The sequence below is a fragment of the Diadema antillarum genome, unplaced genomic scaffold (genome assembly GCF_040938485.1).
Source record: "Diadema antillarum isolate AM-2024a unplaced genomic scaffold, OU_Dant_1.0 seq00000725_RagTag, whole genome shotgun sequence".
Taxonomy (NCBI): domain Eukaryota; kingdom Metazoa; phylum Echinodermata; class Echinoidea; order Diadematoida; family Diadematidae; genus Diadema; species Diadema antillarum.
The window spans coordinates 721396-793484 of record NW_027271628.1 but is presented as its reverse complement, the minus strand read 5'-3'; the positions used below and the strand labels follow the sequence as shown (position 1 = coordinate 793484).

The following is a 72089-nucleotide window of genomic DNA, read 5'->3' as shown; positions in this document are numbered from 1 at the left end:
AACATTAGTCCTATAAATTATTTTTTTTAGTTCGTATTTGAAGTATACTGTAATGAAATGTGCTTCTTTAAGTTTGCTTTGAATGAAAACAAGGAGGCACACTGTTTCAACCCCTCAGGTAGAGTGTTCCATGTATCCGGACCGTGATGTCTGATCGACTTTAGAGCAAGTAAAAGCTTTGGATTACTTAAATGAAAATCATGGGAACGACGGGTTGGGTATGAGTGAATAAATGGTCATTGGTTACTAGGGCATTATGCAAAAATGGTAATAAATTTCGAGTGTGTTTATACATAAATATGGCAGTTAGGTATAAATGTACATCATTGGCCTTTAGAGTTTTTAGGCGATAAAATATGGGATCAGTGTGAGCCAAAAAATTTGAATGTGTGCCTTTGAATGAAGAGCCTTTTTCTGGAGAATAAAAATCGTGTTCAATTTAGTTTTGCAGCAGTTGCCCCATTCGAGTAAGTTAGTGTATAGATATTATAATGTATATTAATAATGAATTATGCTTTTCGAATTTTGCATTTTCAGTTATGAAATCAATAACTTTTAGACAAGAAAAGTGCCTTTATTGTTCATTTTGGTCTAAGAATAATTATTTGTTACAGGGGGCACGGGGGGGGGGGAGGGACAAAAACTCGATTTGCCCCCAAAAAAGATTTTTTTTTTTTTTTTTTTTTTGGGGGGGGGGAGGGGGCAAGTGCCACCCCTGCCCCACCCGCTTCCGGCGCTCTTGGTTGCAATGAAGTAATCACAGCAATGTCAGAATGTCGGAAGCCCCTCATGTAGGAAGAACAACTTTGGTATAGCGGAATTTGAACAGCGCAAACACTTAGACCAGTTCTGGCATTGTTTGAATTGCACGACAGCAACCAGGCACTACAACATCATATCAATGAACAACTATCTCATATTATCTTGGTGATAATGATAAAGAACCTGAGAGACCTCCCTAGTATTTCCACCCTGTGTTCATAGTTTTGTTGTTTTCTCAAAAATTGTTCCAGCACGATGAAGGAGATAAACCTCACGTTAATAGCCTGTAGGATAGTCATGGACGGACTATTTTTTTTAGAAAACCATCATGAAAATTCCTATCATTGTGACGTAAAAAGCTTATGAATAATAAGAGATCAAAGTTTATTAACCTTTATCCCGTTTATACATGCGGCGTTATTTTACATTTAGAGCACATTTATCTTACAGCTTTGGAAGGAGAGTTGCGCCAAACCAACAGTTTGACACCACCAACATTTGGTCGTCTGGAAATCTATCACGGTAACTCTTGGGGAACAGTATGCTTCGACGGGTGGCATCAAAACGACTCCGAAGTTGCTTGTCGGCAGCTCGGCTACTTGTCTGCGGGACCCGTTTATGAGAATACAGCGGCAACAGGATTCATTGGACCTGTCCATCTTGCGGAAGTCAGCTGCACCGGGGACGAGTATGAACTTGCCCACTGCTCCCACGGTGGCTGGGGGAACAACGACTGCCGACACACTGACGACATATATTTGCAATGCATACATGATTATGAAGGTTTGTTTCTATAATTACTCTCTGAACTTCTCAATCTTCACTTTGAGAACTCCAACCTCAAACCCTTTTCCAAATATCGTGCGTATCATTCTATTTAATTGTCAAAGAAAGTATGCCTGCTGGCAGGACCATATCAAATTCGTTATTATCAAGATTTGTTGATTATTTTCCTGATTAAAAGACCATGTCAAGACGAATTTTCAAGGAGTTTGCACTTTCTTCCTTTTTTTCATCCAATATGGTAAAATATTGCATATTTTACGCGGTGTGCATATCCGTTTCAAACATGAACCTATAGAGCAAATCAACTCCTACCCCCACCCCCCCCCCAAAAAAAAGGCAAGAAAAGGAGAGGAAAAACTTACTTGCTACGGCGTATACATGCAGAGTTTAACTCGTTTGGGGTATTTTATCCATGTGGCACTCAGATCGCGTTCAAGTAGTTTTGGACCGTGTATGTAACGAAACGTTAATAATGTCGGTTTTAGACTGCAGCAGGTGTTGGTTTATAACTGGCGTCATCTATAACTGGAAATTTCACACTTCCACAACTTTACACAATCCTGTCATCAGTTATGTGTCATCTTGTTCTAAAAGTGTTGCAGTCACTCAATCCACATTTATATTTGGGCTTTCGTTTCTTCTCACATTTTCACACAAAGACGCATGGAGCTGACTAGATGACCCTAGACTCTTACACAAAATCACAAAGTTTTCCCTTTCACTAGTCTCACGTGTAAAACGGAAAAACGCGTACTGTATTCAGTTTGTGTACTTTTTCCACTTCCCTCATGGACTTGATCAAGACGCTGCCATCTCTAAGAGTTCTTTCAAAACATCCTTAAAGTGTTCATATTGTCCTGACATCATCGGTTTTCATTAAATTCAAAACACAAAGCACCTTCAGTTCCCTCTTGACTTTTACTGAAATAAAATCCAGTTGGCCCAGTAAACTTACTAGATGCAATTTCATTATTAGGTAGAACCATTGATGCTTACTGGTATTTTTTTCTGCTTATCAAAACATTGTTGAAGTAAGGAAACGTGACTGTTGTTTTGAAGCCATTAAGTCATTGACGATGTTATTTCTTTTCTTTACGTGAATAACGTCGTACATCAGCTGGTGAAGGCGATACCCGGCTTGTTGACGGGGAGAACTCTTGGGAAGGCAGACTTCAGGTATTCCATGATCGGAAGTGGGGCACGGTTTGTAATGACAGCAGGTCCTACGAGAACGCTCTGGTTGTGTGCCGCCAGCTTGGCTACGCAGGAGTCGTGTCGTCCTACCGATACTTCGGGCCAGGGTACGGTCCAATCCACCTCGGTGGGATGGTTTGCACGGGAAATGAAGATGCTTTAACAGATTGCTCACACAATGAATGGGATGATACGAACTGCACATCCCACGAAAATGATATTGGTGTACAGTGCACGGAGGAGATGTTCGGTAAGTTAGGCTATTATGCCTCAATCACTTCTAACATAAATTATGAAATATAACCTCGGTAAAAACAGGATATTTTTTAATAATTATTATCATGGTTTTATTCGTCATTTCAGACATTTGACATATACACGGGCAAACACAAAATACATTTGATTCAGCATCACAAAAATAAAGTACAATACCGAGACAAAATACAAGTGAGAGAAAAAAACCCTAGATTTCACGGGGTTACTTTAACCCTATAAAGCCCAAGGGGGGGGGGGGCACATTGTGCCCCCCTACTAGATTTTCATTCGCCACTCCTTTGCCCTTAATCCAATTTTAACCAAATTAGGTGACTTTTCCTAAAATCTTATTCCAAACATTTTGATAAATAATTTAGCTATATTTGATATTGCTGGTTGCCATGGCAACCATAAACTGACACCCATGTCAGTCAGATTTTGCGTATTTTTCTGTTCCAATTCCAATCAACCATATTATAATGTATGAAATGGGAGTTTCTTGGCTGAAATTTGCTGAAGGAGCAAAATGTGAAGTAATTATGGCCCTGAAATGTTTCTCCTATTATTTCCTTTGTTTTTCTGTGACAATGCCATAAAACGATAGATATAATAGAGATACTTGAAAATAACAGTATTTTCCAAAGATTGCCATTCTATTTTGTGTCATTTGATTCCTTCACCAAATCTATACCTCTAATATCATTTGTTTACCACATTATCAATCTGCAAATTTAAATTTCCGATATTATGGGAATATGAAATATGATAATTATGCATGTACCTATCCCAAACAATACATCACAGGTCTCATAATGTATTTCTTTATTTTGTTATGAATAGCGCCCCCATGTGGTGACCGCGAAAAATTTCAACCATAAAAAATAATGAGCTTTGACTTGCAGATCATTTGTGGCAAATATGAAAAAATTCAAGTATGCGGTCATGTACACTGTACAGTATGAGTTGCTTTACCCATGTGCCAAATATCACGATGAAACATCAAACAATAACAAAGTTATATGGGGGGGGGGGGCGCAATGTGCCCCCCCCCCCCCCTTGGGCCTGGGAAGGGTCAAAATAGCTTGGGCTTTATAGGGTTAAGATGCTTTAACTGACTGCTCACACAATGAATGGGATGATACCAACTGCATATCCCACGAAAACGATATTTATGTACAGTGTACGGAGATGCGGTCGGTGAGTTATACAAGTACGCCTCAATGATTGCTTTTACATATTTTGTAACATTAGTTTAACGTTGGTTTTGCTTGAGCATGGAGATTTCCAAGCTTCGTCAGCAGTAAGCAGTAATTGGTCCAACTTCATATATTTTTCCTGTGCGGTGTAAGCATGACAGGTTCCAAGCAATAGTAAAACCTAAACATCTTCATTCTTTATCAGCATCAACATGCATGATGTAACAAGAAAAGTATAACATAGATAATGATTTCTGTGACCTCTTAAGAAGTTAAGAAGAAGCGATTTAGTGCTATGAGAAAGTGCATTGATGACAGCAGTTTTGAGATTGTTCATGGCAAATCCGGTATCTAAGGTGTGTGGGGGGGGGGGGGGGGGTCAAGTTGGGGGCCAAAAGTTCAGATTCCAATCTCCTGGGGGGGGGGGGGGGGTAAGTCCCAAATTCAAGGATTATTTGATCTTTAAAACCAGAAGTGATAAACTAACTCAGTGATACGAGTAAGTAGATTGGTGACTGGAGTTTTAATAGAGACCAGTAATATTTGAGGGATTTTTTTTTTTTTTTTACAGCTTGTCCGTTTGCTCGTTCAATGTAGCATGCGATAGGTGATTTTCTGATAAATGTCCCCTGGCTCGCTTCTCCACTGTCCTAGATTCGAATGCGCCATCACCTGACTTGAATATTTGTGTTTTCTCTGTTGCACGCAGTTCCTAAAGATAAAATGGCGGGATGGCTGATTGCGGTTATTGTAATTACATCGATGGTTCTACTCTGCTTATTTCTTGACATCGTCTACGCATTGTCGATGAAGAAATCAAAGAAAGCGCAAGACGGTGCGACTTCAGGAACTTACATCGGCAGCCAAGTCACGCCAACTGGTCAAAGTAACTCTGCGCCGTTATCCGAGAATGGTGCGATGTATCACAACCCTCACTATGATAATATGATATCAGAGAGTGATGAGGCCCCGCCTCCAAAGTACTCTGACGTCATAGCAGACTCATCTACGGCACACTAAACCACGGACATTGAAGATCATATTGGTACAAATTTCCAGGCTTAACATACACATGATTATGCCTCAGGAACTTTAACAGTGGATACACGACTCGTCTACTCCTAAATATTGAAAATGTTGAACAGATTTTAATGATCAGCATAGCCAATTATGATTTTGTGGGGATCACTTCAGCTTTTAAGGTTTATTACAGTGCGTATCAAAAAAAAAAACCCGCAACAAGATTCGATTTCAAATTTGTGAAGATTGTGTTAACTTTACACCAAAGTGAGTAGCAACATCATAAAACCACATATCTCCTCTTTCAATGATATCTTATTTATTCATACATGGTGTCATGGATGGCTGAGTAATCATTCTTTTTGGAAAATGGGTCAAATTGGACTTGGGACCAAGTTCAGACACTGCAAGAATCAATGCACCTTATTAGAAACTAACATAACAAATAGAATAATGAAATTAATAATCGCAACTTACCATTGTCTTCTGTCGGATATCTCTTTTTAACATTAAACCCCATGCCCCTCAACATGGACACCATTCCTTTCCAAACAGAGATTAGCTCTTTTCTAAATCTCACGCACAGCCCCGCGAATCGTTGGGGCTTGGTGGCGTAGAGCTTCAATCTCATCAGTAATTCTTTGTCTCAGAGTTGCAATGTCAGGTGGAAGGGTAATAAACACTTTGCTCTTGAGATAACCCCAAAGAAAAAAGTCACAACAAGTCAGATCCGGAGGTTAGTCCCTGTAGCCTGGTACTTGGCCACATTTCGCTATATCGTATTATGGTATGTCTCACCTGTCTGACCATTCCGAAAAAAAGGAGAATTGAAAAGGATTTATGCTGGTCTTACTAACTGAAACTTGGCCCCAAGTCCAATTTGACCCACTGTCCAAATAGAATGATTACTCAGCCATCCATGACCGTGTAAGAATACATAAGATATCATGAGAAAGAAGAGATATGTGGCTTTAAGATGTTGCTACTCACTTTGGTGTAAAGTTAACACAATCTTCACAAATATGAAATTAAATCTTGTTGCGTTTTTTTAATACGCACTGTATATAGGTATCAATACTCCCTATGGACTACTCTGCTTTAATTAGACATGATACAAAGTGTATTATACTATGCAATGTTTGATCATAGTGACTTATGATAAATGATCCATACACTGTACAGGTATATTTCGCTCCCTAAATTGTAACGGTTATTATCATACCAAAATGGACTAATCTCGGATACATTTGGTCGAATCAATATCTGTATAAGTCTATTTCTCTCAACATAATTGTTTTTTTTTTGCATACCTTTACCGAAGTGCGACAATAATTGCCTGAGTATACAGGTATTTTGTTCATTTAAAGTGCTCTTTGTACTTGGTAGTTGCGAAATGATTTCCTTTATTATATTCTGGGCTACACGTATGCATGCATATCTACGTTCTACATATCCCTTTGACAACCTATTAGAGGTTCTGTAGATCTTGACTTTACCTAATGATAAATGATACCGATGTAATACTCATTCCTACCGATGTAATCATTCCTACCTTTCATTTTGAAGTGATATGCACATTTGAAACCATACTAGCGTAAATACTTTTGAGTGTGCATATTGTATGTTTGTAGATGTATTTTTAAGAAAATTACTTTTTATCTCAATTCAAGCATTTTTTGCCATGATTGTGTCAAATGATTATTCGTATTATGTTAACACAAAGATGCGCACAAACTGCAGGCCCATATACGTATAAAGGTCTTTTGTTCATATGTAATATGGCCGGCGGAACCGGCAGGGGTGGGGGGGGGGGGGGGAGGGCTCGGGCCCCCAGACTTTTTGTGTACCATACAAAGGAATACATATGGTGTCATCACGTTGGGCCTACACTTTCTTAACCCCGAAGTACGTGGCACTAAAAAGAAAGAGATAGAGATCTTGAAGTGGGATCGCGGTAAGGTTATGTCTTCCGCTGAAGATCATTTTTTTTTTGCTTGTCAGCTGAAGAAACACGGAAGTGGAAGGGGAGAGATAAGCTGAGGACCTTACTTTGTTTGTTTGTTTGTGGTGTTTTTTTTTTTTTTTTTTAGAGAGAGAGATGACCTCGGGACTTTTTTTTTCGCTTGTTAGCTCATCAAACCCGGAAGTGCCCCCCCCCCCCAACTTTTGAAAACGCTCCGCCGGCCCTGTGTAAACCTACAATAGCTACATACACTGTTATGAATAAATCTGTTAATTCATATGAAAGGTTTGATAGCCCAAGGGGTCACTGTATTCCTGTCAATTTTAAATATTTGCGATGGTATAAGCCCGCTTAAAAAGAAATTAGAAAGAAAGTATGGGATTGTTTTTAGAACTTCAAGACTATTCCTCGATATGAAACCAATGAAGTATCTTTGGAATGGTTAGTTTTTGCAATCTAATGATGCACTTACTTTAAAATGTTTGCGGATGTGTCTTAGCCCATTTTGCTATTAAGCTCCCCATTGTAATGTTTAGTATTTGTACATGCGTCTCAATTCACTGTACACGATGTTTCATGAACTTTAATTGCAGTCTTTCTCATTCATTCTGTAAGGTCAATTTGACCCATTTCCTAGACATTTGAACTGTCCGGTTCAAAGCAAAATTCCTGTTCAGGGAAAATATATATCCTGGTTGATGTTTGCAGTTGTTGTTTGAATAAACCACTGCTGAATCCTGCTCTTGCGTACTCGGGATCAGCAGTGTATGGCCGGCTTAATTTCTAACCCAGTCATCATACAATGCGTTAACAATTGGATGCGTTCGAATACTTTGTCATAATATAATGCTGTACCGAAAAATCATATAAAGTAAGCTACTAGAAGAATAGTAGATAAACTATACATTCTCTGGCCAGTATAGAGAGGTAATTAGTGCAATAGATTGGAAGTCACGGCTACGATAGCAAACCCATGGACCCAAATTTTTAAAGGATATTTGAAATATATATATTCATTGTATTATAGACATGTATATATCATACTGTAAGCGTAAATATTCATAGCGGTCTGGAAGACTTAATGATTTTTGACGTATGCAGATTTGCATGGATATGTGTAAGCATGTATGTGTCTGTTGATTAAAGTAACTGGTAATCGAACAACTGAGCAGCATTCCCAGTAGAGAATATTATAATTTTATCTTAAAGAAAATACATATCTGCCGATCATGACATACACCTTGAGATGAGACCGAGTGTGTTGCTACTGTTAAAACTTAAACTGAACTCAACCTAGTACAATCTTGTTGTTTCTAAGATTAAAAGGAAGCTACTTGATTTAAAACAACATACCGTCTTTTGTATGTAAATGATTTATTGAATTGAACTCTTAATTTTCCTTTAAAAATGTTATTGAAATTTTACAAAAATCGATGTTATCGTACCAGTAATTTCATTTGTACATGGAATTGAATTGAAAGGAATGGAATTACCGAAATTACACCGGTATTAGTTTTGAGACTCTCTGGACAGTTCTAGTACATTCACTTTCATATCTCATTTCCTATTGATATAGTACATAATTATACTGCACATAAAAAACAATGACAAACAAAATGTAAAATATAATATGCGGTGGATCATGACAAGAAGACATGTAAGCTGACGAGGTCCACATAAATGACTTTTCTCTATAAGTTTCAAAATATGAGGAGCATAGCAATCTGAAATCTGAACATAGCAATACTGAATAAACTTCATACTACAGTGTGTATTCCTAATAATAATAATCAAAAAAAGAATTATAGCATACTTTTGTTGAAGTGTACATCGGTGACTAGTTGTTATGTGTTCAGATCGTACCTCTCTATGGACAGAAATTATAATAGAGTAATACTCTAAGTTCTAATTATTTGCCGTTGAATTTACCAGTTCTGGAGGAGTGATTTAGGCGGGTACTTTGTTTTGGAACAGATGAGATGAGTTATAAACATATATGTTTACATATATATATATATATATATATATATATATATATATATATATATAAGTGTGTGTGTGTATGTGTGTGTGTGTGTGTGTGTGTGTGTGTGTGTGTGTGTGTGTGTGTGTGTGTGTGTGTAACGGAAGAAAAACTTGCAGTATAGACGTTGCAGTGATGTTCACTCTTGCCTTTATTCCCCAAGCTTTCGGCTGTTTCACCAGCCTTTTTCAAGGGCTTTAAAGGCGTGTGGATTTGCTTGTTGTGTGTGGTGTGGTGTCAGGAGGATGAGTGTCCTGACACCACACCACACACAACAAGCAAATCCCCACGCCCATGGAATGTATGAACAGGTTGTTTCCATTATTTGTTTGTATGTTCCTTCTCTAAGAAGGAGCGTAGAACTTCTTTAAGAAGTAAAATCGGAAATATCCTAACACATGTAAATACCATTAACTGTTTAATTCCACTAGTGAATTTGTCTTTGAGTACTAGGGGTTTTATAAAGTAAACATGTCCTTTTGAATTACTTACTGCACACTTTATTATTTAATTGTTTTCGTATATTCTATGTATCCTTTGTAAAATAATTTAACATCAGGCAGTACCTGCATTGTTCATAGGAGAGCTAGATTTACATTTGTATATTGGATGTTTCATAACATACTTTTATGCAAATTGCATGTGATATGCTGATGTCTTGTATATATTTGTGACCCTGTCACACAAAACCAACAAAAAGTCGCCAGACATGGAATTTTAGTTAAGGGAAAATTCTGAAAGAGCAGACTCTAAGCTTTGAAATGATGTACAACTCAATGGATTCTCCTAACCTATATGAATATTGAACAGAAAGCCCACACCCTGGAAAAGTTTGAACTGAGAAAAGAGGCTCCGAAGTACAATGTCTATTCAAGCACTTTCTTTACGAAGCCGTGCTACCTGTGCCACAAATGAGACACACACACACACAAATAAACATGATGAAGATATTATCAAATTTCGCTGAAATTGAGCATGCTCTATTAACACATTCTGCCCATGATAAATGCCAGCTTTCAAAGCAGTACCATCATCTTTTCAAAAGCTATTAGACTTTAAAGTGAAGAGTGTGCAAATGACTTTCATGAAATGAAATGGGGCCTCTAAGAAAAACCTGATCACACTACTCTACCAAAAAAGGGGGTTGTAGAAAAAAACTGCAGAAAACCCACTTTCCCATTTACTTGATGATCCCAAACTCGAGAATAATGTAGAAGAATAATAGCTTTTTTAGAAAATATGGTAAACTCAAAATTGACTTGGTCGACCCATTTCACCTTTCTTGAGTCTACACGTAATATCAAGGGGTGCGACTTTTTGTTTGTTTTGTGATGCACGGTCACATATGTTAAATTTTATTTGAAATTATTGTATTTCGTACATAATAATTTGAAACTGGTACTGTACTCCAGTAGCCCCATGAGGGTCGTTGAGTCAATAAACTTCAATTTCAACACTACTGGAAATTGATAACGTAACACAAGGCTTCTATATTCGGAAATAGGGCGATTTTGTATGATTAAAAGAAAATTGCTTCAGACTGGGACAAGTCATGGATCCACTTCCTTCTCCTGAAGGGTGAACAGTAATTCCAACTATCCATGTTAAGTGGATGGAAAGAATTTTCTCTAAAAACTTCACTACTCTGATAGCAAACTGGTACTGATGATAGCCAGGAACGATGATTCATCAACAAAAATAGGGAGTTCAAATAATGGAATAGGGAGTGCCTTATAAATGTTAGAGCGCGCAAGGTTTGATAAGGAGTCCGATAGGACGTTGGAGTTTTTCACTCTATTACAAAGGCAAGCAGATACAAAGGCAAAGTGAACGAAAATGTCGTTTATATTAGAAGACTTTGACGTCCCTTCAGTTTAAAGAAATATATCTGATAGTCAGATAGGGGGCGTGTCTAAATATTTCACAACTACGAGTGCTATACAATCTGTGATTGTTGGTAGTCCACAAAGCAAATGAACTTGAGTTGATCTGTTGTCATCTCTTTCGTTCAGTTGGTGTTTACTCAATATTCTATTACGGGAATTATTAGGCCTACACTCTGCACTTCACGTATGGTAGAGTATAATTATGTGTGTGTGTTTTTTAAGACAATGATTTACAGCAATTTATCATCCGTCATCATTCTGCTGGAATCAGGGTTTTTTCTACACTGCGTATCGCGCATCCATATAAAAAAAAGTTTATCCAACTTTGCAGGGCTACTTTTTCATATTGTCAACTACGGAGAGCGCAACATTCGTTGCGGAGGAAGAAAAACGCTTCTGCTTTCCATTGATACCTAACTATATTGAGAAATGTCATGCATGACTGAGCACATGAACTTTAAGGACAACAATGACAAATTGCACCTTTTCCATGTTTGAGTGTTACATGGAGAAACAATAAATGTCTCTCTGAATAGATGAGATCTGTCAGCGAAATTGACATAGGCCAGCTTGCACGACTACAGGTTTGTGTTTAGGGTTTATGTTTGGGTTTCTTTCTAACATTTCATGGTCAAAATAACCTTTAACATGGCCACCTGTCCTATAACTTGGTCACTTTCACAAAGGCCAAACCACACAGTCCATTCTCTCTGTTTGTATTCAACACATAGGTTGCAGGGACAAAATATGTCTTTAATATGAAGAGAGTCAAATGGATAATGGGTTTCCCTTTTTGGGAGTAACCAATTTATGAAGAACGCTGTCATGTTGAAGGTTATTAACCATAAAATGATAGGAGAAACCTTAAACACAAAAACCTGTAGCTGTGCAGGCTGGCCCGTTAATCTGACCACTTTCTTATTTGATCTCATCATTCAGTGAGACATTAATTGTTACTTCATGATAACACTCAAACTTGGAAAAAGAGCAATTATCATTGTTGTCTTTAAAGTTCATGTGCTCAGTCATGTATGACATTTATAAACATAATTGGGTATTAATGGACAGAAGAAATGTTCTTCTGTACTCACAACCTAGACTGCGCTCTCCATTAGTGACGATTATGAAATAGTATATGGCCCTCAAAAGTTGGATTATCTTTTTTATACGCACTGTAGAGATGCTCCACGCAGACTGCTTCGACTTCACGTTTTGTACTTCAACAATGTTCATTTTCTAATATAATACATACATGAAAGCCCATAAATGTGTACAACTTAGAATTGTTTATGTCTACTATATCTATATCTATGTCTATGTCTATGCATATGTCTTTTTTGCATGTTATTATCTCTTTTCCATTCCGTTGAGTCAGTTTGTGGAAAATTGCTCCAAGTCAAATGGAAAAAATGAAAGAAAGAAACAAATAAACACTTACATGTGTAATACAGTATGTGTGTGTACGTATCTGCCCTAAAGTTTCTGTGAAGGTTGTTTGCATGATTGAAATATCAATTCAATTTTTCAATTCAAACTTTATTTCATTTTTGGAAAGGTACATAAACATTTCACTTTCTTTGGTAAAAGAGAATAAGGTTGCATAATCAAAACAAAATAAATTGAGAAAAATACAATTGTGGAACCTTCGGGTAACAATAATGAAAATTTACTGACTGAAGTGATAAAGACGATATAATATAGCAATACGCAAAACATCGAAAAATGGAGGGACTCACTAAAAAGACAATGCTTGTAGAATGTGAGCCCCACAGGTATAGAATGTCAATAGAAAATGAACTGATGCAAAAAGGGGCAAAATGGCTGGGAATAAAGTCAGAAAAAAAGTCTGGAAGCCCACTAAGAAGACAGAGTAACAGACGACACACATACACAGGCGAATAAACATTAAACTGGGACAACCAAACTAATGAAGGGGGACTAAAAGACAAAACAGAACGAGACAAGACTAACATAACAGGGAGACAATACAACGGACAGAAAGGCAAAACATGTCCAGCGATCCTCGACAGAATTATATCGAAAAAATAATGGGATGCGTGAAAAGGATACGGAAATATAGAAAAATAGAGAGAAATAGATGCAGAAGTAATATAAATAAAATCAACTACTGATTTAAGAATGATTTCAAATCACATGCCTTAACATTGTGGTTTTTGGCTTTTATCTTAGGCAATGCAATTATGATAATTTCTTCGTTATAAAGCGTTATTAACTCTCGCAGGCTTTTCATTCACAATCATGTAGAGAGAAAAATAGGAAAAATATGAAATTGCATGAAGAAATGGAACTCTAAAATGTCAGAGAATCGGATAATGTAAACTGAACTGCAATAGAATTTTACAAGGATAAAGTTATTATGATAATGCTGTTGACCCCCAGCTAATATTGTTAACCTTTTAAACAAAGCAAGTGGTTGTCACCCTTTTGCAGATAAATGTGCCAAAATTATTCTTTGTTTGTATTTTTGCTTGTTTTATACAATCAATAAAAGGGAAAGCAAGTCAACGACATTATGTATCTAGATTCGAGGCAATGTTTGTGAAAGTAATCAATATCAACATTACGGAAACTGTAATTCATCAGTTTTGTCATCGAAATATCTTTAAAAACGTATTGATCCACTTGGACGCAAGGGGATGGAGACATAAAAGAAAATGAAGGTATAGAAATGTGGCACAAGTTTGTACTGTTTTCACTTTGATCGTGTTTGTACAGGGCACTACAAAACGGTATGTCAGCAATATGAGGACACTTTTAGGGAAAACAAAAGAATACCTTCACCATGAGGGCGGATTAGGTATACCAGAGCTTACATATTTCTATAACTTATAAACTCCTTTCAATTTGCCTGATTGAAACCTGTGGGACTCGTTGAATATCGCTAAGATACGTCGCCAGTTGGTCGACCGGCACACAGTAATACATTCCAGGTCATTATCGATATTAAGTGGTTTCAAAGCAAATGCTTAGCACACATATTTGGTAAGGTGTATGGACTTTATGAGATTATTTTTAAGCCCTTATCAGCGCAAATACACGGTCCCATAACGATATGACGCGGTCTCTAATGCGTCATAGTCACATGCGCTCCCCTATTAACATATTGGATACAAAGGTTGTTCACTCAACATTAGGGACAAGCTGTTCTAAACGATGGTCTGCATTTACCTGTGTTTGTCGAATTCTACTGGTATCAAAGAATCCTTGGCAAATGAGGAAATATGTTTTTTCTACATACGTAGTTTGGACAGTCATCATTTGATAGACACGCGATTTACAGGACAAAATGCCAAGGTTTTTCACAGGATACATTCTCGCGCTTCTATGTTGGATCACGTTCGCCTATGTTGGTAAGAGCTCCTAACCTGTTGTTCTTCATGTGAAAACAATCCATTGGGATAACAATTCCTACGGATAAAATGTCCTATAATTGATGGGAGAGTTGAATGAGGATTAAAAAAAAGAGAAACAAGCGGCTGCGCCTTCGGTGAGACGTTGACTACTTACAGCTTGTAAAAATAAGCATTCTGGGCCTATACTTGCAACTCTTTCTAAATTATATCGAGGCAGTCGGGTATACATTTCAATTCAGAATATGACAACGGGAGAATACATGTACCTTTCATTTGTGATAAAGAACTCATGTCTATGCCTAAAAATATAATCCTGTGACAAAATGAGGACATATCACACAAAGAATTATTCCTTTCGAATTTCTGAATTTTCCAATATATATGTTGCTTCTAATCAAGGGAAACGTATTGTGTGCCATTCACCGTAAAGGGAGCGAGTAGTCCTCCACCTGTTACCAAATCATATACCGTCTAACCAAGAAAACTGAAAGATCTATGGGTGTGTATTCCTTGAGACTCGAACCTAAACTGTGAAGTACAGTACTTGCCATCAAGTAAATATTCCAATACATGTATAAACACCCCACAATACAACTTTTAATCTGTAATAGGTCTGTAACAGGTTACGCATCGGCAAATGTTTTACGACACTATGTCCTCAATCAATTGACAGAAATTGTGTTGTATGAAGATATTCGAGTCTTTTCAAACCATTCAAAATCAAGAAACGAATTTACGAGAATAGAATAAAAAGAAATCCCATCTATAAATTCTTACACACAGAGAAATTACGGTTCTAATTTGCACCCTAGAGGGTGCTTATCGTTGTAACACCAGCGGCTCCATTTAGGGTTCTATTTTTTGGGGTGCTTTTTTAGCACCCTATATTTAACACCATATATGGTGCATATTTGCACCCCTCCATTGGGTTCCCTTTCTGCACCCAATAGGGTTCATATCGTTGTAACACCAGCGGCTCCATTTAGGGTTCTGTTTTTGGGGATGCTTATTTAGCACCCTATATTTAACACCATAAATGGTGCATATTTGGACCCCTCCATTGGGTTCCCTTTCTGCACCCCATAGGGTGAACAAAAATTCAGGTGCAAATTTGCACCCTTTCTGGTTCATATTGTTGTAACACCAGCGGCTCCATTTAGGGTTCTATTTTTGGGGGTTCTTATTTAGCACCCTATATTCAACACCCTATAAGGTGCAAATATGGACCTCTATACAGGGTTCCCCTTCTGCACCTCATACCTGCACCCATTATGGTTCATATTGTTATTGTTGTAATTTTGCACCCTATGGGGTGATAAAGTCACCGCAATATAGGATGCAATACAATTTGCACACGTCTCTATATAGGGTTACCTTTCTGCACCCCATATGGTGAAAATTATAACCTTTTTTTTTTTAAACCAAAATAATTATATACTGGATGCCTTCACTGACTTCACAAACAATTACCTATTAAGGTAACACTCCAGACATGAAGCAAAATAGCATGCATAGATTTACACACAGTTTCTCAGTCAATTAAATCCACAATCTTTCGAAAACTGAAGTCAAAGACTTCAATTCAACAACAAATAGAACATAAATATGATGCATACAGTGCATACTTACATATAAATTATTAACATTTTAATATATGTCTCATGGAAAAGGGACAAGTTAACAGCGATTTTCTTTTTCATGGTTTACTTTAAAGTGAACATCAAATATACATTGTATTTCTACAAATTCTAATATGAGACGCATATTTTGTCATAAAAAAGGCAATGTAAATAAAAAATGTATGAAATTTGGTCAGTACATTGAATAAGAAAAAAAATATTCGTTCTTTCCATCAAATGATTACTTTTTCTTCTTTTAAAGGAAGTTACCACATTGACAAAAAGCACTAATTCTTTTTATTCAAAAACTCCCTGAAGCTTGTGCAGAGTAATAGTAAACTATGTGACAAATATCTTTCACAGTGTCCTTCTACTTCTAGAATGGATCATAGATATGTACCTTGAATTTACCGGTACATCTTACGGTAATCAAAAGCACCTTTATGACGCTCTTAGACATTAACAGCGATATGTCAACTCTGATTTCTCGTACACAAGTTATTGCCAAAACAATGAAGGGTATGGCAAAGTTCTGCCATATATATTTGAAACTCACTACTTGTACTGACATATTCCATCCAATTCCAAGCTTGAGAGCTTGCGAATGTGCCCCATTATACAATTAGCATACTTCACATTTTGTTTTTCATATACAATTACCCCAATGATAAGAAAGGTGAAAAAAAGAATCAAAAAATGAAGAATGCACATCTAAATCTGGTTACTTTTTTATGCATACAGCTACAGATATGTCCCAGTTATAAATCTCGAGCAGAATAGCACATCTGAAAACACTTTTCATTGCATCAAATTAACATTAACAATTTCACAGAAAATGTTACCTCAGAAAGGGAAAATAAGGTTAACCAATCAGTGGTGTGACAAACTGGACATAAAGAGGAAGGAATATGTCTTGTGAGACAAGTTTAAAAACAATTTTTTGATACATTTTTTTTTTCAAGCGATGGAAACAAGAAGCACATTGTACTCAGTAGACCTTAAATATAATTACACAATGTATGTAGTTTAGCCCCAACATTCAAAATATTGTAAAGAGCAGTCGATTTTTCACATTTATAAAGCAGGTATTGGTATTGGCACCATCACAAGCATAATGATCAGGAGCAAAATATATTATTATTACTATTATCATCATTATTATTACTATTATTATTATTATCATATCATCATTACTATCATTATTACTATTACCATCAATATTTTACAGAGATTTATGATCACGCATGAGAAATACCTCAAGTGTTGATGTTGCAGTCTCACAACTCTTCCAATCATTTTAACTCTTAATTTTCACCAAACCTTACACAAATATATCAGCACTTTATACAACCTACTTAAAGAAAGCTTAAAATTATAATCAGAGTTAGAGGGCAAGTCCACCTTTATACAGACCTACATGTGGATTGAGTGAATGCGCAGCAATAAGCCAGTCCGGAGATAGCTCATGTGCACATAGGTACAAATGACCTTTCATTTTTCTCAGTTGGTTCGGCACTTCACTCAATTCAAAGTGACATAATGCAGCAGCTTGCCCACCATAGCCATTTATGGAACTCATATTCCAACAAAGAATGAACCTAGCCAGTGTAGATGAAGTGACCAGTATGGTTCGTCAATCAACACTTAGGGAATCATCTATTTTATTAAGTGCTGTTTTGAATATGTTAACAAACTTTTTTTGTGTGTGTTAACATTGCCAAATACCAGGCTTGCTGTCAAGTGGATGTACTGGCAGGCACCATTTATAAGGATTCCATGAATAATCCTAGCATTACAGATGCTTATCTCAGTGAAATTAAAAAAACAACTTGTCTCTCGGTACAAATAACCTTTTTCTGCACATGCTCAAACTGGTACCCCGAACTGGCTTATACTATTAGAACACATCAGTAAAAAAATTGAAAAGCGGACATTCAGTTCAAAAGTTAATAATCTTTAAATCATTTGTGCAGTCGCAGCAGAGTGAGAAGAGTTTATGATGTCACATGCGTAGAACAATTCAAGGAAAACCTAAAGAGAATTTCACTTTTTTTTTTCTTTTAGGAAAAACATGCACATTTCCTCGACAAGTCACTGACGTATGTAAGGGCAATGCTAATAGTTTCTGCCTTCTTAAAGAGTGAAGTCCAGTGTTCTTTTATATGCAAAAAAAGTGGATATGATATGTTGAGTTTTCTCAGGTTTTGAAACAAACTCTATTTTTCAATCCTTATATATACATAAAGGGTTTGTGCAAAAATCATGCTTTTGTCAAGTGTCACAAAGCTACTTCACTTATGACATTGCATTACCAGAGATTGCCCAAAATTGACATACATTGTGTGGCTGTCTACTACAAAAAACAGCAGGCGACTTATTTTTGTGTGTGTGTGTGTTCCCTACTTAAACAATCAATTCAAAGTGTGCATGTGTTGTTGAAGCACTGAGGCTATCGATGGTGAAGAAATATCTAAAATATGAACAATACAAACTAACCCCATCTAGTATGAAATATAATGGAAAGCATACTTTGAGTATTTCATATCCATTAGCAGATTCATATTTTCATCCATAATCCACCCTCCCCCCCCCCCAAAAAAAAAAAATGATAACACTCTTTAGGTTGTGTTTAAATTTGTAATTTGCAAGTTCGTTCTCTTGTATTTTTCTATTATATATTTCTTTAGAGTATTCTTGTAAATATTCAAGGCCAGTGCATTCTAAGAAAGGGAATAACCTGACAACAGTTTAGAAGACAGAATAAATAGTTATCGTTATCTATGAAAGTAGACATTTTCACATATATTTTGCAAAAAAAAAAAATGCTAATCTTCATTTCATGGAGTGGCTTCATGCTCACCCTCGGCTAAAAACAGGGAGGTGATTACTTTCTGGATTAAAATGGAAAGATGTTTCTAGAGCCGTGGTGTTTAGCAATTCTAATGGGGGGGGGGGGGATTCAATGTGACCCATCTCAAATTTTATATGGTTTAAACATACATGACATATAGGAGTCTCATTATCATGCCTCCGCCCTGAATGGTGCCGGAGGCATATGTTTTCAGGTTGCGTGTCTGTCTCCCGGTCTGTACGGATGTATCTACGGAAAAATTGATGGGCTTTCATCAAACCTGGTTCAGGGATACTACATGATGCTGATGATCTTATTGGCTTTTGGACTATATCTGCTAAAAGTCAAAGAAAATTTGAAAATAACTTCTTTGCTACTTCTCTAGTCAGGGGAATCGGTGTACTCGTGTGTACTGGTTGGTTGGCGCATTCAGTTGGGTACAGCAAGGTTTCATCCTCTGCTTTCACAGAAAAGCCGACTCCCAACTTCTTGTTCTCGTAGTCAAGGTATATCTGCTCCTCTGCTTCAGCAACCTGCAGCTTGGTCTTCATAGCTAATCTCATCTTACGCTGCATAAGTCGAAACTCCTCGAGCTCTAGTTTTTGATGCGTTTCTATAGCAGCTGCTTCAGCTGCCAAATAGTATGCCCTTCTGGCCATCACTCTCAGAAGAACTGGCATGGCTTCCACACTGACTCAACGAGGAACCAGGATTGACATCCTGAACATCTTCCATCTCCAGCTCTGGCATCCTATATGGCTCACCAGTCTCTCGAGGTTGACCTGCATCACTCATCCTGAAGACCATTATTGAACTTGATGCATAGTGAACTCGATGACAAATAATCAAACACAGGTCCCTTTGGCCTAGTATTAGACCAAGCTAACACCATGCATCAGCATGGATCAGCAAGGTTCAACCTGTAATTGAATAAAACAAAGTTCAACATACAATCAATAGTGGAATATCTACCTGCTAAAGTATGGGATCAAGTAGTTGTACATTGTACTTATGAAGTGATTTACCGTTTACATACCTTGTTTGTGTGATTTATTTTATGTCATGTCTAGCACATGCAACTTCTCCAGTGGATATTATCTAAATTCACATATCGTGTATCATTGCTTATGCTCTGTGACTATGGCATTGCTAATTTATAACACACATTCTATTTTCATTGATAGACAACAAGGAGTCAAGGCCAACCTAAATTTTCTGACTTCAATCTTCATACATGTCTTAAATTCTCCTAAATTAACCAGGAACACTATATTTCTTCATTAAGCACATCATACATGCCTACATCGCTCTTTCTGTCAACTTCACAGAAACCAATATCCAACTGAGCCTCAACTCGGCTCAAACGTAATAATTCCCATTAACGAAAATGATGCGATTATATCCGGTCACCTATTTACGTACGTACCTTGGTAACTGCGTCCAGCAGCCCCATACGCATAGCCTAAAAATTACGCTATGCGTATGGGGCTGTTGGTCGTAGTTAGTACCTTGGTTGAGGCTTTCCGTATTACCGTGCACTTTCATTGACTTATTCGCCATGCTTTACTGTATGTATGATCGCACTTCTGACATGTTAGTACACATGTACCTCGATACAACTCTTTCGCATCAGTTTTCACCACTCAGCATTCTATGAGCATAATTCACACATATCATCATCGATTACTGTGAAATATTTTCAACGGAATTACAGTACAATTATCTACTCACAACGTTTGGCTCATGAAAAAGATTAATTCATCATCCCAACCTCACGGTCGTCTGTCCATTCCAAACGAGGAACGTCAGTAGTATGCACGTACGTATACCTCGCGACCTACGGCGTGGCGTGCGCATGCGATTTTAGCTTTGCCATTGACCAAGTGCTCAACGGTCCACGCGTGCACGCATAATACGTGTACTTGTACTAGTTTGCTTTCTCTCTATGATAACGTCATTGAAATGATATTCTTGATCCCGGTGCGAGAAGAAAAAAGAAATGTTTAATTCAAGTAGTAATTTTTTTAGTACAGTATTACTGATGACACTGTTACTCTTTAACAACGTGTAGTTATATTTTCAAATAAAAATATACGATAATATCCAAAAATAGTGTGGCATTTTAAGCAAACACCATTCAACACCCACATGTCAGCTTTCGGGAAAGACTATGGAATGGTTCCAAATTCGAACCCTTAAGACTTGGCTCCCTTTAGGGTTCGGATTTGCACCCCTACATCCATCCCGAACCCTATAAGGTGCCACTTAGTTAGATTTGCTCGTAGGGTAAAAACAAGAACCCTAATAGAACCCTAATTTCTCTGTGTGTAGAGGAACTATGAAATTCAAGTGCATGGTATCTTTTTTGCTTTGATTTATGATGCCCAACATTACTTAATTGTCGAATGATTAGATGACTACTTGCCTACTGACTTTCAGCTAATTTCTGATTTTCTGACCACGCCTATCAAAAAAAAAGGACAGAATGTTTATCAAATTGTAATCTAAAAGTATTTCTGTGGGTTTTTCGGTATTTCATCCGTTATATCGAAATACAATAACATTTGTGAGTTAAATTGTTACTGTTGTTACGATGACGCTTCCTGTCTCTCTCTTTCTCTTTGTCTGTCGCTCATTCACAGAGTTTCTTTATTGCTGATCATGCTTGTTTGTTTTTACTTTTACAATATTATGGAAAATCAAGTTAACCGTCATGTGTCGTGACTCGTTGTCAATACTGCCGTGTTCCTGTTAGTAAGATTTATTGTACTCTTCTGTGTTGCGTTCTGCTGTCTTACAATGTCAGCTGAATGTTGTGCATTTCGTGTGCCTTGCCATATTATGGTATATCAGACCATGTCGGTATAATTTTCGATGTCCTGAACATGGTAGGTTGTACTGTGTGCTTCTTGATGTGTGAGTTTGTTTAACAGAATCCTCGAGGAAATCTCTGGTTAAGTAGACAATGTTTAGATAGACAAACAAACTTACATATCAGTGAGTAGAGCCTTTCTAATTTACAATATTATATATGTGTGTGTGTGTGTGTGTTTGTGTGTGTGTGTGTGTGTGTGTGTGTGTGTGACCCTGCACCACAAAACAAACAAAAAGTCGCCAGACATGGATTTTTGGTTAAGGACAGATTCTGAAAGAGCAGACTCTAAGCTTTAGAATAATGTATAAGTCAATTCAAATGGACCCTCCTAACGTTACCTAAATATTGGACAGAAAGCGCACACTCTGGAAAAGTGTTAACCGAGAAAAGAGGCTCTGAAGTACAGGGTCTATCTGTCTATTCAAGCGCTTAATATTTACCAAACCGTGCTAGCTGCGTGATGGATGGGACAAAAAAACAGGATGTAAACCACTGGAGCAACGACAAAAAAGGGATTATTGGATTAAATTGAAATTGAGCATGCTGTATCAACACATTCTGTCCATGATTGATGTCAACTTTCAAAGCAGTAGCGTTATCTCTTCAAAAGCTATCAGACTTGTAAAAGGAGAGTGTGCGAAGGGTTATCAAGAAATGAAAGGGTCCTCTAAGACATACCTGATCTCACACTACTCTACAAAAAAAGGTTGTAGCAAAACTACTGAAAATGCACTTTCCCATTCATTTTGCGATCCCAAACTTAAGCATAATGTAGAAGAAGGGTAGCTCTTTAAGAAAATATGAAAACTAAATATTGACTTGGTTGACCCGTTTCACCTTTTTTTAATCCTCAGGTGAAATCAAGGAGTGCGACTTTGTGTTCGTTTTGTGATACACGGTCATATATATGAAGAGTTTGTTTGCAAAAACCGATAAGTCCATTTTTGAAGATTTTGAAGTACGATCTCTGTCGTAAAATACAAAATAATACCTTTTAGATGATATATTGGTCACTACTTTAAAGGTACATTTTTGAAGTTATGGTCAAAAGAAGTAAAAATTTTGTTATTATTCTCTTTATTTTTCTTGACCTTTAATCGCAAATATCTCCATTTGACAAAAATGGACTTATCGGTTTTTGCAAACAAACTCTTCATATATATATATATATATATATATATATATATATAAACATGTTGCGAATTCACGTATTGGCTCCAAAGTAACGAAGAGTCAAGAAATAAACTAGTAATGCATTATTTCGCCAATAAGAATGAGTTTATTGTACTTTAGTGCATTATTTCGCCAATAAAGAATGTGTTTATTGTACTCTGAATACATTTAACTCATTCTTTATTGGCGAAATAATGCATTACTAGTTTATTTCTTGATTCTTCTTGCTACATAATATATATATATAATATACATACATATACATCATAATTACAATCATTAATATGCATATTTATATGATATACGAACAAACTTTTAAAGCCATTTTATTTTGTTGTAGCTTATTGATGCTGACTTTCCAGATCATTCCCAGTTTTCTGCTTGTCGGAAGAGAAACTTCTGTGTAATATTAGACCAAACATAATAGATTTGGACCACTTTGACAGTAAATGTCATTAGCGTATAGTCACTTTCGCAAAATGATATTGGTATCTAAGAAGCATTAGATTTGTCTAATTGGTGTATTAGCCCTAAGTGTTCTCAATGTTATGACAATGTATGATAGTTATGATATTTATATCAATAACTTTTATAATTTATGTAACAAAAGTTTCCCATTGCAAAATTTCCAATGTTTAATCAAGAGACGTTGGATAAAACAATGGAAAAAACGGAATGATTATAAACAAGCTTGCTAACATTGTTTCCAAAATATTTGTAGATGTAGGATATTTTCTTTGTTCATTTGAAGATTGTGTTGCATCCGAAAATGTTCCCCTTTTCTTTGCCTCACAAACCTCCGTTCATGAAATCATTGAAATAATGTCTATGTAATATACATCCGAATAATCAGGAACAGATGGTACACGTCCCCAAGTAGTCAGGAAATGTAGCCATTATGTTGTGTGACCCGTGTGTGATACCTTTAATGCATCTTTTGTGACCGTGCATCACAAAAAGAAAAAAAAAATCACCTCTTGATTACGTGAGGACTCAAAGTAAAAAAGGGAAACGAGGCAACCAAGTCAATATTCGGTTTCGATATTTTCTGAAAGGGCTACCCTTCTTCTACATTATTCTTAAGTTTAGGATCATAAAATGAATGGGAAAGTGCATTTTAAGCAGTTTTTTTACAACCTTTTTTTTAGAGTAGTGAGATCATGTATATCTTAGAGGCCCCTTTTCATTATTTGATACCCCTTTGCACACTCTTCATTTTCAAGTCTAGTAACTTTTGAAGGGGTAAAGCTACTGATTTGAAAGCTGGCATTAATCATGGACAGAATGTGTTAATATAGCTACATGTATGATCGCAGCCTAATTTAACAATCTCGTCATTGTTGTCGCTCCGGCACCCTGTATTTGATCCATTCATCTCACAGCTAGCACGGTTTAGTGAAGATTAGGCACTTGAATAGACCTTGTACTTTGAAGCCACATTTCTCGGTTCATACTTTTCCAAAGTGTGTGCTTTCTTTCCAATAGTTAGATAGGTTTAACAGAAGAGTCCATTTCAACTGTGCTGTATTTGTAAAACTTCGAATCTGCTCTTTCAGAATCTACCCTAACTAAAATTCCGTATCTGGCGAAATGAATAGACCGATTTCACTTTTTCATGTTTTTGCTAAGCTGTTAGAAAACGTCATGTTTAAGAGGCTATGTATTGTACCCTTCTGATAGAAAATAGTGTTTCTGAAAAGTTCGCATATCGAAAAAACAAGTTTTATTCATTTCACTGATTTTATTTTACATGAATATGAAAACGGCAACTTCCGTTGTTGACTTTTTATGTATCTCTCAAAAGCAGATGTCACAGTAATGTTTTCAATGATTCGTAGGGGTTCCAGAAACGGGTGATGTGCGACTCGCTGATGGTTCGGGAAGTTACGAGGGACGCGTAGAGATCTTCTACGACTCTCAGTGGGGGACTGTGTGTGACGATGACTGGGATATGTTTGATGCATCGGTCGTGTGTAAACAGCTCGGCTTTTCAGCTGCGACCGACGCTTTTCCATATGCCTTTTTTGGTGGTGGATCACCGATGCAACCTATTTACCTAGATAGCGTACATTGCAATGGGACCGAAGCAAAACTTGCGGACTGCGAGCACAATGGATGGAACATCGGTAACTGTCTTCATTTCGAAGACGCAGGAGTAAGATGTTTCTTTGAGTACAACGAGGGTAAGAATTAATGAAAACTGAACACTTCTTCCAAAGGTGACATTTTGGTTTTGGTTTTGGTTTCATTTCTGCATTTTTCATCACTTCGATTGAAAGATACATCATGATTTTTCTTTTACATTTCCAATACAAAATAACATGATTGATAATATTTTTCAACATTGCGAACGAGAGAAAGTACAGTGCAAACATAACGTTGAAATCAATTATGAACGATGATGATAAACGACGCCATATAATAGGGAATGTTTTAAGGTGAAAAATTCATATCGTCACTATGTGCTTGAAATAATAGTGGCCTGAGGATCCATAGTGTTATGCCAAAGACAATCTGTCAAAGAGATAATAAAGCAAAGTTTATCTAAACTCTAAAGATATTAAATGTTAAATCAACATTATAAATGTTGTCACTCTTCCAACCTTTTGTAAAATGTTACATTACACGCTAATTATGGAAATAATTTGCCATTTTATTCTGTTGTATAAAAGAAATGTTAGATGTTGAAATGTTGAAATGTTGAAATGTTAGATTTACTTCGTTTTTAAGCTGCTGTTACTGATACAGAGAACATAAGACATATTGATAATCATGTGAATGTTTTTTATATCCCAATTGTTCACGAACACAAGAAGAAAGAGAATAACTTCAAAATGCAAAGGACTACTGACGAAATGGTAACTCACAATGAGCCAGCGACGCAGATAGCATCCACCACACTCTATCACGACACTTGGCATCAGTAATTATAAGTGAAATCGTACGAAGAATGTGATACGGATTCTTTCCAAATCAGACCAGAAATAAAAATTAGGCAACTTTCAAGTTTTGCGTGTTTTCACAAGACATCGATATTATTAGGATATCAAGCCATTGCCTCACAACTCTTTCAGTGTCCTTCCAAACACATTTCACCAGGAACAAACACTTCCATCTACTGCATCACGCAGCATTGATGGATTACACCGGAACGGACCGCGTATACTTGCTAAATCATTGAACATGAACATGATAATTCCGATACTGTTGTGCATATTGAAGTAAACGAACAGTGAGTTGATTAGATATCACCTCGAATAGTTTGGATGATGTTCACAATAACGAAGGTTCAAAATTCCGAAACACACAAACTCTCGAAACCTAGAGGTTAGTTAATCTGAAATGGAAAGGGGTTCATTGATCTGAAAATTTGTGGCGTTATTCCGAAGGTACGTTAAACAGACAATTCTAGTGTTTTATATTCTGAAGGTTCTGCAATCCTAAAATGAATTGAGTTTCGTCAATCCCAAACTAAAATACGGTTCGTCATTCCGATGGTTTGGTAATCCAAAACTCATTGAAAAATGCATCCACGCAAACAAACGTACACTTATGTTTGTCGTTCAACGAAGCAATTTAACAATGCCATGATGATGCTGTCTGTAATCCTCCGATAATCTTTTATTTTTTCGGTGATATAACAAAATAAGGGAAAACTTATACTGTTGTTTCCTAAAAGGTGACATCAGATTGGCTGACGGTCCGATGTCGAGGGACGGCCGACTTGAAATCTACCACAACAACGAATGGGGCACTGTGTGCAGTACGACCTGGGGTCCCGAGGAAGCAGAGGTAACCTGTCGTCAACTAGGGAATGATGGAGTGAACAATGTGTACTACTCTCCCACACCTGGTAATGGATCTATCCACCTGTCTCACGTGGGCTGTGTTGGAAATGAGACTGGACTCATCAACTGTACCGTTACATTCAGTGATGATGGGAACAGCTCATGTACACACGGCGAAGACGTGGGAGTGGATTGTTACACTTTACTTACAGATCCCACAGGTGTGCAGTCATTTAGAATATTAATCATGAAGTTTATACACCTCTAGATTTGTTGTTTTTTTTTTTTAAAAACTGTGTCCGAAGGATACAAAAATCATTAATACAAAAGTGGGAGTATTCCGTTTGATAAAAGTGAGGTGGACTGTTCTAACTGCTGAGCACAAGGTGAACAAATATTGCTTGAATGATATGGGTTTAGTTTGCAATTATTTAAATCGTGAATTCATGTATGAATGTCCATTCATCATATTAACATATAAGCTAAGATAATAACAATTCAGATGTTTATGTACATAAAGATCTAAAGCAAAATCTGAATTGCTCCGATTCAAATATAATGTTTTGATCTTGAGAGAGATTGTCGATAGCGTTAGTAATATGTGACCCTGCACCACAAAACAAAGAAAAGGTCGCCAGAAATAGATTTTTAATTAGGGGCAGATTGTAAAAGAGCAAACTCCAAGCTTTAAAAATATGTATAACTCAATTCAAATGGACTTTCCTAACCTATCTAAATGTTAGAAGAAAGCACGCACTCTGGCAAAGTGTTAACGGAGAAAAGAGGCTCTGAAGTAAAGAGTCTATTCAAGCGCTGAATCTTTTCCAAGCCACGTTAGCTGTGCCATGAAAGGGACAAAAAAAAAACAGGGTGTTAAACACCGAGGCGATAATAATGAAGGCATTATCAGATTAAGCTTAAATTAGGCATGCCTTATTAACACATTTTGTCCATGATTAATGACAACTTTCAAAGCAGTAGCATTATCCTTTCAGAAGTTATTAGAGTTGAAAGTGAAGAGTGTGTACTGAATTTTTAAGAAATGAAAAGTGGACTCTGTTAGAAACATCTGATCATACAGTTCTGGAATAAAGTGTGAGAAAAACAGCTAAAAACACAGTTTCCTGTTTATTTTGATGATCCCAAACTGTAACATAATGTAGAAGAAGACTTGCTCTTTCAGAAAATATGAAAAATTCAAGATGGCTAGGTTGACTCATTTCACCTATTTTCAGTCCTCACACAAATTCACTGCGTGCGACTTTGTGTTCGTTTTGTGATGCACGGTCACATATACACTCAGCAAAAAAAAGTGAACACTTTTCCCCCAAGTTCATATTTCGAAAACAATATTTAGATGAAAACTAATGTATTTTATACCAAATTAAAGGTAATTATAATCGGTTATCAACCTGGTATGTCAACATGAGTCGAAGACATTAGTTCTCCAAGGCACAAAGTGAAAAAAACGAACAAGTTGTCACTCATTCGTAAAGTGTTCTCCCATTATAACAATAAGAACAAAAGAAAAATTCCACAGAAGAAGAAACATGACTAAATTCGCAATATAATCCCTGATCTCTATGATGTCTTTGTAACCTCAAAGATTAAGAATGGCTAGTGATAATGGAGGAAATTGAAGAATCTTTAGTAAAATCCAAATTCAGATGAGACTGAACAGAAGAAGCAATATCAACCAAAATGTGGAAATTTTAACTTTTGATTCTACAGTAATTAGGAAATAAAAAAAAAATATTTGCTTCTTAAACTTGTCTAAAGAATTCTTACATTCCTAATTGAAAGAATGAATCATGAAATTCTGTCCATTTAGTCACCTTTGTGGCATTACCCCGTTTGTCCTTTGAATTTGGAGTTGAAAATAATATATAATGTATTGATTTTCATCGAAATCTTCTATATGAAAAATATAATCTGGAAAAAGTGTTTCCTTCCTTTTTGCTCAGTGTATTAGCATGTAGTTGTCTGTGTGCAGAGGTTGTCTTTCCTTTCCGGGGCGTGCACTGTGTGTGTTCTATAAATTCAGATACATTTTGTCAGAATGCTTCCGTTTCTGAAAATAGCTATTGCTTATTTTTCTTTTTGTTTATGATAAAGATGGAATGCATGTCACATTGTCTCACTTCCAAAGATGGCAAGAGCTTGTAATGTAAATGCTATGACAGAGAAGGGGGGGGGGGGGAGAGAGCTATAATATGGCAGACCACATTGAACAGGTTTCTGAGGAAATCACAATTATTTCTCCGATTAAAGTCAAAAGCTTATGAAGTCAACAGCTTAACAAAAAGAAAACAATGTCCTAAGTTCACCAAACTTTATCTGGTTCATATGCACGAACACCATTGAAAGCACACTGATGTCTTAATTACAGCGATGGAGGGAGAGTTGCGCCTTACCAACCGTTTGACATTTGGTCGCCTGGAAATCTATCACGGTAACTCTTGGGGTACAGTATGCTTCGACGGGTGGCATCGAACCGACTCTGATATTGCTTGTCGGCAGCTCGGCTACTTGTCTGGGGGACCCGTTTACCAGAATACTGCGGCTACAGGATTCATAGGGCCTGTCCATCTTGCGGATGTCAGCTGCACTGGGGACGAGTATGAACTTGCCCACTGTCCCCACGGTGGCTGGGGGAACAACGACTGCCGACACACTACAGACGTGTATTTACAATGCATACAAGATAATGACGGTTCGTGTCTGTGTTCTTCAGTTTTAGTTTCAGTTTCAGTAAGTTTTATTTCTCTACTTGTACATAACAAAAAAATAAGTATAACAATATCGAACATATTATTCACAATTCATGAAAATATAAAAAAAAATTTCGCATGAGGAATATGAAATCATGTAAAATAATACATCAACATCATTACAGATCTTTAAGTGTACAGGTGGAGGAGACCGTTATCAATAAGCAAGACGCTTGACTTGGACAACGGCCTCGGAACATAATATGCCTTGGAACAACTAAATGAAGGAACGGAACAATTATACACACGTAGAACAAATAATGTAAATCTTTTAAGTATCTTAATGTCATTTGACCAAAGAGGACAACACAAGGTGGAATGTATAAAAACGAAAGAAGAACGAAACAAAACAAAACAAAACCCGAGAACAAGGTACCCAAATAGGAAGAGTAGAGGGAAGAGAGAAGGAAAGAAAAGCGTGAGATACAGTGTTCAGGAGTTGGGAACTATAACAAAAGCGTAATTTCTCATTCGAGTGGTACATTGCGAGAAGAACGTTTTCATGAGATTATTTAAAATATTGTAGAGAAGAACTGCGTTTAAGGTCATCATTCAATGAGTTCCATACATGTGGACCAAGATGTCCTACGGAATTTTGAGCCATGAGGAGTTAAAGATTTATTAAAATGATAATCTGTTGCCTGACGGGTAGGATATGAATGAATACTATAATTTGAAATGTACATATATATTTAGACAATATCAATGAGCTGATTGTTTAGTATATTTATACATAAATATTGCTGTTTGCCATGTATGTATATCAGAAATTCTAAGAGTCTTTAAATCATGAAACAAAGATTCAGTGTGTGCTAAGTAGTGTGAACCGGTCATAAGTCTTACAGCACGTTTTTGTAATAACAATATCGACTTTATTTTTTTAAAACCGCAATTCCCTACACAATATTACGGTAGGTGATATAGGGTGATATGAGTGTATCATGAAGAATTTGAAGGGGTTTGCTTGGTAAGATATTCTCTTACTTTCCAGAGGATCCCGATATATATATATATATTTTTTGATATTGTTGAATTAACTCGGTGTATTTGATCGGACCATGTTAGGTGTGAATCGATAGTTACCCCCCAACATTGATCTTTTTACACAAGACTTTTGATCCCATTGCTTACCAACAATTTATAACACTATATCATCCATTGGTGTATGGCTATTTCTAAAGAAGACATAATTCGTTTTTTCAATATTCAATGATCATTCATTGCACTTAAACCACGTTGAAACCTTTAATAATTTTGAATTGACAACTGTAGTGAGTGTATGTAGGTTTTTATGAGAAAAGAGAATGGTCGTGTCATGTGCGAAAAAATAAAGTTAAATAACGAAGATGAATGCACTAAATCATTTATATATATCAAGAACAACAGAGGTCCTAAAATCGACCCTTGTGGGACACAGAGAGCGTTTTGTTTATTGGACTCAGTCGATTGATAAAACTCATATTGCTTTCTGTTGTGTAAATAATCTTTAAATCAGTTTAGAGCTTTGCCGCGGATACCGCGTATTTCTGCATTTTATACAATAAGATATTATCATCTATGGTATCGAATACTTTGCTCAGATCCATAAAAAGCCTGTTCTTTTTTCATAGACGATTCAATAATTTGATCATGTAATTGAATAATTGCATTATACGATCAGTAGAATGTCTTTTTTCTAAACCCAAATTGATTAGGAACAAATAATGCATTATCATTCAGAAACCCATAAAGTCTTGTATGTACAATCTTTTTTAAAACTTTTCTTACTCTTTTCTAATTCTCTTCTAAAACTTTGAATGCCACAGTCTCTATGTTGAGAATACAACTCTTATTAACCTGTTTGATTGTGCGTATGATTTCATGTAATGATTATAATGTAGTAGGGCCGCTGTATTATATTGCTGAGTTATAATTCATCATTTCTCGGGTTGTGAAGATAGTATGTGAGAAAGAAGCTTTTTTATGGAATTCGCACTTTCTTAATGTTTCTTTTTTTATGTGGTACGAAATAATTTTATCTACGAACGCGTTTGATACATGAGTTTTTATATTAAACTCATCAAGCAGTCAAGAAAAAGATGTAATACGTCTTTTGCGGCAAGGACGGGGCATTCGAATTTAATTTGTTATTGGATATTTCACTCTATATGGCAATCCAATCGTCCTCAAATTGTTTTGAACCGTATACGTGGTATTCAAGGAAGCGATAAGAGCCTAGATTTTGAATTCCACAAGGGGATGTTGTTTTTGGCTGCATTTGAGCGCGATTTATTATTGGAATATTCACACTTCCACAACTTTACGCATGTGTCAAATCCCGCTAGTATAAATTGTATTGATTTATCTTACATGGCCACTTAGGGAGCACAGATAACTCGTAAGTAAGCAACCACAAGATCAACAGCTTAAAGAGATGAAATAATATACTTTTATTGAGAAGGGGACTGAGGCTTTTCAATAACATGAGATATTGCAAAGCATACAATTCTAGCAATAATTAAAAGTTGAATTGATAAAAATCTGTTTTGAAATGGCTGAGATATCTGAAGAAAAAAAAACACAGCAAAACTAATAAGAAGTGGGACCCACCTTTTATTACGACCACTTTAATTCCATTCAATTCAATTCAAACTTTATTTCATCTTTCGAAAAGAACATAAACATTTCACTTTCTTTGGTAACAGAGAATAAGGTTACATAATCAAAACATTTAATTGAGAAAAATATAATTATGGAACCTTCATGAAAATTGACTGAAGTGATATAGACGATGGATAGCAATATGCAAAACACAGAAAAATGGAGGGACCCACTAAAAAGACAAAGCTTGTAGAATGTGGGCCCCTCAGGTACAGGATGTCAAATAGAAAAAATAAACTGAAGCAAAAAGAGGGAAAAAGGTGGGAAAAAAGTCAGAAAAAGTTGTAAAAAAGTCTGGAAGCCCACTTCCAAGACAGACTTTCAAACAGATACACATGCACACGCGAATAAACATTAAACGAGACTGGGACAACGAAACTAATAAAGGAAGACTTTATCAGTTCCCTCCTGGACCTAAAACGCTGCCATCTCTAACATTCTATCCAAAAGAACACAAAGTGTTGATAATGTTACGACACATCATCAACTTTAATTTGGTTCAAAGCAAAACGCACTTCTTGACTTTTAGGGCCACGAAAATGAAAATCGATTGGCCCTTGATTGATGCAATTCCATTATCTCGTAGGATTCTTCTAGCATTTTCCTGTTTATATCGGAACTAGTTGAAAGAAGAAAAAAGAGATCGTTGTTTTAAAGGCTTTGACTTTCTTATTTTTTTTCTGTTACTTCTCGTTATGTGAAAAACGTCGCACAGCTGATGAAGGTGATATCCGGCTTGTTGACGGCGGGGCTCCTTGGAAAGGTAGACTTCAGGTATTCCACGACCAGACATGGGGCACGGTTTGTAATGACAGCTGGTCCTACGAGAACGCTCTGGTTGTGTGCCACCAGCGTGGCTACGCAGGAGTCGTGTCGCCGTACCAATACTTCGGGCCAGGGTACGGTCCAATCCACCTCGGTGGGGTGGTTTGCACGGGAAATGAAGATTCTTTAACAGACTGCTCACACAATGAATGGGATGATACCAGCTGCACATCCCACGAACAAGATGTTGGTGTACAGTGCACGGATGAGACGTCCGGTAAGTCATGCGCGTATGCCTCAATTGCTCCTATTGCGACGAATTTTCTGGGTGCGTTCGTGATGAGAGTTGTGGATGCATGTCATGGATGGCGAGAGTTCAAATTATGTTTTCACGCACACGCATATATCCCATACAATTTGTCGTAGAGTAGAGTTCAATTAATTACAAGAGAAGTATCGAGTTCACTTTATTCGTATTTTATTAAAAGAAGACATCACGTACTGAAAAGACGAGCGTCAAAACAACATCACACATGTAACAGAGAGACATTAAAAGGGCTAACACATCATGCGGTCTCGAACTACTAACTCTTAGTCCAGTCTCGTAAAAGCAGAGCGTAAAGGGAATTCTTTTCTCCTCTCTTCTCTCTTTGTAATTGCCAAAACAGACGCTTATATACGATCTGGGATGTCGCGTGCCATAAAGCTGGGCGATCCAGTTACCATGCGAACGATGTGTAACTGGGTCATCCAGTTTCTCAAAGAAGGCAGAGGCGCGTGGATGTAAAACTGGGTCATGACCTATATCTTTCTGAGATCAAGTCGGCCTGGTCTACATTCAAGCTTGGTCGAGAAAGGGCAGTTTTAGAATCAGGGCGGACCGATCTAGTGAGCATGCAACTGGACCAGCTATTTGGTATCGGGCTGGACTAGTTCTATGGATGGAGAATCAGATCAGGGATGCATTATTAGATGAAACTGTAACAGTTCGAAACATGATGGTGTCAGCATAGCAGTTCGAAACATGATGGTGTCAGCATTTAACAATCACATCGAAGGGGTCAAACAGGGTTCGTGAATAAACATGGCGAATATAGGTGAATAGTGGTACACTTACAACATAATCGTATGCAGCATTATTCTTATTTCAAAAACCGTTACAATGCTTCCCTCTAAAAAAAATGATCGTCCCCGATCATGGATTAAGATGAAAGGTTCGAATATCAAAAATAACTTTGGAAGAGTATTTTTTTTCGGTAGATGTAGGTTCTATACTGAAAACTAAGTAATATTAACATATCATTGTCAATTTAGATGAACACGTCTGAATCGCAATGTAAAATTCTGATGCACTTATTTTTTTTTTGGGTATAATTGTTTGTTTTTGTCGCCAATTGAATCAGAACTCCTAAACCAGAGCGAGATGGGAATAAACAAAAAAAAAAAATGGTAATTGAGAAAATTTAGATAAGAATCCGCGGTGAATACATAACGAAGGAATTAAGTTGAAACTAAAAAGTATATATACATTACAATGGCGGGTACCAACATTTTGATATACATGAAATGCATCGATATACTGCAACGTAAAAAAAACCGAACAAGTGTAACTGTATTTACAAAATTTACAACAATGACTATAAGAACGAGCATTATGTTGAAGGAAAATACAAAATGAGAAAGTCATAACATGCACGGCATTGAGTCATAAAATACAAAGGCACCACTGCCCTCCGCAAGGTGGGGACAACGTGGCATACATGAAAAAAACGAGAACATGCCAGTCAGCAAACTTGTATCACTGCAGGGGCAGAACATTGTGTCCTTGGTCAACTTCTTTTTTTTTTCTTTTTGTCTTTTTAGAAGAAAGCGGAGGAAACTGACCGAAGTAAAATCGGGCACATGCGATACATTTTAAGGAATGTCGGACTCTGCGTTTTAGCCTATCTCAAATGTTGGGAGCGCGATTCAAGGCTCAGCCTCTCGCAAATATCATAACGTTGCCTATACTTCACCCAACCCGGGCCACCTGTGTAATGGCGTGGGGCGATAAATCATGGGTGTCTGAAAGACAAAAAAAAAAAAAAAAATACGTGGTCAAGACAACGTAGTAAGGACACATATGAATTTCGCCTTTAGAAGTGAACAAAAATGAAAGTTTCAACGCAAAATCAAATATGTATAACGGACAAAATACAAATTCGAAAGCACACATGACGACACATATCAAACTATATTCATTTTGTAGTTAACAAACAAGAATAAAAATATGTGCTCGAAGACATAACAAACACGAGCAAAACAAACCATTAACGATTTGAACCAACCTGCAATTTGCCTGTTTTGTTTTTAGCGATTACCATTTTTTTTCACATTAAAATCTTGACTAACAGACTGACATTAGTAACAGCAACAAAAACATGAAAACACAGAAGGCAGAATATATAGGTAAAAGAAAATGATTAGTTTCGTTCTTAATTTAAAATTAATCACTTATCATAATTCGACAATCAATAGCGATGATAACAAACAAATTTTTAAACAAAAGCAACAATTTGTAAAACCCCGCATCGGTATATGAAATATAGTAGGATTATAGATTATAGTGGGAAGGAGAGAAGAGAGAACAGCAAAGGGGCAGAAGATTGGAGAGAGTAGGGGGGGAAGAAATATTCAAGATAACGTGCGCAAACATGGATGGACGAAAATACCATTTCCATCCCCACTTAATTGGATGATTTTGGATTTTCCCTTTCCGCAAGATTTCGGCAGATGCAGCATAGCACAGTTTTGCTGAAAATGCATACGAGAAAGCCAATTGAATCGTTTCTTCTTTCGATTTTCGGAAAAAAAATGACAAGAAAAAGTATGTAGATCTGTCACTTGCAGCAAAATATTATAGGCACTGATAAAATCTTGAGCAAATAACCGTTACTACATGCAAATCAACATAAAGACATAATGCATACAATAGAAAATAACATCTGCAATATGTGGGCGAACAACGTATAATCATTAAAACAAACATGTTAATCTCCAAAATGAGTGCATAAACATTCCACGTTTCAGGTAAACATGATAAAATGCACAAAGTCATTATTTGTCCCTTTTGGTCAACATGCATGAGTTCATTGTCCAAAAGTGATGTTTCTTACTCGAAACAAATTCAACGTTCCGAACCAATTGGGATCATGATCACGAGTCAGTTCTCGAATGAAGTATAATCCAACTTCGAACATCACAGGGGAACAAAGAAACGATGGTTATAACTATATTTTCCCTTTAGAGTTTCCTCGTGGATATTAAAAGAAAAAAAAATCGCACATGAGTCCGATGATTTGAATTACTCCATTTCGTCAAGCAATGGCGTCCCGGCGGTTGCCGTGACTGGAACCGTCGTCGAAGGGGGAGTTGTCGTCGGGACCGCTGTCGTCATGGATGTCATCATAGCCTTTTCGGGGGGTGGGTCAAGAAGACACTGAAGCGAAGAGGCTGCTCTTTTGATGGCTCGCTTCTCGTTTACCACCAAACCGGAGACGTGGCTAAATCCGGACCGAAGGTTGCTGTTTAGCTTTTCAGCGCAGAGCCTTGACTCGAGCGAGCACCGATGGACGGTGGCGCCTAGGACCTCGAAGTTCCGACGGAGATCGTCGACATCGGCTGCCACTTTCTCTATTCGCCGCGTTATTTTACTTTCCATTTCGGCGATGGCTTCCATGACATGGCTTAGATTTGGCTGGGACCGTTGGGAGACATGTCTATTGGGGGCGGTGGGTACAAAAGCTGAAACCGGTGGGGGTGGGTCAGGAAGGGGGTCCGGATTAAAATCGTACCCGGTGGCATCATCGCCTGCTTCCGAAATCGGCGAGAAAGCCGTTGTGGAGGTCGCCGCTGGTGTTCTCGCAGCCGGTCTCGATGGAGCTAGTGGTGTCTGCGGCATCTCGGAGGAGACTAGTTTAGAGATGAATTCGCTCACATCCATTATGGCTAAAAAAAAAAAAAAGAAAGCTTCAACACATTCGTGCCAAAAACGGTGACGGGATAAAAGATTCCAGAAATGAATGGGCTGGTTAAAATACAAAACAGTAGCTGATTGCGTTGAGAAAGAGAGAGCGAGAGCGAACGATTTTCTGTCTTATTCCGGCTGTGGCATTACCAAGAGTGACCAAAACGGTCAGGGGGGCAGCGGGTTCGAGTTGATCTTCTTGGGGTCATTATGTCCTTCACATTAGTCTGAGTTCCAGTCTGTCGCATGTTCGGATCCAAAATTTTCACTCTTTGCGACAAATTCATGGCCCACTGTGGTATGTCGTTATTAATGTATGGTTTAAGTCTGTCATGATGCAACGTTTTCCCCTTACATTTGGCACTTGTCCGAATTTCGAAGTTAACGTCGTTATGAATTCGGACAACGACACATGGACCAACAAATTTATGTGGATTAAGTTTAGGCGACAGTCCTTTCTTTCGTGTAGAATCCACATAATAAACAAAATCACCAACTTTGAAGTTATTGATAGAAATCCTGGCATCATAGTCGTTTTTCTGTCGTTCCCGTGCTTTACCGAGGTGGTCCCTAGCCAATTTCGATGCATCGGTCATCGCGGAGACTAATCGAGCTGCGTGTTCGTTAGGGAGATGACCACCGTTGCCGTCATCTGGCTGTCCTATCCCCATGGCGACCTCGATTGGCGTTCGGACCTCGCGACCGAGCATAAGAAAATTCGGAGAAAATCGGGTTGATTCGTGCTCGGTGCTGCGATACGCTGACGTAAGGAGGGATAGATTTTCGTCCCAATTCGTCTGTTTCTTGTCGACGAACGCCGTAATCATGTCGACAAGCGTCTTGTTAAACCGTTCGATCATCCCGTTCGAATTAGGTCTGTAAGGGCTAGTGCGTGTTTTGGTAATCTCGAGAAGTCGGCAAAGCTCGTGCATGAGGTCGGATTCGAAGTTTCTCCCTTGGTCCGTGTGGATCTCTAAGGGCGTTCCAAATCTAGCTATAAACTCATGTACGATCACGTTCGCGATTGTCGGGGCTGTCTGGTCCGCGATGGCGTAGGCCTCTGTCCACTTGGTAAACATATCACCAATGACGAGTACGTATCGGTTCCCTTTCGCACTGGTCGGGAATGGGCCTAATATGTCCATTGCGACGCGATCCATCGGCGACCCAGGCGTGTATTCTCCGAGTGGAGCTCGTGGTTTGGTCGTCGGCTTCTTCCTCGCTCCACACGATACGCAGTTAGCCAAATATAATCTCACTGACTGCTTCATGTTAAACCAATAGAAACCTCGTGATGTTTTGCTCAAAGTTTTCTTAATTCCCAAGTGGCCAGACATTTTTGAGGAATGGTTGGCCTTCATGACTTCATCACGAAGACTCGCCGGGACGACGAGCTGTAAACTCGTTGTCAGCCTGTTGTTTGTATAATTCCTCTTGTACAGCACTCCATCAATTATCTGTAGTTGTTTCCACAGTAACCACAAATTACGCACTGCTGGACTTTTGTCGTGAACCCGGCTTCGATCAGGTCTGTCTGCTGACTCGACCAGCCACTCGTAGATAATTCCGATGTCGGGATCGTTCTTCTGCTTGGTTATCATTTCATTGCGTTCGATATTGCATAGAAATTGTCCCTGCGGCCCGGAGAAATCTCCAGCGACGGCGCCTGTTTCGGAGACGCAGGACAGAGAGTCATTCTTTGCGATGTCGACAGCGTTCTTGCGCTTTATTCGTGCCTTCACTCGCGATATCGATGCACATTTCTTCACACGTAAACTCAGAAATCCCGGGGTAGGCCAATGTCCCCTGCTCAAAAACGAAAATGCATCACTCGTTCCCCTAATCACAAATGCGAGGCTCAAAATTAGGCACACAATAGCACTACACAATCCAATGCGCAAGTTATTCAAATTATATGATAACAGTCCAAGAAGAAAAACGATGACGGAGCCGGCATAAAAGATCATGTCGGCACAACAGTTAACTTTGGCAGAGTAGGTTCGATTTACATTATCCCTTCCGGGTTTATTCGTGTGAATGGTCTTCACACTCTTTGATGACAACGGGATGACGTCATCAACACTAAAGAAGTCGGACCATTCTCGATGTCGTCGATGACATGTTGTGCAGCCTCCACATGGCAAATCTGACAAGATAGTAGACCCGTCGTAACAGTCGCATGAATCAGGGTCACACGGCATACGAGATAATGAGTCCGCATTTCCGTGTTTCTTGCCCGCTCGGTGTTCGATGTCGAAGTCGAACTGTGACAGGATTTCTAACCAGCGCGCCATCTGATCTGTGGGCTCTCTAAACGACATTATCCACCGCAATGATGAGTGGTCTGTTCGAATAAGAAATTTGCGTCCGAGCAGATAGTGGCGAAAATGACGAACAAATGAAACCACTGCAAGCAATTCTCTCCGTGTAGTACAATATCGTCGTTGGGATCGGGTAAGAGTTCGACTAGCGTAGGCAATAGGCCGCTCGACTTCCTTTTGGCTCGTTTCATCCCACTGCATTTGGGACAAAACAGCACCAATGCCGGTCGCGGAAGCATCTGTGTCCAGAATGAATAATCCGCTATCCCGGGGGTAGGCCATCACGCTATCACTGACGAGTGTCGTCTTGAGATCGTTGAAGGCCCGATCACAATCGTCGTCCCATTCAAATCTGTTCGATTTCTCAAGCAATTTGTTCAAAGGGGCCGCTATTGATGAAAATCCGCGAATAAATCGCCGATAATAGGAGCACAGTCCGAGAAACGACCTGACGTCCGTGATCGACGTCGGCGTCGCCCAGCTTTTGATTCGACGAATTTTGTCAGGGTCGGGTCTGATTCCATTTTTGCTCACTATATGTCCCAGGTAAGCGACCTCTTGGCGAAATAAACTGCACTTGCTGGGCTTCAGTTTAAGGCCTGCTGCAGATAATCGCGACAAAACCTCATCTAGTCGAATCAGGTGGTCGTCGAAGGATGGGGCCATGACAATGATGTCATCGAGATACAATATCAGCGTCTTCCACTGGAGGCCTTTCATGAGTAATTCCATTGCTCGTTCAAATGTACTTGGCGCGTTACACAAGCCAAATGGCATTGTCACATATTCGTAGTGTCCGTTTCGGGTGCTGAATGCTGTTTTCTGGCGATCCTCTTCCTCGATCTCGATCTGCCAAAAACCAGACTGGAGATCGAGTGTCGAGAAAACATGAGAACCACCAAGACAATCTAAACAGTCTTCCATTCGAGGTAACGGGTATGCGTCTTTCTTTGTGACTTCGTTTAGTTTCCGGTAATCTACGCACTGCCTCGTATTCCCGTCTTTCTTTTTCACATACACCAGTGGACTCGACCACGGGCTCGATGACTCACGAATAACTCCTGATTTCAACTGGTCCGCGATAATCTGCTCTTCCTCCCCTTCGAAGGCCCGTGGTGGTCGTCGCGGTCGTTGTTTGATGGGTGCTGCATCACCAGTATCTATTGCATGTCGAACGATCGAAGTGCGACCGTGATCGTCGGCCGACATCGCAAATGATTTCCTATGTTTGTCCAACAGTGCAGCAAGTCGTTGACGCCCGCCGATGTCAAGTCCTTTACAACTACGAGTGTACAGATCCTTGAGCTCATCCGACCAGCTGTCAAAGTTCGTTTGGTCACTAGACCTTAAACTGCGGATCGGGGTCGAAGTCGTGGGTAATGATTCACTGTTTTCAAAGTCTTCAGCGACATCCACAATAGAAACGACGGGCTGAATGAATGCTATCCTCGTTCCGGCGAAAAGTTGTACATCATCATCGTTTATATTCGCAACCCTTACTGGAATACCACTACCAGCGCGCATACGGGCGACATCGACCACGGAATGGGCAACATGGAGTGGCAGCGCATCAACTTGAATAGGCTCAATCACTCCAAACGTATTGTCACAATCAAACTCGAAGTTTTCCGCAGTTACACAAACGATGTATTCGCAGTTCGCAGGTATTATGGTATCAGACTTAACATACACAGTACACATGTTAAATTCTCTATTTACAGCAGTTTCATACAGTCGTTGGCCAATGCGAAGTCCTCGCCGAGCTTCGAGAACACAGTCATAGTGATGGAGAAAATCAAAGCCTATCAATCCATCGTCAGGGATATCGGCGACATATGCATACCATGGAAAAACATCAGATTCTAAACTAATATCAATGTCAACTTCCCCATACACAGTGAGCAGTCCGCTGTCTGCTGCCTGGAGTTGTACATTTTCTGTCAATTGTCGCAACTTCGGGCGAGTTTCTTCAGGCATGGCAGCAAGTAATTTGGGGGAAATTACAGTGGCAGCGGCTCCTGAATCGACCAGTAATCGTGTATTTGCACCATTTAAAATTGAATTAATGCTAGCAGACACTCCTGAGCGTTCGCTTATCCTAATAATTTCAATTGGTGGATACGGGAGGGCCGGTCCCTGGTCGACGGTTTCGGCCCCGCTTAGTTTCCCGATTGAGAAGCACGATTCAATGTCGGTTGATCCTGAGCGTTCGATGGTGGCATGTCCCGTTGTTGTGACGGCTGAGGTAGTGGTGGCGGCTGTGGGTGCCACTGTTGTTGTTGTTGTTGAGGTGGTTGCCAGTGCTGTTGCCAAGATTGTTGTTGCTGGGGTTGCTGCCACTGTTGAAATGAGGTAGGCCTATTAGGAGGCAGCCACTGTTGATATTCCGACCGCGATTGTTGCGCCTGTCTTTGAAACCGCTGGTATCTAATCGGGCATTGCTTCGCGAAGTGTCCCTCTTTGTTACATTCATAGCAACGTCCACTGCTACTGTAACGATCCCGATTGCTGCGATCACGGCCTGAGCCTCCCTTTTCCGTGAGTGCATTCAACCTCCTCTCAATCGTTTCCATCACCCGCTTTTCAAACGAAAGAAAGCGATCTTCGGTGACCACATCTGATGCCGAATTCGAAGTGGAGATCGAACGAATAGGCCTCCTGGCCGTTTCCTCCCTGAGGCTGAGGTACCTCTCGGTAATGTCTCGTGCCTCTTGTAGCGTTTGCGGCTCCTGCATACCAATTGTCAAAGTCATTTGGTTATCCCCCAGGCCGCGTAAGAAGTGCCTGGTCGCGATGCTCTCTATTGTCGCGACGTCGGCGGTTGGGTATCCAAACGTGGTCAGTTTCTTTATGTCGGCTGCGAAATCGACGAGCGACTCCCGTGGTGCCAACCGTCGCGACTCGAGCTGCGCGATGAACGTTGCCGGGGTCCTTCTCGCCGCAAATCGGTCTGTTAATGCGTTTGTCAACCTCCCATAGTCATTGACAACGTCGTCGGGTAGCTGCTGGTAGGCGTAGTCTGCTGCGTCGCCTCGCAGACACGCCAACAGTCTAAATCGTTTTTCGTGGTCATCCCAACCACAGACGGCAGCTAAATTAGTAAACGAGGCCACAAAACTGCTCCACGGCCTCGATCCGTCGAATGAATCTTGTTGTGGCAGCTGTACGTCCATCTTTCCTGCGTAGTCGTGTTGTGGTGCGACCACCACCTCCTCGTCATCGCAGTCATGGCGAATAGTGTCTTTTAGTTCGTGCAGCTCCCGTCTTGCGGCATCCAATTCGTCTTGCAAATGTCTGAGCTCACGCTGGAGCTCTGCTTTCTTCTTAGGTCTGGTAGACATTGTAGATTAATCGACTAAATAGTTCTCCGTAGAAGAAATAAATGAAATCGAAATTCAGATTGTTATGGTCGCAATCTGCTTCTTCAGAAATGGTATGAGTTCGCGGAAATCTATGTCAACAAATATTCACTAAATCAATCTAGAGGTGGAGCAGTCCATTCAATTAATAACTATATTATTGCCCGTCAGTCAATCCATCAAATAGCACAATTGAGGCACGTGTTAAAGATCGCTAATCCCACTCCTGACACCATTGCGACGAATTTTCTGGGTGCGTTCGTGATGAGAGTTGTGGATGCATGTCATGGATGGCGAGAGTTCAAATTATGTTTTCACGCACACGCATATATCCCATACAATTTGTCGTAGAGTAGAGTTCAATTAATTACAAGAGAAGTATCGAGTTCACTTTATTCGTATTTTATTAAAAGAAGACATCACGTACTGAAAAGACGAGCGTCAAAACAACATCACACATGTAACAGAGAGACATTAAAAGGGCTAACACATCATGCGGTCTCGAACTACTAACTCTTAGTCCAGTCTCGTAAAAGCAGAGCGTAAAGGGAATTCTTTTCTCCTCTCTTCTCTCTTTGTAATTGCCAAAACAGACGCTTATATACGATCTGGGATGTCGCGTGCCATAAAGCTGGGCGATCCAGTTACCATGCGAACGATGTGTAACTGGGTCATCCAGTTTCTCAAAGAAGGCAGAGGCGCGTGGATGTAAAACTGGGTCATGACCTATATCTTTCTGAGATCAAGTCGGCCTGGTCTACATTCAAGCTTGGTCGAGAAAGGGCAGTTTTAGAATCAGGGCGGACCGATCTAGTGAGCATGCAACTGGACCAGCTATTTGGTATCGGGCTGGACTAGTTCTATGGATGGAGAATCAGATCAGGGATGCATTATTAGATGAAACTGTAACAGTTCGAAACATGATGGTGTCAGCATAGCAGTTCGAAACATGATGGTGTCAGCATTTAACAATCACATCGAAGGGGTCAAACAGGGTTCGTGAATAAACATGGCGAATATAGGTGAATAGTGGTACACTTACAACATAATCGTATGCAGCATTATTCTTATTTCAAAAACCGTTACACTATTATAAATTATAAAATATAACCTCTGAGAAACTGGATATTTCATGGGATTACTTTCTTCCTTCAAAAAACCATAAACATGTGCCAATGGGCTGCAAAGTATTTCTGTGATGTATTTTCTTTTTTTCCTTTATTTTATCAGTTCTATTCATTATGAAGTACAATACCATTTAAAAGTAGAACAGTCACTGTTGGAAGGTTGAGGCGTTTCGACTCTTTTTTTTTCTCTATCTCTACAATTTAAAGATCTTTATCGTAATTATGCTAAATTTCTAATCAATCATTTAAAGGGACTGTACAGTACTGGTTGAGACCTAATTTCAGGTTTCTAACATTTTTAGGTGAGATAATAATAAATCTCATTTGAAATATGAAAGAGCATGCAATTCTATGAGAAATTCAATATTTATTTGATAAAAATTGGTTTTGAAATGGCTGAGATATCCAAAAAAAAGAGCGATTGTAATAAAGTGTGGGACCCACACTTTGTAACGATCGCTTTGATTTACTTTGTTTTTGGATGTTTCAGTTATTACAAACACGATTTTCATCAAATAAACTTTGAAATGCTCTTAAAATGGTATGCTCTGTGCTATATCATGTGTTGTGGTATCTCGCAAAAATTTAAAAGCCCAAATTCTCATCGCAACCAATACTGTACTATCCCTTTAACCTTCATAATGACATAAATGTGTTGTTTATAATAATGTGCTCCTGTTAATGTAACATTCAAATATAGGCTACCATACTGCGTTATTGTGTTGTGTTATGATGTTATGCATTTTATATGTTTTGCCAAATCATTATGATATGTGAGATCACGACACAATGGTGTTTGCGATGTTTTGTGTTAAAACTGATTAGTTGTGTGCAGTAATGTAGGAGTTTGTTCAACAGAGTCCTCCATGAAAACTTTTGATAATATTTGTCGGCAATAATCTTTGTCAAAGATTAAGAATGACATGTGCCATGACCGGATTTATCTGAAATCATCTTTCTTTCTTTTTTATTTTGAAAAAGGTGCTGCTTCATTTTTATTTTTATTTCTTTTCTTTTTTTGGCCACAGAGATCGAGTATGCACGTACATAGTGTATATGGAGTCATTGCATGATGATATTTTTCAATGATTGTTCATAGGGGTGCCAGAAACGGGTGCAGTGCGTCTTGTCGGCAGTTTGGGAAGTTACGAGGGACGGGTGGAGATCTTTTACGACTCTCAGTGGGGGACAGTGTGTGATAGTGGCTGGGATGTCTTGGATGCATCCGTCGTATGTAGGCAGCTTGGCTTTAGAGCTGCAACCGACGCTTTTCGATCGGCCTTTTTTGGCGAAGGATCAGACACTCAACCTATCCACATGGTTAACGTACTTTGTACTGGGAACGAAGGAGAGCTTGCGGACTGCCAGCACGATGACTGGGGAAATGAGTTCTGTTCTCATTACGAAGACGCAGGAGTGAGATGCATCACCGAGTACAACGAGGGTAAGAATTTCATGAAAAGTGAACATTCTTTCAGAGATACCACTTCCCTATACATAGGAACCCTTTATTATTCCAGTTTATTTGAGATAGAGATGATATAGCAGCGAACATCCAGACTCACAGTAAAGAATAAAATGACAAACCAACATTTTAATGTCACACTGGTCTTTGTTTAGATGTTTAATGTAATGTTCAAGATGTTGGATTCGCCTTTTCATTATTTTTAGCTAAAAATGAAATAGTAAAGCCAACATCTTAAGTGTTGAATTTAACATTGAAAAAAACAGGTTCGAGGAGTGACGATATCAAAAATGTTGTAATTACCATTTTATTTTTTTAGACTGCAGTTACTGTTACAAGGAATATAAGATATATTGATCATATGCGCATTTTTAAAACCTTCTTTCATTCTTCCACGAACACAAGCTGATGAAAATACATTAATTTCAAAAGACAAAGCTACCGACAAAATAGTAACACGCATATGAATAAGCGCCGCAGATATCGTACCCATGCACTCTGTTACACTTGGAATCAGTGATAACAATCAAAATCAAATGAAGAGCGTGACACTGATTCTGTCATTAGACCGGAAATAAAAGTGATAACACTTTCACAATTAACGTGTTTTCACAAGACATCAATATTAGTAGGATATTAAATCAATGCCTTATACGTCCCTCAGTGTCAACAAATTTCACTTGGAAAAAGAAATTAATCCTTGACATTACAACGGAAAACGTAGGCGTTCTACATTACACAGCATTGATGGATTTTACCGGAACGGATGTCACTTGCCGAATCATCGAAAATCGACATGGTTTTATTGATACTTTTGCGCTTATTCCAGTAAACGAATAGTGACTCAAATAGATATCACTTGGCTAGTTTGGCTGATATTCACTATCTTTCAAAATTCATAATTCCGAAACACACAGATTCCCAAAACCTAAACGTTCGTTAGTCAAAAAATGACAAAGGGTCCATTAATCCGACAAATTTCGGCGTTATCCCGAAGGTTCGTTCTTCAAAAGGTTAGTTCATCGGAAAATGAAATAGTGTTCGTTATTCCGAAAGTTTATTAATCCTAAAATGAAATAAGGTTAATTAATCCGAAAACGAAATATGTTTCGTTTTTCCGACTCTGAAATTCCAACACTTATTGAATAGCCATATAAATACAGGTATCTAGACCAGTATTCATTTCTTTTTCAACGAAGCAGGTTATCAATGCCATGAATGCTGTCTTAATCCTCTTATGAACGGGTTTTTTTTTAATGAAATATGGAGTGAGAGAAAAATCGTGAATTATTTCCTGGAAGGTGACATCAGATTGGCTGACGGTCCGATGTCGAGGGACGGTCGACTTGAAATCTACCACAACAACGAATGGGGCACTGTGTGCAGTACGACCTGGGGTCCCGAGGAAGCAGAGGTAACCTGTCGTCAACTAGGGAATGACGGAGTGAACAATGTGTACTACTCTCCCACACCTGGTAATGGATCTATCCACCTGTCTCGCGTGGACTGTACTGGAAGCGAGACAGAACTCCTTGGATGTAACGTCACATTCAGCGATAATGGGAACAGCCCATGTACACACGGCGTAGACGTGGGAGTGGACTGTTACACTTTACTCACAGATCCGACAGGTATGTGGGGATTTCACTAAGAGCTAAATAAAAGAGTACAATTAACGAGTACAGAGAACGAAACTGCAAGAATGAAAAGGATTAAGTTTGCAGTTCAACCCATAGATTCGTTCTTAAAAATCAGTTCATTATTATTAGATAATATCGACAAGTCAGATGCAAATCTGAACTGCTTTTAATTATAAAGAATGATTTCATATTGAACGGAGATTGTCGATGGTGTCAGTATTTAACATTTAACTGTCTGTGTCGAGAAGTTCGCCTAGCAGATCTCCCTGTTGTGTGCATTATTGGGTGTGTATGTACATAGATTTAGAGAAATTTTGTCAGAATGCTTCCATTCGTTGGACAGGTTACAGCGAATTCATATTTTCTCCATTTCTGCTAAAAGATTGAATGTTGATGTTCTCAATTGTAATTGCGGCCAAAAAATTAAAAACAACAACAACAACCAAAAAAAAAAAACTTGTTCCCGAACACATAGAGAGAGAAGGTTGCAAAGCAAAGACTTTGTGCCAGACCACGCATAGAATAGATATCTGGGAGGAATCAAAACCATTCAATTCAACTCAATTTGATTCAATTCAATTCATTATCATATTTCTTATTAAAAGATAAGTCAAAAAGAGGAAAATAATGATGCAAGATATCAAGCTGCGAATTACAATAGAACATTGCAAATATGTTGAACATGGGAGTTAATCTTTAAGAGTTTGAAACCAAGTAAAAAAAAAACAAATATGTAAAATAAACAATGCTAAAGAAATACTGTGGAAGCTACTTTAAACCAAGCTTGTTAAGCGTAGGTCCCAGTATTGAAACCGAGTGTGGAAATTAAGAGGACCAATATATAGACAGGGAAAAGACTAAAATGACAAGACAAGAATACTTGGGGATATAGCAAATGCTTCTCGAAAACAGATAAAGCATAGGAGAACGCTGTCAATTAGACCACGTGCTGTATGCATTTAATAGTTGTTCTTACAACAATGTCGCTAGAGTATAGCGTCGTAATGCGAGTTGGACATTCAGAAGACTGTGTATCAGAGTCCTCAGAAGAGATACTGTAGGAAAGTAGCCTATTTGGAAAAGAAAAACATAATAACAACGATCTAAGAATGAATAATTATGATCTACCGGCTAGTTGCAATGAAGTAATCACAACACCACGCCACGCCCTCGAAGCCTCTAATTAGCGAGTTTTCGCAAGCACGACGCGACCGATAGTTGAGCGTGCCGTGTGCAAAAGTTGTTTGTGATTATGATCAAATCCGATGAATGTCCCGTCCCGGAGAAAACGAGTACGGTAGTCGGCCAAAATAGCGTTCGGTCCCAATGCTCGGCAGGATCGAGACAGCCAGCCAGCCAGCCAAACAGCGATCTTGTCCCCACGCTTCGGTCCTCACAAGAAAGGGAAACTGCTCAGATAGGGGGACGGAAGTCCGAGTGCGGGGACTGTCATGGCTGATTGCTAGCGCGTGCTCTCGGTCTTCCCGTCGCCTTGCGAAAACTCCCTAATTTTGAAAGAACAATACTGGAATAGCGGAATTTGAAGAGCGCAAACACCTGATTGGCATGACAACAACTGCGCATTACAGCATATCTATGAACAACTATGTCATTATCTCATGGCATTGATAAATAACCTGTGAGATCGTATCAGTATTTTGACCTTTTATCCAAAATTGTGTTATTCTCAAAATACGTTCCAGTACGACCATGACGGAGAAGGAGGTAAGCGTCATGTTAGCGGGTGGGATAGTTATGGACAAAATAGTTTCGATTGAATATAATTACGTAGAAAAAAAAAACAAGCAGCATATTCGACCTTCCATTGTGAAGTTAAAAGCTTATAAAAAAGAACATATCAGTGATCAATGTTGATTAAATTCTATCCCGTTTATACATGAATTCTATTATTAGAGCACATTGATATCTTGCAGCTTTGGAAGGACAGTTGCGCCAAAGCATCGACAGGACACGACCAATATTTGGTCGCTTGGAACTCTATCATAGTAACTCTTGGGGTACAATATGCTTCGACGGGTGGCATCAAACCAACTCGGGCGTTGCTTGTCGGCAGCTCGGCTATTCGTCTTTTGGATACGTTTATGAGAATACAGAGGCAACAGGATTCATTGGGCCTGTACATCTATCTGACGTCAACTGTACTGGGGACGAGGTTGCACTTTCTCATTGCCCACACGGTGGCTGGGGAGAAAACGACTGCCGACACACTGACGACATATATTTGGAATGCATACCTGATGATGACGGTTCGTGTCTATATTATTCTCTTAACTTCTCAATCTTGACTTTGAGAATTAAAACCTTCAACCATTTTCTTTAATGTTCTGCGTATCATTTTATGTAATGATCACGCAATATAGGCCTATTAGGGCCTATTAAAGGAGGTTTTCGGATGATTTTCAGACTTTTACATTTCAACCATTGTAAATTAATTAGTCATACGAAGTATAGGTTTCAGAATTTTCAGTGATTGGGATGAAGAATATTAATGATTTCCCAATTTATAACAAATTTCCAATGAACAATGATGATGACATGGCAGAATCACCATAACAATACATGAGTTTTGGGCCAAGGAAGCAGAACAAAAGAAGACGGCATACATAGACTCTACATAGGTGAACTTGTTAAGCAAGCGGAATTGTAATAATATTACACTGCTATATTTCTTTTAAAGATATGTGAACCTCCTATGTCATCAACATTGTTTAGTGTAATTTGTTTGTTGTTGTTTTTTCAGAGTAGTGTTTTCTCTGCTCAGGGAGCACATTGAATTCGACAAAATTAATTTGTACATGAAGCTGTCGATTTATGTACTACATGATGCGAAATTATGATAATTGTCTCGTATGGGTCCCTTCAAATTTATTAAGATTTGTCTATTTTTTTCCTAGCTCAAAAGACCATGTCAAGACGGCAATTTCAATACACGGAGTTTGCGTTTTCTTGTTATTTTGTGTTTATGTGTGTGTGTTTTTTTTTTTAATCCAGTACGAGATACTATGCCATTTTTAAGCGGCGTGCATATCCGTTTCACACATGACCCTATATGGACAGCGAATCCATCCTCCCCCACCCCCCCCCCCCCCCCCCCAAAAAAAAAGCAAAGAATAAGAAGAGGAGAGACCCATTTGCTGCGGGGTATACAGTTTACTGTATACATACAGAGTTTAAGTTGTTATGGGGTATTTCATCCATGTGGCACTCGGATCGCCTTCAAATAGTTGTGGGTCATGTATTCAAGGAAATGTTAAGAATCTAGATTCTAAATTGCCGCAGGGCGATGTTGTTTTTGTTGTAATTAGGCGCCATTTCTTACTGGAGTATTCACACTTCCACAGCGTTTCACATGTGCCAAATCGCTCTAGAAGTACATTTATATGAATTTAATGCCACCAAAGGAAGTACTGATTATTGTAACCAACCATCCACGGGACCGACAGTTTAAAGTCTCCTTTGAAGGACTCATAAAGAGCCTTATCTATAATAATGAACACAATAAGCCAGTTCGTTATTAGCTCACGTGCACGTTGGTACAAACGACCTTTCCTTTTTTTCTCGTTCACTATATATAGTAACATAATGCATATTAAAACTTGCCCGATGAAACAGTTTATTGAATTTATGTTCAAACAAAGAATGAGCATGCGTAGACCAGGTGACCAGAATTTGGGAAAGCATCAATTTCTTTGCTTTACATTCCATGCATTAAGAAACACTTTCTCTTAATCGTGCTAAAATACTAGACTTGCTGTCAGGTAGATGAGCTTGCACCATTTGTACGGATAACATTAATAATCAGGGCACCACAGATGCTTATCTCAGTGAATTTAAAACCGATCATGGGTGTTGGTACAAAGTACTTTTCTGCTCATGCATTGCGCAAAAGGGAGCTACGAGCTGGTTAATAGCTGTAGACAGGCGACCAAAATGCCGGGGTCTCCTGACTGACTGCTCGTGGTGGTGTTACCCTCATTGCCCCGATGGTGTATAGTAATTTCTTGTGACTTCTGGGTTACATTGCAATGTAACAGTATTTGACATTAATCATGTAAACAGCTATGGAGGAGGGTCCATTGCTTGCGATCATTATCTCAAACAATGAGACCCGCCCCCTCGCCCTTCGATCCCTCAGCATACACTTATTCTTCTTGATTTTTTCGGCATCTCCTACCAATAGGAGATGCCGAAAAAAATTACTTAACATGGAGGGACTCCAGTTTATAACACTTCATCCTCAATCTGTTTTCTTTCAAAAAAAAAATATAGGCCTATTTGACACTCAATCGTAACATTGTCGGAAGATTTTTTACTAGTTTAGCCGTTAGAGGATTTTGCTATTTGAAACTGTCATGAGTTGCCAATGGGAAATTAGATACAACACGTCCAGAGCATATATTCAACATATTTTTTACTTTCTAGCACAATTAAAAAGAACTTGATTTAAGTCTTCAGAAAGCAAGGGGAATAATATTGCCTTTTGAATATACCTGAAAAAAAATGGCGCCATAAAAATGAAGCGGTCTCCTCAGCATCAAGTGAAAACGGCAGTAAAACTTTGACAATTTCAAACTTTTGAATCGATTTTCCTTAATCTTTCACCGACACGTCTAATGTGCTCTAATATATTACTAGTATCGGCGCTTTCACTCAATCCACAATTATATTTAGGTATTGGTTTCTTATAACATTTTCGCACGACGCACTAGACGCACAGACCTGAGCGGAAGACTTAAGACTCTATTCAAAAAATTACAAGGCTCATGAGTGAAACGGAAACGTGTGGACTCGACTCAGCCATATAAGGCTAATGTCAACGTCACTTTTGTTGGGCATCTTCCTGACTTCATACTCTTCAATCAAACGGCAATTTAACTCCACACCTCTCAGCTCTTCCATAAGGGCTTACGTATTAGCGTTATGCAGTTCGGTCATGGATTTGATCAAGATGCTGTCATCTTTAACATTTCTATCAAAAACAACCTGTTACAACACATCATCAACTTTAATTGAAATAAAAAACACACTTTCAATTTCCCCTTGCCTTGACGAATATGAAAATCGATTGGCCCTTTATTGATTATTATCATGTAGGACCTTTTCTGCTTCTGGTATTTTCCTGATTATCAGAACAAGTTGAAGGAAGAAATTTTTGTTGTTGTTATTTTCAAGTCATTGGCAACGATATTTTTTTTCTGTTACATGTTACGTGAATAACGTCGTACATCAGCTGGTGAAGGCGATACACGGCTTGTTGACGGGGAGAACTCTTGGGAAGGCAGGCTTCAGGTATTCCATGACCAGAAATGGGGCACTGTTTGTAATGACAGCTGGTCCTACGAGAACGCACTGGTTGTCTGCCGTCAGCTGGGCTTCGAAGGTGTCGTGTCGTCCTACAAATACTTCGGGCCAGGGTACGGTCCAATCCACCTCGGTGGGGTGGTTTGCACGGGAAATGAAGATTCTTTAACAGACTGCTCACACAATGAATGGGATGATACCAACTGCACATCCCACGAACAAGATGTTGGTGTTCAGTGTACAGGTGATGCGGTCGGTAAGTCACACAAATATGTCTCAAATATTGTTTTTACACATTTGTAACATTATTTTTATTTGCTTGAGCATAGAGATTTCCTAGCTCCGTCAGCAGTAATTGCTTCAACTTCATAAATATCTTTCCTGTGCGGTGTAAGCATGACAGGTTACCACCAATAGTTAAACCGAGATATATCTTCATTCTTTATCAACATCAACATGCATGATGTAAAAGAAAAATTTACATCTAAAGATGCTAATCAGAAGCTGAGTTAGTGCTATGAGAAGGAACATTGATGACTGCAGTTTCAAGTTTGTTAATAGATATAAGCAGGGAGAGGGGGTTCGAGTTGGAGGCGAACTTCAGATTTTCATCTTCTTGTTTTAAGCACATGGTCAGATTTTCACTGAACTGTACAGGTATTATCGCTAGAATGCATAGAATTTTTTGTACAGCGGGCACATTTCCCTCAGTAGGGGCCGAAAGATGCACTGGCCCTGTTTGGGTGGGGGTGGGAGAGGGGAGGTCAAGTCCCCAAATTAAGGATTTTTTATTTTGTTAATTTGTTATCTCTTAAACCGGAAGTGATAAGCTAACTTAGTGCAACGAGTAAGCAGATTGGTAACTGTAGTTTTAGTAGAGACCAGTGATAAGGAACATTTTTTTTTTCTACAGCTTGTCTGTTTGCCTGTTCGAGGTGGCCTGAGAAGATGATTTTCTAATATCCCACGGTTCGCCTCTCCACTGTCTTAGACTCGAATGAGCCACCTGACTTGAATATTTGTGTTTCTCTGTTGCACGCAGTTCCTAAAGATAGAATGGCAGGATGGCTGATTGCGGTTATTGTAATTGCATCAGTGGTTCTACTCTGCTGTCTTCTGGGCCTAGTCTACGTGTTGTCGATGAAGAAACCTAAGAAAGCGCAAGACGGTGCGGCTTCAGGAACTTACGTCGGCAGCCAAGTCATGCCAACCGGTCAAAGTAAAAACACGGCATTCTCTGAAAATGGTGCAATGTATCACAACCCTAATTATATCCCAGAGAGTGATGGAGCCCCTCCTCCAAAGTACTCTGACGCCACAGTAGACTCATCCACGGCATACAGTTAGACCACAGACATTGACACAGACACAGGTATAACAATCCAGGCTTGAGATACACATGATTATGTCATCTCAGGAACTTTGACAGTGGATAATAATTAATCTACTGCATCACATATATAATTCTAAATAACGAAGGATCAGGACATTATAGCTTACGACGCAGGAAAGAGAAACTTACATTTTGATTATCATGCATTATGCGTCATTGTTTGTTTGTTTGGTTCAAATTTCTTCCAACATAATTTCATACATAAATTAAGATTCTTTTTAGTGATATCACGTAAAATATCAGTATACAGATTACAATAATACAGGTACATGATTCCAAGAAGGAAGATATGTGTAAATCGATTCCATACTACGTTCCATACTAAATTCTGAAATCCCGATAGACTTAATACACAGGCCACCAGGTTCCCGTATGGAACGGGTTAACAAAATGTGTATTCCATGACCAAATTTCCAAATTACCATTTTTTTACATAATTGTTACGACAAAATTATCAGCTTGTACAAGTCAAAGTAATGGTTATTTTGTATTTCCAAGATTTTCGACAGTTACTGATATTTGCGCGCTTTCTCTCGTGTCAACAGTTCTGTAGAGCTCAAATAGTGTAGTACAAAGGCTTACTGATTTATAAAAAGTAAAATACATGTAGTTTCATTGTTTGTTCTTTCTCAGGTTTGACCGAATCAACGGTGACCAGGTGAAACAATTTCATCTATGAAAATGTTATCAGGACAATTAGTACCTATAGCAATTTATGTATTGAAAAGTGAATGTTGACGAGTTGATAGTTATGATGTCCAGATCGCTTTTGCATTAAACAGTTATCGAATACCCAGCGATGTTCCCTGTGGACTGCTTCGACTTTATCAGATATGTTACGAAGTGTATTGTTATTATTCAATATTGTGATCGTGGTGACTCATTGTATTATATACTTTTACATTTCGCTCCCTAAATTGTAATGGTTTATCATGGAGGTATATACATTTATTCTTATAAAAAATCGCTTTTAGTAATCTTATGCCTATCTCTCTCAACATAAATTTGTTGCAAACGTTTACCCAAGTGCGACAATTGCATAAGTATGCACCATATCATACTTGACTCAATAAAATGCTCTTTGTACTTGGGTGGTTGGGAAATCAGTTTTCCTTAATCACTTGATTTGATTTATTGGTTCCTGCATTACATCATTGCACATGCAGATACATACACATACATTATATTCGTGCCATACATAGTATTCATAGACATTAGTTGTTAAAAAGTAAGTTTTTCATTGCCTGTACAATGCACAACAAAACATATCAGCGATGCAATGAATAACTCAGAAGGGCTAAAGCTTAAGCCCTGCTTGATTTGCATGCAGCCCTTGTACATACAGTAATACATTGTACATAACATATAGGGAAATAGGAGGGAGGGATGACTTGCATAGATATAGGATAGAAGAATGGAGAAAGGAGGGGAGAGGTCTGTCTGCTTTCACTAAAGGTTTACACAAAGTTAGACCGCGTGGGTCACTGTTCAGTAAAGCATGGCAAAGTATTTTCTCACCGAGGTACAGGACAACTACACTGTCGGCTTCTCGTATGCATGCATATCTGTGTCCTACATACCTACATATTTGGATAACATCTATGTAGACACGCAAACACTGATATTATAGACTACATAATTCGTTACTAATATTGATAATCGTTCTTTACAATGTGACTCTAACTCATGATATACAAATGATGCACAGGATAGAGTGTGTTAGTGTAGGCGTATAGTGAACTCGAGGGTATTTACAATTGTGAAACATGCACGAGGCGAAGCCGAGTGCATGTTGCACTACATTGTAAATACCCGAGAGTGAGCTACACCTCCACTAACGCCACGAAATAATCCTGTGCATCATTTGTTTTATAAAAATGGGTCGAAAATTCGAAAACTAACAGCATTTGTCAGCGTTTTTCACGTACCTTTGTGGGTCAAGACGTCCGAGGATGTTCGTCCCAAACATTTACGCACGTCGCACTCGGAAATCCCGCACATGTAAGTACTGTACGTACATGTATAAGCGTATACGTACGCCACATGATTGTTGTGCACAAGAAAGGCCGGCTGGCAGCCCGAACGAGAAGTTGTTTACAGGATTGACAGCGCGTATGGTAGCGCGCGACGCACTTGTAACACCTGATTAAGTGCGCACTGCTAGTGTAAACATTATGACGCAGTGACTTTACGCATTTTGCAAGGCCGTGCATGATAGTAAAAATTAAAGCACGCACACGTGACTCATTTCAGCGCTTCCAATTGGCTACATTCTTGAACCCATTTTATAATAAATGATATCAGTGTAACCATTCCTTCCTTTTATTGTGAAGTGACATGCACATTTTAAAACATACAAGCTTTAAGTATATTTATAGATATATGTCGTGCAAAATACGCTCTGATTTATAGATAAGATATCATGTAGACATTGGAGCTGTCGGATTCAAAGTAAAATTCCTGTTCGGAGGAGTTATTTCCTTGCCTATCAGTTGGTTTTTGGTTAACAAGTGCTGAATCCTCCTTGTGAGTATTCAGAGTCAGCAGCGGCCGTCTTGGTTTAAAACCCAGTCATCATATATTGCGTTTACAGATGCATTCGAATATTTTGTCATATTCTAATGCTGTACCGAGAATCATACAAGGTAAACTCCTAAAAGAAAAGTAGATAAACCACACATCCTCTGGCCAGTAAAGAAAGGTAATTAGTGCAATACATTGGAAGTCACGGCTAAGATAGCAAACCCATGTTCGGCAAGGTTTGAAACATAGTCATTATACATATATATATATATATATATATATATATATACAGAGACTCCAACCCCAAGCACCTTCTGATCTGGAGATTCTCCCGCCCGAAACCCCTCGCAAACGGGAGACTCCAAGTTGATGTGTGCGAAGCGCGAAGTTCCTAGGGTTCTAGATGTTCTCTGGTGCTATCTAAGGCTAATTTTTTCAACATACGATAGCAATAAGTAAGAAATCCCTTCCAACGGGAGACACAGAGCCAGGGCGGGAGAAATCAAATCTTCAGCGGGAGAACGGGAGATTCTGCAAAAATGGGCTTTCGGCGGGAGATCTCCCGTCGAAAACGGGAGAGTTGGAGTCTCTGTATATATATTTATATATATATATATATATATATATATATATATTCATAGAGGTGTGGAAGATTAAGTAATTTTTGATGTATGCAGATGTGCATTGATATGTTAAGTACGTATGTGTCTGTTGATTAAAATAACTAGTAATCGAACAACTGCGCAGCATTCCCAGTAGAGAGTATACAATAAAGAAAAGACATATCAGCCGATCATTACATAAACCTTTAGATTGAACTCAACCTAGCGCAATTTTTTTTTGTTTCTAATGAGGGAAGCTACTTGACTTAAAATAACAATATAAAAAACGACAATGCCAAAACATGCCGTCTTTTGTATCTAAATGATTTATTGAATTAAATACTGGATTTTCCATTAAAAATGCTATTGAAATAAAAAAAAAAATAATGATATCGTACTGTAATTTCATTTGTACATTGAACTGAATTGCAATGGACGGAATAGCCGAAATAACACCGGCATTAGTTTTGAGATTCTCTGGACAGGTCTTAATAGTACATTCACTTACATATCTCACTTTAGTACATAATCATACTGATCATGAAAAAAAAAGAATGACAAACAAGATGTAAAACACAATATGAGGTAGATCATGACAAGAAGATATGTATTCCCTCACAATCACTCGCAGAAGGAGGTTACAAAAAAAAAAAACAAGCAAACAAACAAAAGAAACACGTCAACAATTTGCAATACTATATAATAAAAGTAATAGGAAAGATTATATGTAGCTGAGATGGTCACAACAAAAGTATACATTACAGAAAATATAACTGCTTATATAGGCGCTTAAAATTCTGAACAGTCCGGGCATTTTGTAGAGTGTCTGGTAATGAAGTCCATACGTGTGCTCCTGAGAAACGAAAGCACTTCTTGAAACATGAAAGATTTGGTTCTGAAATGACCACATTGAGTGAGTTGGCTGAACGAGTGTTATGAGAATCCCTGCCACAGACCATTTCTATTTCATTAACCATTGTACGAGTGGGAGCTTAACCATATGAAAATTTGTATATTAATGTTGCCAATATATATATATATATATATATATATATATATATATATATTCTTCGCATTCTTATTGGAATATTATCATTTGGGGAGAAATCTTGTTCATAACAAAAACATGAATACACACAATAATACACCACGCATTATTGCAGGTTGATCACAAAAAATCGTACATGCGAAGAGATAAAGATATTCAACAAAAAGAAATACTAATTGATTATACCAGGGCCTGCAACAATGAACAAAATGAATACATGTATATCTTTCACGTTACGGTTCAAATTGAATAAACTGGTAAAGCTAGTTGATCATTCCTGGAGACACTCTGTAAATGTAAATTGCATAATCAAGATCACCGTTGACCTGTACTACAATAAATGTCAACATAAGTCAGAAATATACTGTGAATTTTGCAAAAAGATTCAGCAAATGATGACGCCAAGGAGTGCAATTGAGTAAGATATTCGGAAGTATATCTGCAGGGCATTGTTCTGTTTTCTTTTTAAATGCATCTTCTCAAACCTTGAACATTGCGAAAGTTTGCCAGACAATCTTTCAAAATGACAGTACGCTTTGTCATGTAAGACACTTAATATGTAATATCACACTACATGAGTCCACCCCTCCTCCATATTAACTAAATGTGTTTGTCATGTCTGAAGCGTTCAATAAAACGGTAGAGCGACACAGAAGTTCGTAACACCATTGGCGACATTTGTGATGACAATGTCAAAGGTATCCTTGAGAAGAAGTGTTCGTGAGAATGCAAAGAATGAATGTGAGATTCTTCATTTCCACTCATTGGTATCCCTATGGGTGACTTATTTAGATGTGGGCTGCTCTTCCGTTACCTCAGAGTAGCTAGGCGGCGCCACGACCTTTGTGTCCACAGTCATACTTGTTGGATCGTAGATAACCGTTTGGTTCTGAGGTGATGGCGCCGGAGGGTTGGTTGGGCCTTTGACGAAAGTCGAAACAGCAGCACTCTGCTGGGGTTTCTTCTTCGAAGAGCACACGATGCAAAGTACGACGAACAACACAACGCCAAATACCAGAAATGATGCTACTGTAATGACAGCAATCAACCATGCTTCCATCCCGGTTCTTGGTTCTGGTATGACCACCGGTGAGGGAGCAGCTGTATGCAAGCACAAAGAACAGCCTGCCGAAACGTGTTGATCTATTGCAATCATTGCAAAGACCAAGGAGATTATGTTTAAACTATAAAGACACAAATCTACGAAAAAAAACTTCGTGAATGCTACATCACATTCAAACTTTATAGTTTGAATATTGCGGCTAGATGATATTGAATCTTAGACGAGGATGAATGGTAATTAGGCAGGCTTGCGTAACTCAATCACCTATTAAAGTGACATCAGAATTTAGTTTTATTCAATGTATTGCAAACACAACTTCCATCTCTGCAAATGTATGAACAGGTTGTCAAGGCAACATATGCCATACACGTATCAAAAGCATGCGTAAAGCATTTGGTATTGTATAATAATATTACACGTGATGCTGTTAGAGGCATTTTCATACAAATGGCACTGAAATGAACGCAGTTTGTTTCATTTCACTCTATTTCAAATGTCTAAGTTATGATAGATTCTATCTGTTGTGGTGTAATATTGCAATATGCAATAATACAGTTGATATTAAATCTCAATTTTTGGAACTTCTTGTATTTTTTTTACATTCTATATTTTGTTTCATAGTCAAGTGAAATACAAATTAAAAGTGAGCTGAACGGTCCACTGAGTCACGAGTGTAATACCGATGCAGTTCCAGTTGTAGTTAAACCTTATAAATGAAACTGACATGTCTTGACTGTTTATACTTACGCGTCAAAGAAGACGAGCAGTAGATTCCAACGTCGTCGGAATGTTGGCAGTAGAGAGAGCCCCATTCGGGAATATTGCAGTTTATCAGTTTCGACTCTGAACCGTTGCAAGAGACCTTCTCCAAATGGATTGGTCCTTCACCGCCTCCGTAAAATACGTTGGCAGTTACAACTCCAAGAAAGCCGAGTTGGCGACAAGCGACGACAGCGTCTTCCATTGACCAGCTGTAGTCGCAGATAGTACCCCACTCATAGTCATGAAAGATTTCGAGTCGGCCGTGGTCAGGCGATAAACCGTCAACAAGACGTAGGTCACCTTCCTCTGCAGGCCGAGAGAGTATGAAATGATACAAAGTCAACTGAAGGAACAAAGCCACTATAATAAGAATGCTGCAGGATTAAAGGAGTTCTTAATGACAACTTTCGATTAAATTCGACAATTCGTGTTAATTGTAAGGGTGGAACACTTATCTCGGAACTTCGTTGAATTCGCTGTTCCTAAGCTGAAGACTTGTTGCTTTTAGAGAGAGGGACATTAAAGAGGAATTTCACCTCTTCAAAACAACTGTTACTTCGTATCACTGGCTTCGAGAGCAACTAATAATATCATAGGCCTACAGCGTTAATGATTCCGGTAACCAGGATGAATAGGGGAATAAGCCCAGAGCACGTCCAGGGCACGGTTTCATGAAAAAAGTTTTCAACTTTGTTAAGTTGTCATTTTCTGACAAGTTTGGTAAATCTTTGGCTTCGATTAGCTATTTCAATTGTCATAGAATCACTACTTTTCAGGGCTGACAACTTTCACAAAACGGTACCCGGTTACGTTTTTTCTAGGGATACACTGGAAAATGAATGCACTTATCGCCACGTAACCAACATATCACAGCTTCACAGTGATGACCAGTGGCTCTCACTGTCACAGATCAGTCAAAATTAAGAATTGTACTATTTTTGCCCTGTATCTTTCCAACAGAGGGGGAAAAAATGGACGTAATGAATTAGCCGAATAGATCGCACCGTATGGGATTGATAGTTTCCAGAACTTATGACAACCGAAAAGGACACATGTAATGTTCTCTATTCAGTTAATAAATTGTGACCCTGCTTCACAAAACAAACAAAATGTCGCCAGACATGGATTTTTAGCTAATGGCAGATTCTGAAAGAACAGACTCTAAGCTTTAGAAATGATTTATAGCTCAACTGAAATGGACTCTCCTAATCTAAATATTGGAAAGAAAGCGCACACTCTGGAAAAGTGTGAACTGAGAAAAGAGGCTCTGAAGTGCAGGGTCTATTCAAGCGGTTAATCTTGACCAAGCTGTGCTAGCTGTGCGATGAAAGGGACAAAACACAGGATGTAAACCACCGGAGCAACAATCCTGAAGAGATTATTAGATTAAGCTGAAATTAAGCATGTTATATTAACACATTCTGTCTATGATTAATGCCAACTTTCAAAGCAGTAGCATTATTCTTTCAAAAGTTATTAGACATGAAAGTGAAGAGTGTGCAAAGGATTTCAAGCAACGAAAACGGGCCTCTAAGACATACCTGATCATTCTACTCTCCTCTAAAAAAAGGTTGTAGAAATAATGCTGAAATCACACTTTTCCATTCATGTTATGATCCCAAATTACAGAATAATGTAGACGAAGGATAGCTCTTCAAGAAAATATGAACAACTCAAGAATGACTCGGTTGACCAATTCCACCTTCCTCATATAAAATCAAGGGGTGCGACTTTTTGTTCGTTTTGTGATGCACGGTCACAATTGGTAGGTGGTAAGAAAGAAAGTATACTTGTAATCCAAAAGAACACAATTTGTTTTCTGATGCATTTTTAAAGTACACTCTGTAGATTATGTGAATATTTGAACACTTTGATCTATCTTCTACTCACTCTGTTCACTTCTCGAGCACTTGATCCCAACGTCTTCTGAGTGTTCGCAGTTGCTTGTGCCCCATTCAGCAATATCGCAACTTATCAGCTGCGACTCGGTGCCTGTGCAAGAAATTCTTTCGAGGTGGATCGGTCCCTCACCGCTTCCGTAATCATGGAGGGGAACAGAAACCGAAGGAAAATCGAGCTGGCGACACGCAACAACAGCTTCCCTTGCCGACCAGCTGCTGTCGCAAATGGTACCCCACTCGTAGTCATGGTAGATTTCCAGTCGGCCATTGTCGGAAGATGTACCACCAACCAGACGTAAATCACCTTCATCTAGACATGTCAATGTAACGGGTTAGATGTTGAAAAGAATAAAAAGGCCACTGTACGTATGTGGCCGGAACACATTCACTGCTGACACCATTCGAGTTGCCCGCGCACGGCACGAGACAACATAGATTTCTTCCATTTCGGTTCTTCTCTCTGGAACTCATTGCCTGCGAAAGTGGTAATGGAGGCTTCATTACCTCTTTTCAAGAAAGGACTCAAAATCGTTTTGTTCCAATAACACGCTATTTTTTTCCTTTTCAAACATACCTCTTCAATAATGAAACAATGTCGAAAAGATATCTCTCTTTTTCACTTTTTTTTTGGGGGGGGGGGCACCAGGAATGCCACTGTGTGACAGATAGTGTATATTAGAAGACTCCATCAACACTGTTGTTGTTATTATTATCATTATTACTATTGTAGGTTTTCCCGGTCAATTTCATAATTTTGTCATTCAAGTTCCTATTCCGAGCATTCGATTTCACGCATTCCACGCTCGCAGCACTGAATCAGCAATCAAATTCAAAATACGGCCATTCGAATTCACTATCCGAGTATTCAACTTCACTATCGGAACATTCAAATTCACTATCGGAGCATTCAAATTTAAGAGAGGAACACGCATTTCATCAATGAGCATTCAAATTCATGTCAAGCTGGCGACGGAATCTCGTCGGTCATTCAAATTCGTGAATAGACACCCATGTTCCAAATAACTGCATTTCATTTAAAAGAAGTCCTGAATTTTGTTAGTTTGGGGCCGTGTATGCATGTGTTTCTCATTTGGCTTTGAATATATTGGGATTTATGATGATTATTTATTTTGCGGTAGAGGTACACCTGTTCACTGACAATTTTCAACTCGCGCTTAGCAAAAAGGAATATACAGGCACATGTCCCTCGGATTGGACATAAAATGGAAGTCACATGTGTGAGAGAGTCACAACTCATGCACGTAAAAGATCTCACTTCATTTATTCATCGCAAAGAGCAGAACATACAACTGGACCTAATCGAAGACCAGCTATTGCAGCTGAATATGGGTTATCCAGCCATCTTCTTTGATGGAAAATGAAACAATCAAACAAACAAACATTAGACACTGTATAGGCCTACAGACGAGCATAATACGGAGGGTTGGTTGACACCTTCGAGGAAAAAAAAATTCGACTATGATAGATAAACATTGTGTATGTCTTGTTTGTTGTGTATTGCTGTCTTATTGGTTTACTTTTGCGGGACTATGTGAGATCATTGTGTGTCAGTTTGTCTATAAATTGATGAATTGTCATAATGTTGGTGGTGTTGGGGCGTTGTTAGCATGCAGTATCATCAAGAAATATGATTTAATTGTCGTTGTGTTGTTTGGATGCACTGCTGTAGGGACATTACAATTTGAAATTTATTGAGATGAAAAACAAAGAATACATGGACAGAGAACGATGTAGAACCTGCAAACAATCATAATTACACTATATGCAAGCCTTCATTGCTTGTGTTGGCCCTTTTTCCTTTCTTAAAAGTCTACTCCAATTTCCTTGTTAAATTGATTGCACGAAGTAGGAACTTGATCGCCTAAAAATGAATTTGAACGCTCCAAACAAGCTCATTGGGACTATCACATGACTATCGCATGAATTTGAATGCACGAGTAGGAAAGTCGGTGCTCGAATTTTGAAATTGAATGCCTAATCGTGAATTTGATTTCACGAAAACGAAATAGAACGCCCATAAATGAAATTGATCGCTCGGATTCTGAATTTGAATGCTCGAATATTTTCGCGTGCGTGCGCTGTGTGACTTTGAATGCACATTAATGAATTTGAGTGACAAAAGTATGAAATTGACCAGGAAAACTTATATTATTGTTATCATTATTATTATCATTATCATCATCATCATCATTATTTTTGTTGTTTTTATTATTATTATTATTATTATTATTATTATTATTATTATTATTATTATTTCTGTCGTTATTGTACTTGGTGAGAGGGAGTTTCTTCCTCACCGTCTAATTGTAATCCCTAATATTCGGTTATAACATAGCATCTTACCTCGTTCTGCTATGCGAATAGTTAACAGAAACACAATCACAGGGAATAGAATTTATGTTATGATTTCCTTATTGCACTGATTTTCATGAAAATCGTCGGGAAAAATGACAATGTGTGTATTATCAAGCAATCGGGTATGTTTGTGATCAGAATCGGAAAGAAACGGGTAATCGATTGCTTACAAAGTTCAGTAGTTGAACACTGGACCCCAACGTCGTCGGAGTGAGTGCAACTGTGTGTACCCCATCCTCTACTACGGCAGGCTGTTAGTTTCGATTCCGAGCCTGTGCACGAAACTTCGTCGAGATAGATCGGTCCTTCACCTGGCCCGTAATAATGGCTTGAGATTGCAACCCCGGGAAACCCAAGCTGACGGCATGCGACGAGTGCTTCCTTTCTCTACCAGTTGTTGTTGCAAATGGTTCCCCACCTGTTCTCATGGAAGATTTCGATTCGACCACGGTCGGAAAATGGTCCACCAACAAGACGTAGATTTCCTTCCTCACCTACGCGTCAAGGGATAATTGAGAAAGCTGAAAGTTTTCAGTCATTTATGAAATGTTTGGTGTGGGAAACTTCATTCTTAAAAGAAAGATATTGTGAGACTGTAGCTGATAAAGAAAAAAAAACCCCGATGTCCCTTTTCTGAGGGAATATCCCTTATTTGTTTGTTGTCCGAGACACTGACAAAAAAGACTTTTCGTCCTTTTCAAACATATTATTGTACACTCTTACACTCGAGAGTGAGCTTGTTCTACTCATCCTTATTTTTTTTTCTTTCCGTGTGTACTCCTGACGAAGTATGTCAAAAGGGCAACCGTAAAGTGAGTTAAAATTTTTAAACAGAGCGACATACTTTTTTGTCTTTATTGAGTTGTGAATTCGGCAGCAGATCAATGTTTATCTTTCAAAAGAAACCAAGAACAAATATTATTATTGGACTATGCATTGCGAACGGCAACAAAGAAAAAAGCCTTTAGGTAAAGCAAAAAGCAAAACACAAAAACAACAAAACGGGATACCTTATCTCAATAATGTTTAACAAATACAAACTGCCTTCCTCTAATTTTTAAGTACATGCATCATATGACATAACTGTAACATCATAATTTATGTTTCATGTCTACCGTTTGCAGTACAGAACTGTAATGACTCGTCGCGCTATCATCTCACGTCTCAGTGATGGCACAATCGTTCACTTACCTAACCTCTCCTCCGTGCACTCGACACCAACGTCTTGTTCGTGGGATGTGCAGCCACTGGCACCCCATTCAATGTGCGAACAATCTGTCAAGGTAAACTCGTCCCCCGTACAAACCACTTCACCAAGGTGGATTGGACCGTACCCTGGCCCGAAAGAGCGGTTGGGCGTTATGATACCAGCATAGCCGAGCTGACGGCATACAACAAATGCATTGTCGGTAGACCAGTTTTCACTGCAAACCGTGCCCCATCTCTGGTCGTGGAATACCTGAAGTATGCCTTCCCAAGCGTTCTCCCCGCCAACAAGCTTGACGTCACCATCTTCAGCTGATGAATCAAAATATTGGCAAATAATAGACACGGAAATAAAATCACTGCAAATTGTTTTTATCTCACAACATACTATCACTATCTGATAAAATCATGGTATAACAGCAACGGCATATAAGAAAATGTATCTGCGTTTGCTCACATCTAGTGTCGCAGGATAATCTTCACTACATTCATCCGAAATAGGGTGTCATTCATCTTTTCTATACACTTTGTATTTACCAACTTTGTTTGTGTGTGTCATGCTTTAGCAGGTATCAAGTTAGATTCGATTGGTGCATATTACAATCAAGTTCAAATTAATCCATGACACATTAAGCTTGATTAAAGAACACACAAAATGTAAAACAAACAAACAAACAAACAAACAAACAAACAAAAACGTGTACAGAATCACTATATAACGTAAAAAGTTTCCGAGCACAGTATTCAAAACAGACTGATATCAAATGTGAGGAAAATACAAAGGCCTATCAATGGCTCATCCCGAATAGATTACACTATAATGATATTATTATAAAAAAATGCATCTGACACTTAAAACAGCACACGAACGATGTGCAAAGTCCCAGATAATGTAGTTAAAGGCGGTACATATAGGCCTATGTGATTTTTGCTTCAATTTCTTTTTCTTTTTTTTAATCATGTTAGCAATTAGCTTTGTGTACTCATGATACCGGCACTTCTGACAGAACTCTGTCAACAGAACGTATGATTCTCACTACAGTCCCTAATCAAAGTGCAATAATAGTCAGTAAAAAAAAAATCGAGACTGAACACTATCACAGAATACACCTGCCTGACTTATCAGGTCTGCAATCCAAATAAATGTCCAATTCATGTCCACAATCGGTGTCTCCCCAGCCACCATGGGAGCAGAGAGAAAGTGCAACCTCGTCCCCAGTACAACTGACTTCTGATAGATAGATAGGCCCAAAGAATTCTCCTGTGGAAAAGATCTGCGACGAACCGCTTCCCGTCGGAAAACCGAATTCCCTGCAAGCAACTTGCGAGTCGATGCTATCCCATCCGTCTCTGCAGACAGACCCCCACGAGCTACCGTGATAAATTTGTAGGAGACCATATGTGGGCGACGATGAGCTCCCTGATAGACGAATTTCTCCTTCCTTGGCTGCAGTGTAGCAACAGTTCGATGTGAAAAATAAGATCATTTTGTAATGATAGGTATACTTTCATAGTAGTTTATACAGTATGTCCCCCCCCCAAAAAAAAAGATAAATAAGTAAAAAAAATAAAATCAGATTTTTGCATTGATAACACCTAATACGATTAAACTGTCTTAATGCTACTTCAGGGTCTTGAAAAATAACATCTTAGCTCTATTTTCCATAAAACCCCATTCAATTTGGTTAAGTGGTCACAGAGAAATGTGAATTGTTAGTAAAGCATGTCATGACCCTGATTCTTCCAAGTTTAGCACTTGGATGCTCTTGGAACTGCATATTAATGTGTAAACACAATAGACGGAACTTGGAGGGAAGGGATTCCTGACATGCTCTACAAAAATCCTAATTTCTCTTCCACCACTAAAGCAAATTAAATAAGGTTTTCTGTAAGATGTGGGCAATGAGTTATAGCTTCATACCCTGAAATTGTGTTTGGATTGATTAACTGTTTTTAAAGTTATCGTTGCCGAGGGTACCGTTGTAATTGCTTTCCAGTAGAATTGTATACCCTATATGATTTTTTCCATCATCATTATTGTTTCATTCATTTACATGTGCATGTTTGTGTAATGATGTTTGTACTTCATTACTCACTTTTACTACTGCGCCTTGAGCACCGTACTTATGTGGAATTGGCGCATTATAAGCACCCTGTATGATCATGAAGAATTGTATAATAATAGTAATAGTAAACATTTTAAGCGCCTAACATACAGGTGACATAAAGTAATGTAACAACTCCAATCTTCTATATGATATGTCTATTATACCCTTTGCACTAAGTAAGCAGTTAGACGCCATAGTATCATCTATTGAAGTTGGGTTTTTCTTTTTGTTTGCTTGTTTTTAAATAATATATGTCTCACCCCATGTGTTTATGCTCTTGCAAACCAATTGTTCGTTAACTGTACCAAGATCGCTTTGTTTTCGTTTTTGATTGTGCGCACATCGTAATGTACGTATACTAACGCAGGGCATACCATGCATTTGTGACTCTGTATAGGATTACCCTGCCTTTAAAGAAGACTTGAAAGATAATAACATGATTAGGTGGAAATAATTATTTAACTTAAATATGTCATCTTACGTTTCAGGTTGCATATACTCACACAGAAGTTCAATCAGCTTTATTTCTGCATTCCATTCTCAATACAATACAATGTGCAAGAAAAAATAATGGGAAGAAAAAGTATCGGTATAATTGTATGAATATTTGTATGTATCAATACACGGTCTGTTATTGTATAGTAGAGGAAAACGTATAAAGAGCCACAAAAAACAGTAAAAGTGATATGACACGTATAGATAATTGATACAATTCAAGAAATAGTCATGTCATTACTAAATTTCATGATGGTTTTACCTTTGGATCGTAGACTACATTCTCTTATGGATTAATTAGCAGTGCATATTATTGTGTGTGACTTACCCGAGGGATCTGGTACTAACGAGTAACAGTCGACAGCCACGACTGAGAGGTAATAGCAATGAGTCCCACCATTATAGTAAGTGAGGTCACAGTCGATAAGTTTAGCCTCGTTTCCAATACAGCTCGCCTGGGTCACGTGGGAATAGTAATAATGACTGCTGGTTGGCGCATGATAGTACGCTCTATTCACTCCGTCATTTCCTAGTTGACGGCAGGCCACTTCTGCCTCCTCGCTGCCCCATCCCGTACTGCAGACAGTGCCCCACATGTCAGTGCCCCTATCGTTGGTGAGGTAGATTTCCAGTCGGCCGTCTCTAGACGAACGACCATCAGCCAGTCTGACGTCACCTTTTAAATTCAAAAGAGGAGTCAAACGTGATATTTCATATCATATAATTATATGGTAAATCAACTTATTGCCACTAAACTCTGAAACTGATAAAACCTATTTCATTCACATCCTTTTTTTATGATTGAATCATAAACAATTGAACTATAGTTTGTAATAAAATATCTGTGAGCTATCATGATTAGTGCCATGTGTCACAATCAAATTTCTCCACAGTTATTAATACCAATAAAACTGATGAATCTATTTCAATTACAGTATTTTACCTTTTTTTATTAGATTAAATCACAGACAATTGAATTATAGCTTGTGGCTAGTATCTAAGAGTTATGAATTATTACAATAAAACGCAAGGAAGTATTACAACATTATAGCAGTGAATGTCATGAAAGAAAGGAATTAACGGCAAAGCGAGGAAACTGAGAAAAAATGCAAAGAGGAGACAAAAGGTAATTGCAGAATAATATGAGCATATCGGATTTCATCATGTTTAGTAATCTGATCCCCCCCCCCAAAAAAAAAAAAAAAATCAATGACTTTTCTCTAAAAAGAAATAGGAACTTATTAAAACCTTATCATAACTGATTTTCATTATTTCGTGACATTTTATCTCCAACTCAAAAAAAAGAAAAGAAAAAAACACACCATCTATCAATAGGTATACAAATTTGCTGATAATGAGATGTCTTCTATTATGAACTCTAAAATTGTTTTCCCGGCCAAGTTCACACTTCTGTCAGTCCAATTCCTTTTTGCTGCATTCAATTAAGCAAAACTCAGCGTATAAGATGTCATGTTCGGTATTTCAATTTAATGATATCTTCATTCAAATTCATTTTGGGGTATTCAAATTACCTTTAACCTCGTTCTAATCAACATCTTTTCAATTGAAATTCGTTAAACAAGCACCATAACGTTATTCATTCATTCAATATAGAATGATATGGTAACGTGATCACGTATATGCTGCGATCGTTCATTCGACTTCAATTTGGGGCATCCAATCTAACTTTTGCAATCAATTATTAAGCACACTTGTTTTTGCTTTGTTTTGTGTTTTTTCCCCACATCGTTATTGTTTTGGAAGGATCATTACAATTCAGTTTTTTTCGTATTCATTTTAGAGGTTATGGCTACATTTCTTTTTAATGTGCTCTGATTGAGTCTCCCAGTCCGAAAATAGTGCATGTGGCCACAACTTATCTCGCCGTTGAGCGCTTTATTCCGAGTGTGTCGGCCAGTTTCAGGAAGTCAAAGTTATGATCATCAAATGTTCCGATATTTCTTTTTTTGTCTGTCTTTTTAAGAGATAATCATATACGTTTGTATCTACCTTGTGCAATCAGGACTATAAGAAGATTAAGTTAATCTGTAGTATTGGTACATGTAGGGCTATAATGACATGTATATATGAAAGAAAAGAAAACAACCTCGAGTTAAGGGTCAAAACTAATACTTTTACTGCTTAACAGTGTGTGAATGAAACAAAAAGTCACATAGAATTGCACACTTCAAATGTTCTCACCTTTTCAAAAAAGAAATAACATGACTTTAATTTGAATGAAAATATTTGGAATTTGACTGCCCATTCGCGAAATTGAATGACTCAAATACCCTTTTCGGCGACTTGTGGCGAATTTGAATGAACGTACAGTACAACCCAATTTGAATGCCCTTTTTACGAATTGTAATGCCACATGTTCAAATTTCATTAATCGAACTGCTAAATTAAATGCACAAGTTACATTTTTGAAAGACAGACTGTGCGATAACGAGGGGTTTTACTTAATTGAATGAACCTTCTATCAAATGGACTGACAAAAATGCGTAATTGGCGGGAAAACTGTCATGTATAGTATACTGATTTTTTTTATTCTGTATAAATGTCTTGAGGGGTGAAAAGGGTGTTTGGGTCAGCTATTCTTCCCATTTGTAAGATAGGCCAGTAAGGTTGTTGTATAGGGTCTCCAAAGGACAGAATGTTTTGTGGAGGAAGAGGGTGTGAAAAGCGATTGAGAGTTCTGTTTGATTATAGAGATTAAACTGCCGAGGACAAACTGCACGAAACTCATGGCAGTCTGAGAAAAGAGTACCCTTTAATACTTGAAAAAAAACTAAACTAAACTAAACACCCAAAGTTCTATACGAAGAGTAACATAATGGTGAAATTTCTTCATCTCACAATCATCTCATTGGTATGTATCATGAGAAATCTTATCGATAATTAAACAACTTTTATGGTTTATCCTCGAAGTCATTAACACTGGGTTTATGCACACAAAATTTGATATCAGAAAAGAATATTTGAAGGTTCCTTGGTAGCTCACTGTAACACTTATCTTTTGAGACCATGAAAGCAAACATCTTATCAAAGTTACTTAAATGGCATAAATGTAACAACAACATCGACGAAAGTCATAATAAGGTCATATTAAAAATGGTGGTAGGACCGTTGTGTATCCCTTTGTTGGCACAACAGCTGAAAACATTGTGTTTGATTCTGTTGAAGAAAAACAAAATTGTCTTCTAATTAAAGATAAAATAATTCTGTTAAAAATTGATGCATGTATAAAAGAATACATTCAGTATCATGGGGACAGTGCCTTTATCATTCTGCTAAGAGAGTATCTCGGTTGCAGCTTTTAGTGCGTCTTAGTTCTTGCAATGACATCTTTAGGCTGAATTCATATTGGTGATCTATGAGATAATGAGATTGGTGATTGGTGATCTACGATAACATATGTCGCGATGGAATCCCATTTGTTTTGCTCATTTTCCGCTAATATATAATAAAAGCAGCAGTTTTTACATGATGCTGTAAAGCAGAAATGATTATCCATGTGGCTCTCTATGTTACCAGTGAACTAACCAAAATACTAAACATAAAACACTGAACATAATTCTGTCTTCATGACGATTGACATACACTGTATCCTCCATACGACGTTTTCGAAAATAATGACGGTTTGATGTCTAACCGTTACATCGCATTTTATAGTAATGCACCGCCTGACTGATCACACAGTGATTTTTTCTTTTATCATCAGTTATTTTTGATACACTAACACGTTTAACAGAAAGCAAAAAGGTGAGGATACATTGACTTGCTTACCAATAAGAGCCGAGGTGGTTCCGAAGAGAAATATCACAATCCATGTTACGCAGTATCCCGCCATATTGCCGGTGTAGTATATTTTGAAACTCCTGGTGTCTTATCCTCGATTATGAACATAGCGCAAGCTGCTTGGTACTAAACGCATGGATCAGAGGGCAATCATACAACGGTTTGTACAGGGCGAGGCAAAAAATAACTCTGACGCTAGTGTCAATAAATTTGGAACACATTGTTTGCTGACATTTTGATAATTAGATAATTAATTCAAATGATTTCAAATGAATTTTCTTTCAACTCCAACAAGGTACCTCACATTTGGCGCACACACACACACACACACACACACAAACACACACACACAAACGTGAATTTGATTCCGTGCCTGACTTTGAACCCTGCGGATTCACAGGTTGACATATCCATATGCAAGCATCTACAAGCAAATAATGACGTCACTCCCGTCGCGATTACGGAAAATGAAAGCAAATAAAAGGTACACTTCACTAAAAACAATGTGCCTTGATACCTCATTATGTTCCTTTGTGCACGTCTTTTGTTCTATTTTCAGGATTCTAGCAATCTACCAAACGTTGGGGAAAAGACTTCTTTTATTGAAGTAAGTAATGTATCTCAAGAGTT

General features: G+C 38.3%; 3 protein-coding genes across 3 annotated transcripts in view; 2 read left to right on the top strand and 1 right to left on the bottom strand.

Annotated features, from left to right (window-relative positions):
* LOC139738155 (neurotrypsin-like) overlaps positions 1 to 5213 on the top strand; it is a 14774-nt gene extending 9561 nt beyond the window's left edge. The window contains exons 5-6 of the mRNA XM_071648817.1: positions 2666 to 2992; positions 4903 to 5213. Coding sequence (XP_071504918.1) covers positions 2666 to 2992; positions 4903 to 5213 — 638 coding nt within the window. The remainder of the gene's footprint in view (positions 1 to 2665; positions 2993 to 4902) is intronic.
* Positions 5214 to 26682: 21469 nt separating this feature from the next.
* Positions 26683 to 33728, top strand: LOC139738154 (CD5 antigen-like). Its single transcript, XM_071648816.1, has 3 exons — positions 26683 to 26929; positions 32892 to 33218; positions 33610 to 33728. Exons 1-3 carry the CDS (start codon positions 26683 to 26685, stop codon positions 33726 to 33728), a joined length of 693 nt encoding a protein of 230 aa, XP_071504917.1.
* A 23020-nt stretch (positions 33729 to 56748) lies between these two features.
* Positions 56749 to 71523, bottom strand: LOC139738147 (neurotrypsin-like). Its single transcript, XM_071648809.1, has 8 exons — positions 71448 to 71523; positions 67987 to 68334; positions 66170 to 66502; positions 65041 to 65367; positions 64020 to 64343; positions 61463 to 61783; positions 59558 to 59878; positions 56749 to 58848 (listed from the first exon to the last, which is right to left on the bottom strand). Exons 1-5 carry the CDS (start codon positions 71509 to 71511, stop codon positions 64237 to 64239), a joined length of 1179 nt encoding a protein of 392 aa, XP_071504910.1. The 5' UTR covers positions 71512 to 71523; the 3' UTR covers positions 56749 to 58848; positions 59558 to 59878; positions 61463 to 61783; positions 64020 to 64236.
* Positions 71524 to 72089: the final 566 nt, after the last annotated feature.

Coding starts and splice junctions, on each gene's coding strand:
- LOC139738154 (XM_071648816.1), top strand. CDS start 26,683: ATGTCGAGGGACGGCCGACTTGAAATCTACCACAACAACGAATGGGGC. Junction 26,930..32,891: donor TGATGATGGGAACAGCTCAT/GTACACACGGCG, acceptor AACGTCGCACAG/CTGATGAAGGTGATATCCGG. Junction 33,219..33,609: donor GTGCACGGATGAGACGTCCG/GTAAGTCATGCG, acceptor TTGCCAAAACAG/ACGCTTATATACGATCTGGG.
- LOC139738147 (XM_071648809.1), bottom strand. CDS start 71,511: ATGGCGGGATACTGCGTAACATGGATTGTGATATTTCTCTTCGGAACC. Junction 68,335..71,447: donor AACCACCTCGGCTCTTATTG/GTAAGCAAGTCA, acceptor TGAATTTAAAAG/GTGACGTCAGACTGGCTGAT. Junction 66,503..67,986: donor GTTAGTACCAGATCCCTCGG/GTAAGTCACACA, acceptor GCTACACTGCAG/CCAAGGAAGGAGAAATTCGT.